Source organism: Myotis myotis, unplaced genomic scaffold (genome assembly GCF_014108235.1).
Source record: "Myotis myotis isolate mMyoMyo1 unplaced genomic scaffold, mMyoMyo1.p scaffold_m19_p_6, whole genome shotgun sequence".
NCBI lineage: Eukaryota > Metazoa > Chordata > Mammalia > Chiroptera > Vespertilionidae > Myotis > Myotis myotis.
In genome coordinates this window covers 99134324-99203881 of record NW_023416368.1, presented here as the reverse complement: position 1 = coordinate 99203881, position 69558 = coordinate 99134324, and the positions used below count along the sequence as shown (strand labels likewise).

Sequence of the window (69558 nt, the reverse complement as noted above, 5' to 3'; positions counted from 1 at the left end):
CACTTAGGCTGTTTCCAGATCTTAGCTATGGTGAATTGTGCTGCTATGAACATAGGGGTGCATTCATTTGTTTCTAAGAAGGTTTTTTCCCTTTCTTTTTCTTCTTCTTTTTAGAAAATCTTCATTGTTGAGAATATTACAGATGTCTCCCTTTCCCCCCCCTTTGCCTTCCTTCATCTGGTTCCCGCCCTGCCCCACCTCAGGACTTCACCACCCTATTGAGATTTGTCAGTTTGAGGTTCGTTAGTCTGTTCCATGTTTCCATACCTCTGATTCTATTTTACTTACTAGTTTATTTTGTTCATTAGATTTTTTGTTTATTTATTTTGATTTTTAGAATCAATTGTTCATAAATATGTATTTATTGTCATTTCATTGTTCATATTTTTATCCTCCTCCTCTTCCTCCTCCCCCTCCTCCCCTCCTCCTCCTCCTCCTCCTCCTCCTCCTCCTCTTCTCCTTCTTCTTCTCCTCCTCCCCTCCTCCTCCCCCTCCTTCTTCTCCTCCTTCTTCTCCTTCTCCTCCTCCTCTCCTTCTCCTTCTCCTCCTCCTCCTCCTCCTCCTCTTCCTCCTCCTTCTCCTTCTTCTCCTCTCCTCCTCCTCCTCCCCCTTCTCCTCCCCCTCCTCCTCCTTCTCCTTCTTCTTCTCCTCCTCCTCCTCCCCTTCCTCCTCCTCCTCCTCCTCCCCTTCCTCCTCCTCCTCCTCCTCCCCTCCTCCTCCTCCTCCTCCTCCTCCTCCTTCTCCTCCTCCCCTTCCTCCTCCTCCTCCTCCTCCCCTTCCTCCTCCTCCTCTCCTCCTCCTCCTCCTCCTCCTCCTCCTCCTCCTCCTCCTTTTCCTCCTCCTCCTCCTCCTCCCTCCTCCTCCTCCTCTCCTCCTCCTCCTCCTCCTCCTCCTCCTCCTCCTCCTCCTCCTCCTTTTCCTCCTTCCTCCTCCTCCTCCTCCTCCTCCTCCTCCTCCTCCCCTCCTCCTCCTCCTCCTCCTCCTCCTCCTCCTCCTCCTCCTTCTTCTTCTTCTTCTTCTTCTTCTTCTTCTTCTTCTTCTTCTTCTTCTTCTTCTTCTTTCTTTTCTTAAAGAATACCCTTCAACATTTCATGTAATACTGGTTTGGTGGTGATGAACTTCTTTAGCTTTTTCTTGTCTGTGAAGTTCTTTATCTGAGGTTCAATTCTAACATTTTGTTGCTGGGTAGAGTATTCTTGGTTGTAGGTCCTTGCTACTTATCACTTTGAAATTTTTGCCACTCCCTTCTGGCCTGCAAAGTTTCTGTTGAGAAATCAGCTGACAGTCATATGGGCACTCCACAGTAGGTAATTAACAGCTCTTCTCTTGTTACTTTTAGGATTCTTTCTTTGTTTTTAACCCTTGGCATTTTAATTATGATGTGTCTTGATGTGGACCACTTTGGGTTCCTCTTGTTTGGGACTCTTTGTGCTTCCTGAACTTGTAAGTCTATTTCTTTCACCAGGTAGGGGAAGTTTTCTGTCATTATTTCTTCAAATAGGTTTTCAATATCTTGCTCTCTTTCTTCTCCTCTGGCACCCCCATAATTCAAATGTTGGCGCACTTGAAGTTGTCCCAGAGGCTCCTTATACCATCTTCATATTTTTGGAATCTTTTTTCTTTTTGCTCTTCTGATTGTGTGTTTTTTGCTTCCTCATATTCCAAATCGTAGATTTGATTCTCAGAATCCTCTATTCTACTGTTGAATCCCTGTAAATTATTCTTGAGAGCTTGTTTGGAGGTTCTAGCAGGGGAGCGCAGCTACTCGTATACCCTTGACCAAAGACCGGTCCTCTCCTCGGGGGGGTGGGGGGGTGGGAAGGTCGTCCTCTTCGAATGAGCGCGCAGCTTCGGGAGGGACGCACATGGATCAGTGATGGAGGAGGGGGACACCTGCCTAGCCAGCCAGATCAGCCGAATCAACCCTGGCAATTAATGGGGTGACAGATGTCGCAGCAAGATCGCCTTCACATCCTGTAAATTATTCTTTATTTCAGTTAGTATATGCTTAATTTCTGACTGGTCCTTTCTCATGTCTTTGACATTTTCACTAAGGTCCTTGAAAGTCTCACTAAGTCCCTTGAAGCCTTCATGAAGATCCTTGAGTAACCTTATAACCATAGTATAGAGCTCTGTATCTAGTAGTTTGCTTGCTTCCATTTCTTTCATTTGTGACATTTCTTTGTCTCTGCATTTTGGCTGTTTCCCTGTGTTTGTTTCTATGTATTAGGTAGAGCTACTGTGTCTCCTGGAATTGGTAGAGTGGCCTTGTATAGTAGGTGAAAGGTAGAGCTCAGTGGCTCAGCCTCCCCAGTCACCTGAGCTGGGCACTCTAGGAGCATTCCTGTGTGGGCTGTGTGAACAGTCTTGTTGTAGTTGAGCCTTGATTGCTGTTGGTGTCACTGGGAGGAATTGACCTCCAGGCCAATTGGCTGTGAGGACCAGCAGTGGACTACAGTGGAAGAGCTGCTGTGCAGGAGACACCCCTATGGAGCAGGACTTGCTTCAGTGGGGCTTTGGTGCTCACTGAGTCTGACCCTTGAGTGTGTCCCTTGTGGATGTGTAGAGTTGTAATCTGGTATGGTTTGAACCTTTCCACTGGGTGCCCTGGTTCTGGGGCTCCCAGGAAGATGCAAAGTCAGCCACAGTTTGGGGCCACCTGGCAGGAGCTATAGAGATATCTGCAGATGGCTGCTACTTCTATTGGGCTTATGAAGTGCCCAGGCAAAGCCCAGCTGTGAAGCAAGGCAGGCTGGTGCTAGTGCCGGGTCTTGGGCCTTTTTATTAATAGGTTTGGGGTACAGTGATGCCAGCTGCTGCTTGTTTGAGAGACTTTAGCAAAGTCTGAAGCCTGAACAAGTACAGGACATTCATATGGAAAAGCTGCTACAAACAGCTTGAGTGGGGCTGCAAATTGGATGGGGCAGGGTCTCAGGGAACCACTAGGGTGGTGTGAACAGTGTGAGCCAGGCTAATGGAAACTCAGATATGGTTACTAATTAACTATGCAATGGGGGAGGTCCCAGCACAGGAACAGTGACCCCTGCAAGGATGCCCGCCCAGCATTCTTGCTGCAATGCCAGACAATCCAGTTCCTTCCCATATGTCCCTGGATCCCCCTTAGCTACTTCCTGGTGCTGGAGCTCAGAGGAAGTGGGACCACATAGTTTGTGCTCTAGCTCTTTAAGGGGAACTGCTGGGTCTCCAGTAGCCTCCATGTCACTCAGCCACAATCCCCATTGGATTTTTTTTTTTAATATATTTTATTGATTTTTTACAGAGAAGAAGGGAGAGAGATAGAGAGTTAGAAACATCGATGAGAGAGAAATATCGATCAGCTGCCTCCTGCACATCTCCCACTGGGGATGTGCCCGCAACCCAGGTACATGCCCTTGACCGGAATCGAACCTGGGACCCTTCAGTCCGCAGGCCGACGCTCTATCCACTGAGCCAAACCGGTTTCGGCCCCATTGGATTTTACAGCCTGAAGTTACAAGGACTTCTCTTCCCAGCTCTGGAATCCTGGATTGGGGACCTGGTGTGGAGCTGGGACCCCTCTGCAGCAGAGATATCCCTCCTGATTAAAAAAAGGCACACATTGGTGTTGGACCAGCCTGTTCCACACCTCTGCCCCTCCTACCAGTCTCCGTGTGCACTTCTTTACTTCTCTAGTTGTAGGACTTCCATTCAGCCAGCTTTCAGGTGGTTCTCAATGATGGGTGTTTTGTATTTTCGTTTTAATTGTGATGTGGCTGTGGGAGGCAGTGAGCACCAGTGTTTACCTATACTGTCATCTTGGTTCTCCTTTTTTCTTTCCTAATATAGCCCTATACAGCTATACATTTCCCTGTAAGCACTGTCTTAGCTGCCACCAATAAGTTTTGGCATGTTGTACTTTCATTTTCATTCATCTCAAAATATTTTCTAATTTCCTTTTTTATTTCTTTTTTGACCCCTTAAGTATTTAGGAACATGCTGTTTAATTTCTACATGTTTGTGAATTTCCCAAGTTTCTTTCTGTAATTGATTTTAATTTCTTTTTATTGTTGTCAGAGAAAATACTTTATATAATTTCAATCCTTTTAAGTTTATAGAGGTTTTATGTTCTAGCATATGATTTCTTCTAGAGAATCTTACATGTGCACTTGAGAAATATGCATGTTTTTTGCTATTGTTGGGTGGAGTATTCTATAGGTTCTATGGGTCTGGTTGGTTTATAGTGTTGTTCAGGTTTTCTATTTCCTTGTTAATCATGTGCCTTATTATTTCATCTGTTGTGGAAAGTAGAGTATAAAAGTCTCCAACTTTGTAGTTAATGGTCTATTTCTCCCTTTATTGCTGTATGTTTTTGACTTATGTATTTTAATGCTTTGTTATTAGGTACACATATGTCTATAATTGTTATAGCTTCCTAATGGGTTGGTCCTTTTATCATTATAAAATGTTCCACTTTATCTCTGGTAACATCATTTTTATGTATTATATTATAACTAAAGGCCCGTTGCATGAAGAGTTTCGTGCAAATAGGCCTTCCTTCCCCTTGGCTGCCGGCACTGGTTTTCCTCCGGCACTGGGACCCAGGCCTTTGGTCCGGCCGCAGCGGAGAAGCCAAGCCTCGAGGCTAGGCTTTTCTTTTTTTAATTAAATCTTTATTGTTCAGATTATTACAGTTGTTCCTCTTTTTTCCTCCCATAGCTCTCCTCCACCCAGTTCCCATCCCACCTTCTGCCCTTACCCCTCCCACTGTCCTCATCCATAGGTGTACGATTTTTATCCAGTCTCTTCCTGCACCCCCACACCCCTTTCCCCCCAAGAATTATCAGTCCACTCCCTTTCTATGCCCCTGATTCTATTATAATCACCAGTCTACTCTGTTCATCAGATTTTTTATTCACTTGATTTTTAGATTCACTTGTTGATAGATATGTATTTGCTGTTCATAATGTTTATCTTTACCTTTTTCTTCTTCCTCTTCTTAAAGGATACCTTTCAGCATTTCATATAATACTGGTATGGCAGTGATGAACTCCTTGAGCTTTTTCTTATCTGTGAAGCTCTTTATCTGACCTTCAATTCTGAATGATAGCTTTGCTGGATAAAGTAATCTTGGTTGTAGGTTCTTGGCATTCATCACTTTGAATATTTCTCGCCACTCCCTTCTGGCCTGCAAAGTTTCTGTTGAGAAATCAGCTGACAGTCGTATGGGTACTCCCTTGTAGGTAACTGACTGTCTTTCTCTTGCTGCTTTTAAGATTCTCTCTTTGTCTTTTGTCCTTGGCATTTTAATTATGATGTGTCTTGGTGTGATCCTCTTTAGATTCCTTTTGTTTGGGATTCTCTGTGCATCCTGGACTTGTAAGTCTATTTCTTTCACCAGGTAGGGGAAATTTTCTGTCATTATTTCTTCAAATAGGTTTTCAATATCTTGCTCTCTCTCTTCTTCTGGCACCCCTATAATTCTGATGTTGGTGCACGTGAAGTTGTCCCAGAGGCTTCTTACCCTATCTTCATATTTTTGGATTATTTTTTCTTTTTGTTTTTCTGGTTGGGTATTTTTTGCTTCTTCATATTTCAAATCTTTGACTTGATTCTTGGGATCCTCTTGTCTGCTGTTGGATCTCTGTATATTATTCTTTATTTCAGTCAGTGTGTGCTTAATTTCTAGTTGGTCTTTTTTCATATTCTCCAGGGTCTCACTAAATTTATCCATGGTTTCTAGAAAATTCTTGAAAAACCTTAAAAGTGTGGTTTTGAACTCTATATCCAGTAGTTTGCTTTCCTCCATTTCTGCCATTTGTTGCCTGTTTCTTTGTCTCCACATTTTTTATGCTTCCCTGTGTTGATAGAGTGGCTTTCTGTGTTAGGTGTCCTATAGGGCCCAGTGGCTCAGCCTTCCCAATTACCTGAGGTGGACACTCTTGGTGCACCCCTTTGTGGGCTTTGTGCACAGTCTTGTTATAGTTAAGCCTTGATTGTTGTAGGTATCACTGGGAGGAATTGACCTGCAGGCCAATTGGCTGTGAAAATCAGCTGTGTCTACGGTGGGAGAACTTCTGTGCTGAAGACACCCTTCTGGGGTAAGACTTGCTTCAGTGGGGCTTTGGTGCTCACTGAGTCTGCCCCCTGAGTGTGTCCCTTATGGATATGAGGAGTTGTAATCTGGATGGTCCCACTCTGACCACTGGGTACACTGGCTCTTGGATCTAAGGAGGTGCTAATTTAGCCTCTTCCTGAGGCTACCCAGCAGGAGCTACGAAGAGATCTGTAGATTCCCCTTCCTTGTTTGGGGTTTGGAGGTGCCCAAATGAGGCCCAGCTGTGAAGCAATGCAAGCTGCTGTGGGGCCTCAGGCCTTGGGCCTTCTTTTGGAAGTTCTGGGTCTGTCTGGCCCAGCTGCAGTTTGTTCGGTAATTTTCAGATTGCAAAGGGCCAGGGCATTCATATACAAAAGCCTCTGCTGCAGCTTGGGTGGGGCGGGGTCTCAGGGAATCAACAGGGCAGAGCAAGCAGCTATGGCTGATCCTCAGCCCTACCCTAAGGGGCCCTGCGTCTCAGTGTCCGGGTAATCACTGCAAGCACCTCTGAGAAAAAGCCGCCCTCGAGTTTTGAGTTCTACCCGCTGCCAGACAGTCCAGTTTCTCCCCGTATGAGTCTGGGTCCCCAGAGACTTCCTGGAACTGGAGTTCAGAGCAGTCGGGGGCTTGTGACTCCCTCCTGATTAAAAAAGACAGCCGTGTCCTCAGTTGCCAGCCCTTGCTGCGTGTGCCTTCGTACCTCTGCACTTTACTTCTGCACCTCCTCTGAGTCTCAGTGTGCTTTTCTCTTTCCTTCTAGTTGTAGAATTTCCACTCAGCCAGCCTTCCTGTGGTTCTGGATGATGTCCGTTTTGTCTTGTAGTTGTATTTTTGAAGTTGTAGTGGGAGGCAGCAATTTCTGGTGTTTACCTATGCCGCCATCTTGGTTTCTCCCGAGGCTAGGCTTTTCCCCTCCAGCCGTAGTGGAGAAGCCAAGCCTCTTCAATCTCCAGTCTTCGCTCCGTGCCTGCATATGCAAATTAACCGTCATCTTTGTTGGGTTAATTTGCATAGTTGCTCTGATTGGCTTGTGGATGTAGCGGTGTGACACCAATTTGCATGTTTCTCTTTTATTAGTGTAGATATATTATAAGAATATATTTAAAATATATTTTTTATTTATTTTAGAGAGGAAGGGAATTAAACTGTGACCTCTTGGTTCATAGGTCAACACTCAACCATTGAGCCACCATGGTTTATTTTAAAGGCACCACATCATTTATTTTAAAGTCTATTTTTTTTATAATATTAGTGTAGCCACACCTGTGATTGCTATTTGCATGTTATATTTTTTCCATCTTTTTACTTTCAATCTATTTGTATCTTTGAATCAAAAATGTGTCTTCTGTGGACAACATATAACTAGATCCTGTTTTTATAAAATTTGACAATGTCTACCTTTTGATTGGATTATTTAATCCATTCAAAATTGGTGATATTATTGATATAGATGGATTTATGGCAGCTGTCTTATATTTTCTTTTTCTATATGTCTCATATCTTTTTGTTCTTTTGTTACTCCTTTATTTTCTTTTGTAATCGGTGGATATTTTCTTTTGTAACAATTTAATTTCTTTAATTATTTTTGAACTTTTTTTTTTATTTCCTTAATGACTGCTCTTGGGCTTACATATACATCTTAACCAATCAAAATTGACTCATATATATACTAACTTAATTTCAATAAATATAGAAACTTTACTACTGTGTAACTCTATTCCATTTTCCTCTTTTTATGGTATTATTTTATACATATACATGTTTATACATATTTTATACATGTTATAACTTACATAATTGTATGTCTTTTCAATAAACCTAAAGAAGAAAGAACAAGTATATAATTATAACTTTTGTCATAATAGCCTTCTTATTTACCATTTCTGCTTCACTTCATTGGTTCCTGTGGCTTCAAGTTACCATCTGGACTCATTTCCTTAGCCCACTCTCTTCTTTTGTGCTATTATTATATTGCATTTCTATGATAAAGGCCCAACTACACAATTATATATATACATATTGTTTTATACCATTGTATTTTATATTTATTAAAAGTAGAGAGGAAAAGCAATATGCATTTTTACTGTCTTTTATAGTTACCTTTTCTGGTGTTCTTTGTGTGTGTGTGTGTTTTTTTTATGTATAATTGAATTACTCTCTAGGATCACTTCCTTCCAGCTTGAAGAACTTCCTTTGGTATGTTTTGTAATGTGGATTTCTAACAACAAATTATCTCAGTTTTGTGGAAGTCTGTTATGCCTTCATTTTTATTTTTATTTTTATTTTTTTAATTTTTTAAAATATATTTTATTGATTTTTTACAGAGGGGAAGGGAGAGGGATAGAGAGTTAGAAATATCAATGAGAGAGAAACATCCATCAGCTGCCTCCTGCACACCCCCTACTAGGGATGTGCCTGCAACCAAGATACATGCCCTTGACCTGAATCGAACCTGGGACCTTTCAGTCCGCAGGCCAATGCTCTATACACTCAGCCAAACCGGCTATGGCTATGCCTTCATTTTTAAAAGAAAGTTTTATTAGATACTAGAGGCCCAAGACACGAATTTGTGCATGGGTGGGGTCCCTTGACCTGGCCGGCGATCCGGGCTGATCAGGGCTGTGGGAGGTTGGCCAGGGGGGAGGAGCTTCAGGAGGTTGGCTGCTGGGGGGAAGGCAACCATGGGAGGTTGGCCAGCCAGCCCTATCGGGGCTGATCGGGCTGGCCGGGGGGAGGGACTGTGGGAGGTTGGCTGGCTGTGGGAGGTTGGCTGTGGGAGCACACTAACCACCAGGGGCAGCTCCTGCATTAAGCATCTTCCCCTGGAGGTAAGTGTGCGTCATAGTGACTGGTTGTTCAGTTGTTTGGTTGCTTAGGCTTTTATATATATAGACTAGAGGCCTGGGTGGGGTCCCTCGGCCTGGCCCGTGATTGGGGCTGATTGAGGCGTCTCACACAGTCCCAGTCAGGGCCAGTTGGGGCTGGCTGACTGGGGGGAGGGACTGCGGCCAGCTGCGGGGAGGGACTGCAGGAGGTTGGCCAGCTGCAGGAGGCTGGCTGTTGAACGCACTGACCACCCAGCCGCCTGGGGGAGGGACTGCAGGAGGTTGGCCAGCTGCAGGAGGTTGGCTGTGGGAGCGCACTGACCACCAGGGGGCAGCTCCTGCGTTAAGCGTCTGCCCCCTGGTGGTCAGTGTGCGTCATAGCTACCGGCCGATTGTCCGGTCGTTAACAGTCGCTTAGGCTTTTATATATGTAGATAGAATTCTTGGTTAACAATATTTTTCTTTGAACACATTGACTATGTCATTCATGTGCCTTCTGGCATCCATTGTTTCTGCTGAGATCAGCTATTGATTTACTGGGATTACCTTGTAGGTGATGGTTCATTTTTCTCTAGTTGCTTTAAAGATTTTTTTCTTTGTCTTTGTCTTTCAGCATTTTTACTAGGATGTGTCTGCTGTGGATCGCTTTGTGTTTTTCCTACTTGTAGTTTATCCAGTTTTTCAAATGTGTAGATTAAAGTTTTTTTGTTTTGTTTTTCAAATTTGGGGAAATTTTAGCCATTGTTTCTTCAAATGTTTTGTGTTGTGCTTTCACTGTCTCCTATCCTTCTGGCACTCTTATTACACATATGTTGGTGCACTTAATGGTATCCCACAATTCTATTAGCTCTGTTCATTTTCCTTCATTCTTTTTTTCCTTCAGATTATATCATCTTTATTGGTCTATCTTCAAGTTCACTAATTCTTTCTTGGGCTAGTTCAAATATACTGGTAAGCTTACTATAGTGAATTTTTAATTTTAGTTATGCTTTCTGCTCTAGCACTTCCATTTTATTCTTTTTAATCATTTATACCTCTTAATGATCTTCTCTATTTCATTAGACATTGTCATCATACCTTCTTCACTTTGAACATGATTTAGTTTAGTTCTTTGAAGATATTTATGACTCCTTTGAAGTCTTTGTTATATCAAGACACCTGGCCTTGTCACAGGAAGTTTCTGTTGCCTGATTTTTTTCTCCATGTACGGGTCAGGCTTTCCTGTTTTTTTGTTTTGTTTTGTTTTTCTTCTTCTTCATGTTGTGATTTTTGTTGTTGTTGGAAACTAGGCCTTTTAGGTAACATATGGTAGCAACTCCAGGTTCAGGTCTCCACCGATCCTCTTCCCCAGGACTTCGTTGTTTGTTGTTTATCTGCTTAATGAGTCACTGGGGGCATCGGTTTCTCCCAGCAGAGCGAAGCCTGTGTTGCCCCGGGAGGCACAGCCTGAGCCTGCGCAGTCACCGGGGATAACCGCGATCTCTTTGGTTGTCTCTTTTCCTGCCCACACCAGATGTGCGGCTTCATTCATTGCTGGCTGACTGCTCTGCCGCTCCTAACGCCGCCCTGGGGCTCGCAGGCCGCGTCGATTGACTAGTTACACTTGGGCTCCGTTGCAGGGACAGCGTTGAAGTCAGTGTTTAAGATCTGTTCCGGCTGCAGGAGGCCTCTTAACTGCTTCATTTCCTGGTTCTCTCTGGTAAGCTGTGGCTTAGCTTACATTTCTAATAAATCTAGCCCCTTGTATTGTTTTCATCACACCATCCGTTGTTTTTCAGCACGCCTTCAGGCCTGAGCATTCTTAACTCTCTGTTGAAAACAAACTCAGTTCTTTTTGGAAGAGCTTCAAAGCAGCCTCTCTCTCCCTCGGGGTAAAATCTCTGAGCTGAGAGAAGGAGCAGTGGCACGCTTCTCTCTGGGAGGCGCCTGCTTTAGGGTCTTGGTGCTCCATAAGAAAAGAAGGGAAGCTGCAGTCTCTGTTCTTCTTGGCTTGCCTCTCTCTCTGCCTTACAAGCTAGCTGGGGCGAGCATCACCAGGGCCCCTGGATGCTCAGTGCACCACACCCAAGGGAGAGCCTCGGCCTCATGAGTGGGGGCTGACAGAAGACAGGAGCCCCATCTTGTGGCCACACTCACCAGAACTTAGCCTCTGCAATGGGTAGCAGGGGTCAGAATGAGAAATGCCGATGCCTGCCTCTCTGGGGAAGATGCCATAGGCCTCCAGTTGAGGGTGGCGGTGAGGGTGTCTGTGTTCTTGGCTGCTCTGTCTGGAGTGGAGATTCTATCACTGAGCTCGAGTCGGTGAGGGAGGCAACAGGTTGCGGTTCAGTTGCCACAGACTCTCGCTGTTCTTACTGGGTTTAAGTAGGTTTTTCTGAATGTTTCTTCATTTTCATATATATATATATATATATATATATATATATATATATATATATATATATATTTTATTGATTTTTTACAGAGAGGAAGGGAGAGAGATAGAGAGTTAGAAACATCGATGAGAGAGAAACATCGATCAGCTGCCTCCTGCACATCTCCCACTGGGGATGTGCTCGCAACCCAGGTACATGCCCTTGACTGGAATTGAACCTGGGACCTTTCAGTCCGCAGGCCGACGCTCTATCCACTGAGCCAAACCGGTTTCGGCATGTTTCTTCATTTTCCGTCTGCCCTTAGGACCATTTCCAGAGACGTTAAATGGTCGTTCTAAAATAATTTTTCACCACTTTCCACATAGCTCCTATGTCATCGTGCCAGAGGTGGAATCTATGCTAGCATTTTTGCTAAGTTCCTGTCATGTGTGTTTTTAACGTGCTGCTGATGGAGTTGCTGAGTGTGGTACCCCTGGCCTCATTTCTTCCTTATGCCCTGTGGTTTTAGTGTGAGGTTTTCAGAGTACGGTAATTTTTAGAAACGCATATGTTAAATTAGAGGAGAATTGACTCTGGATTGGAAGTAAAAGGAGATAAAAGATGGATCACACATATAATCGCCAACAGAAAGCTGCTGTGGCTATAATAATGCCAGACCAAGTAGACTTTCTGTTATGATGTATTACAAGAAATAAAAGTTACAAATAACACATATAACTAAAAGGGTCAACCCAACAGGATGATATGTTAATCTTTTTTTTGAAAAATTGTTTTATTGCTTAAAGTATTACAAAGAGTATTATATATGTCTCCTTTTTTTTTTCTCCCCTTGGCCTTCCCCTAGCCTCCCATAACCCCCAGTGTCTTGTGTCCATTGGTTATGCTCGTATGCATGCATACAAGTCCTTCAGTTGATCTCTTACCCAACCCTCCCCGGCCTTCCCACTGTAGTTTGACAGTCTGTTTGATGTTGCTCTGCCTCTGTATCTATTTTTGCTCATCAGTTTATAATGGTCTTAATTATCCATAAATGAGTGAGATCATGTGGTATTTTTCTTTCATTGACTGGCTAATTTCACTTAGCATAGTGCTCTCCAGTTCCATCCATGCCGTTGCAAATGGTAAGAATTCCTTCCTTTTTACAGCAGCATAGTATTCCATCGTGTAGATGTACCACAGTTTTCTAATCCATTCATCTGCTGATAGGCACTTAGGCTGTTTCCAGATCTTAGCCATGGTGAATTGTGCTGCTATGAACATAGGGGTGCATATATCCTTTCTGGTTGGTGTTTCTGTTTTCTTGGGATATATTCCTAGAAGTGGGATCACTGGGTCAAACGAGAGTTCCATTTTTTAACTTTTTGAGGAAACTCCATACTGTCTTCCATAGTGGCTGCACCAGTCTGCATTCCCACCAGCAGTGCACGAGTGTTCCTTTTTCTCCACATCCTCTCCAGCACTTGTCATTTGTTGATGATAGTCATTCTGACAGGTGTGAGGTGATACCTCATTGTTATTTTGCTTTGCATCTCTCGGATGATTAGTGACTTTGAGCATGTTTTCATATGTCTCTTGGCTTTCTGAATGTCCTCTTTTGAAAAGTGTCTATTTAGGTCCTTTGCCCATTTTTTGATTGGATTGTTTATCTTCCTTTTGTTAAGTTGTATGAGTTCCCTATAGATGTTGGAGATTAAGATATGTTAATCTTGCCAAAACTGGTTTGGCTCAGTGGATAGAGCGTCGGCTTGCGGACTGAAGGGTCGCAGGTTTGATTCCGGTCAGGGCATGTACCTTGGTTGCGAGCACATCCCCGGTGGGAGATGTGCAGGAGGCAGCTGATGATGTTTCTCTCTCATTGATGTTTCTAGCTCTCTATCTCTCTCCCTTCCTCTCTGTTAAAAAATCAATAAAATATATTTTAAAAAAAAAGATATGTTAATCTTAAATATGTACGCTCCTCATAATGTTTTTTAAAAAATATATTTTATTGATTTTTTACAGAGAGGAAGGGAAGAGAGTTAGAAACATCGATGAGAGAGAAACATCGATCAGCTGCCTCCTACACACCTCCTACTGGGGATGTGCCCGCAACCAAGGTATATGCCCTTGACCTGAATCGAACCTGGGACCTTTCAGTCTGCAGGCCGACGCTCTATCCACTGAGCCAAACTGATCAGGGCTCCTTATAATGTTTTATCACAATACATACAATTCATGAGAGGAACTGCCAAGCCGCATTGTGAAGGCCATGGATACAGACATGAGTAAGGGATGGTAGAGATCTTTGTGATCTACCACATTACTAAAAGAAAAAATGAATAACAATGAAAAGTACTTGATTAACATGTTGGAAAGCAAAATACAAATCACTTCGTTAACCTATGGAACACAAATACATAAAAACAATAATATATATTCAAATTACATGAAGCAAAAATGAACCAAACTGAAAGGCAACTTGACAAACCCAAATTATAGTTAGAATTTTAATATACCCCTTTCAGTAGTTGACAAAATAAGAAAACAAACAAACAAAAAGTTAAAGATATAGGAGATTTGGACAACACGACTGACCAACTTGGGTTAGAGGCCATGCATAGTGCCACGCTACACTAAGCAGCCTTTCCAAGTATATTTTTTCAAGCATACATCAGACGTTTACCAAGATAGACCATATGCGGAGCCTAAAAGCAAATTTCATTGACTTTCCTAGAACTGAACTCAGAATACATTCTCTGATTACAGGCAAATTAAACTAGAAATAAATGGTAACTAAAAAATGCCCAAATATTTGTAAATTAAATAACATATTTCTAAATAACTCATAGTTCAAAAAAGACATTCTATTCAAAATTAGAAAATGCTATGATCTGAATTATAATAAAGTATAGCAAATTAAGACTACAAAACATTATATATAGAAATGAAAGATAAGTGGCTGGACATAGCATGTTCATGATTGAAAATGGTTAAGATGGTAATTCCTCCAAATACATTCAACATAATTCCAATCAAAGTTCTAGCAGATTTCTCATTTCTGAAAATGACCAAGCTTATTCTAAAATCAGTATGAAAATGCAAGGGGCCAATCAAAAGTTAGATACTCTGGAAAAAGATGCATGAATTTCAAGAATTAGCATTCCCAAATAGTAAATGTTATTATAAACCATGGTGGTTACAACTGTGTGGTATAGAGACAAGAGCAGGCAAGTAGACAAATGAAACATAACCTTCCAGAAGCAGACTCTTCCATGGAAGGTGACAAATGTACCTCGGCAATGCTGGGGGAAAGAAGGGTTACTTCAGTAAATTATGCTGCCAATTAAATAACACTATGAAAAAGCGAATATCGAGACCTATCTTACATCATACACAGAAATCAATTCTAGGTAAATTGTCAGTCTCACTGTGCACAGGGAAAGCTATCCCACTGAGAAAAAAGGGTAGGAAAATATCATTATGACTTTGGAGTAAGCAGAAACATTTTAGAACAGAACACAGAAAGGTTATGCACAAACGGAAAAGATTATAAAATGGACTATACTAAAAATAATAACTTCCATTTATAAAAGACAGCATTAAAATAATGCACAGAGCCCGGCCGGCGTGGCTCTGTGGCTGAGCATCAACCTATGAACCAGGAGGTCACGGTTCGATTCCTGGTCGGGGCACATGCCAGGCTGCGGGCTCAATCCCCAATACGGGGCCTGCAGGAGGCAGCCGATTAGTGATTCTCTCTCATCATTGATGTTTCTCTCTCCCTTTCTCTCTGAAATCAGTAATAAAAATATATTTAAAAAATAATAATGCAAAGACAAGTCAGTGAGTAGATGATTTTTGCAATGCATGCACCCATCAAAGGATTTGTCTACAGAATATGTAAGAAGTTCTACAGATTAACAGAGACAATCAAATAGAAAATAGGCCAAAGAATTGAACAGATACTCTAAAACTGGGAATATCCAAATAACCCATATACAAATGCAAATTCAATCAAAATGACAAATTTCCATTATGACAAATTTTCCTTCCTACCAAAACAGCTATACAATTGGACATCATATTGAAACAATGCTCCTCTGATATTGAACAACAAACCAGGTGATCCCTACGTATATTTCAGCTTTCTGGCTGGGTATGTCCTACACATTTTTTCAACTTTCTAGATCATGGCACAAGGACAGTAAACCCAAATAAAGCATGATGGACCTGCTGAGTTGAAATCACAGACCTGAGAATTAGGAAGGCCAAAGTGGCTGGAACTTCTGGCACAGGGTATGGGGCCAGTTTGAGTTACGCAGAAAGAGCCCTCCAGAATCTGAAAATGAGTCACATTTTCCCCCCCGAGTGCTGAACTATATTTTCCTTTGCACAAGGCAAAATTCAAGAGGCTGGGCAAAGGTCTACAGGCAGATCAATCCCAAGAATATAAAAAGGGCTTGAAGCAACAGTCAAAATGCAGAGAATTTGTTGCACATCTGAGATATTCAGTAGAAACCCCAAAAGAATACAGCCTTAGAAGGAAGATACTACATCTCCACAAAAGAGCTTAAAAGTAAGTGTTAAAAGAAACAAGCTGATCTGTAAGTAAGCTAACTCTCTGCCAAAACAAATATTAGTACCCTTTGAAGGAATATAACAAACCCAGATATTCATCAGTGTAATATAAAAAATGTCCAACATCCAATAAAAATTACTAGACATGAAAAGAAGCAGGCAAATGTGACACAAAACCAAGAGAAAAACCAGCCACAGAAACAAAACCATAAACAAGAGAGATGATGAATTTAGCAGACAATGACTTTAAAGTAATTATAAGAAAATCGATTTAAAAAATGACCATAGAAATGAAATACATATAAAAAGATCAAATGGAATCCTGGGGCTAAAAATTATAATATCAGAAATAAAAATTTCATTGGATTGGAAAAATTGACAGATGTATGGGGAAAAAAAAAGAAACCAGACCGGCAACTTACCCCATACACATGAATAAACTCAAAATGGATAAAATACTTAAATGTAACTCAAGAAACCATAAAAATCCTAGAAGAAAACATAGGCAGTAAAATCTCAGACATCTCTTGCAGCAATATTTTTGCCGATGTATCTCCTAGGCCAGTGGTTGGCAAACTCATTAGTCAACAGAGCCAAATATCAACAGTACAAAGACTGAAATTTCTTTTGAGAGCCAAATTTTTTAAACTTAAACTATATAGGTAGGTACATTGTTATTAACTTAATTAGGGGACTCCTAAGCTGGCCTTTGCTAAAAACGTACTCAATCTGATTGAGGTATGTTCGCTGAGGTCGACCCCTTCCAACTCTCCCATCCACACTCGTCTTGTATACTGTACTTGTTTCGTCTATCTCAGTAGTTGGCAAACTTCAGCTCTTTGGCCCCTTGAGTGTGGCTCTTCCACAAAATACCGACTTCTGCGCATGGGCCACGAAGTTTCAATCGCATTGTATGTGCGCGCCCGCACATGGTATTTTGTGGAAGAGCCACACTCAAGGGGCCAAAGAGCCACATGTGGCTTGCGAGCCGCAGTTTGCCGACCACTGTCTAGGGCAAGGAAAATAAAGGAAAAAATAAACAAATGGAACTGTATCAAACTTAAATATTTTTGCATAGCAAAAGAAACCATCAACAAAATTAAAAGAGAACCCACTGAATAGGAAAAACATATTTATCAATGATACATCTGATAAGGGGTTAATTTCCAAAATATGTAAAGAATTTATATAACTCAACACCAGGAAAATAAACAACAATTTTAAAAAATGGGCAAAGGATCTGAATAGACATTCCTTTAAAGAGGACATATAGATGGCCAACAGACATATGAAAAATGCTCAATGTTACTAAAAATCAGAGAGAATCAAATTAAAACCACAATGATATCACCTCACACCTGTCAGAATGGCTATCATCAATAAATCTGCAAACAATTGCTGGCGAGGACGTGGGGAAAAGGGAACCCTAGTACACTGCTGGTGGGAATGCAGACTGGTGCAGCCACTGTGGAAAACAGTATAGAGTTTCCTCAAAAAGTTAAAAATGGACCTGCCTTTTGACCCAGTGATCCCACTTCTGGGAGTATATCCTAAGAATCTTGAAACACTAATTCGAAAGAATATATGCACCCCTGTGTTCATTGCAGTGTTATTTATAATAGCTAAGATCTGGAAACAGGCCAGTGCCCATCAGTAGATGAGTGGATAAAAATCCCTGGTACATTTACATAGTGGAATACCATGTGGCTGTAAAAAAGAAGGAACTCTTACCTTTTGCAACAGCATGGATGGACCTGGAGAGCATTCTTACGCTAAGTAAGAGAAGCCAGTTAGAGAAAGACAGATACCATATGATCGCACTTATGTGTGGAATCCAGTGAACAAAATAAACTGACACAGCCCTGGCCGGTTTGGCTCGGTGGATAGAGCATCAGCCTGTGGACTGAAGGGTCCCAGGTTCGATTCCAGTCAAGGGCACTTGCCCGGGTTGTGGGCTCGACCCCCGGTGGGGGGCATGAAGGAGGCAGCCAATCAATGATTCTCTCTCATCGTTGATGTTTCTATCTCTCCTCTCTTTTCCTTCCTCTCTGAAATCAATAAAAATATATTTTAAAAAATAAACTGACACAGAGGCATGGATACATGGAACAGACTGACAGCTATCAGAAGGGCAGGGGAGAAGGGATTGGATGAAAGAAGGTGAAGGGCTTAACCAAAAACCATATACACAGAACACACAGACACAGACAATAGTGTGGTGACAGCCAGAGGGAAAGGGAACTTGGGCGAGGTGCAGGTGAGCAAAGGGGGAGGCTTGGGGACGGAAAGAGACTTTGCTCAGGGTGATGGGTGCACGGTGCGGTGTGCAGATGCTTTGCTGAGTTGTACACTTGAGACCTGTATGGTTTTGCAAACCAGTGTAACCACAATGAATTCAATAAAAAATTTTTTTTAATTTTTAAAAAAAAAGAAAATTTCATTGGAAGAGCTTAAGAACAGATTAGCAAAAAAATAATAATAATACAAAAACAAGAAACTTGAAAAATAACAATGAAAACTACCCAATGGAAACACATGAAGGAAAAAGGGTAAAAGAAAAATACCAACCCAATTCAACAAATGAGCAAAGGCCTTGAATAGACATCTCTCCAAAGATGCACAAAGGCCAATAAGCCCATGAAAATATGCTCAACATCACTAACCAATGCGGGAATGCAAATCAAAACCACGAGCAGATACCCCTCGCACTCTAGGATGGCTCCTATCAGAAGAAAGAACAAAGCTAGTGTTGGTGAGGATGTGGAGCAACTGGAACCACCGTGCACTGTTGGTGGGAGTGTAAAATGGTGCAGCTGTTGTGGAAACTGGATGGAAGTTTCTTTAGAAATTAAAAATAGAATCACCATATGATCTAGCAATTCCTTTAGCTATATACCCAAAGGAATTTAAATCAGGAACTTGAAGAAATATTTGTACATCCATGTTCATAGCAGCATTATTCACAATAACCAAAAGGGAGAAGCAACTCACGTGCCCATCAACATCTGGATAAACAAAATGTGGTGTATACACACACAATGAAATGTTATGCAACCTTTACAAGGAAGGAAGCTCTGCAACACCCTACATGGATGAACACTGAGGAAGCTGTGCTGAGTGAAATAAGTCAACTATGAAACTGCTAATACTGCATGATTCCACTTGTATGATGTACCTGGAGTGGTCAGATTCATACAGGTGGGAAGTACAATGTTGGTTGCCAGTGACTGGGAGGAGGGAGAACGGCGGGTTATTGTTTAATGGGAATGGTGTCAGGATTGCGTGATGGCAAGAATTCTGGAGCTGGATGGCGGTGATGGTAGCACAACAATGTGAGTGTGCTCCATCCCACTGAACTGTGCTCTTAAAAATAGTTTAGATGGTAAAATTTCTGTTGCGTGCATATTATTACAGTTTTTTAAAAAAAAGATACGGCCCTAGCTGGTTTGGCTCAATGGATAGAGCGTTGGCCTGTGGGCTGAAGGGTCCCAGGTTCGATTCTGGCCCAGGGCACATGCCTGGGTTTCAGACTTGATCCCCAGGAGGGGGCACGCAGGAGGCAGCTAATCAATGATTCTCTCTCATCATTGATGTTTCTATCTCTCTCTCCCTCTCCCTTCCTCTCTAAAGTCAATAAAATATATTTAAAAAAATAAAAAAGATACAAAGGTTAAAAATAATGAAGAGAGTCTCAGGAAACTCTGGGACAATATGGAGTGGTCTAATATTCTTGTAAACGGAGTCCCAGAAGGAGAGAGAAATAAAGACTTTGAGACACACAAAAGCTAAAAGAATTCATCACTAGCAGACGCACACTAAAAGAAATGTTAAAATAAATCATCCTCCAGCCCTGGCTGGTTTGGCTCAGTGGATAGAGCTTCGACCTGTGGACTGAAGGGTCCTAGATTCAATTCCAGTCAAGGGCACATGCCAGAGTTTCAGGCTTGATCCCTAGTAGGGGGCCTGCCGATCAATGATTCTCTCTCATCTTTGATGTTTCTTGCTCTATCTCCCTCTACCTTCCTCTCTGAAATCAACAAAAATATATTTTTTAAAAAGAAGTCCTCCAAGCTGCAGAAAAATGATATCTGATGAAAATATGAGATCATCTGCCCTAGCTGGTTTGGCTCAGTGGATAGAATGTCGGGCTGTGGACCGAGAGGGCCCAGGTTCGATTCCGGTCAAGAACATGTACCTTGGTTGCGGGCACATCCCCAGTAGGAGGTGTGCAGGAGGCAGCTGATCGATGTTTCTCTCTCATCGATGTTTCAAACTCTCTATCCCTGTGGTTGGCAAACTGCGGCTCATGAGCCACATGCGGCTCTTTGGCCCCTTGAGTGTGGCTCTTCCTAAGTCTTAGGAGTACCCTAATTAAGTTAATAACAGTGTACCTTTCTATATAGTTTAAGTTTAAAAAATTTGGCTCTCAAAAGAAATTTCAGCCGAAACCGGTTTGGCTCAGTGGATAGAGCGTCGGCCTGCGGACTGAAAGGTCCCAGGTTCGATTCCGGTCAAGGGCATGTACCTGGGTTGCGGGCATATCCCCAGTAGGAGATGTGCAGGAGGCGGCTGATCGATGTTTCTCTCTCATCGATGTTTCTAACTCTCTATCTCTCTCCCTTCCTCTCTATAAAAAATCAATAAAATATAGAAAAATAAAAAAAAAAAAAGAAATTTCAGTCGTTGTACTGTTGATATTTGGTTCTGTTGACTAATGAGTTTGCCGACCACTGCTCTATCCCTCTCCCTCTCCCTTCCTCTCTGTAAAAAATCAATAAAATATATTTTTTTAAAAAAGAAAATATGAGATCATCTATATAATAAAAGGGTGATATGCAAATTGACCCTAACAGCAGAACGACTGGGAATGACTGGTCACTATGACACACACTGACCAACAGGGGGCAGATGCTCAATGCAGGAGCTGCCTCCTGGTGGTCAGTGCGCTCCCACAGGGGGAGCTCTGCTCAGCCACAAGCCAGGCTGATGGCTGCCAGCACAGCGATGGTGGTGGTAGCCTCTCCTGCCTCCTCAGCAGCACTAAGGATGTCCAACTGCAGCTTAGGACTGCTCCCCGCTGGCAAGTGGACATCCCCTGAGGGCTGCCGGGCTGCCAGAGGGATGTCTGACTGCCAGCTTGGGCCGATCCCCTGGGGAGCGGGCCTAAGCCAGTAGGTGGACATCCTCTGAGGGGTCCCAGACTGCAAGAGGGCATAGGCCGGGCTGAGGGACCCCACCCCCACCCCCGAGTACACAAATTTTTGTGCACCGGGCCTCTAGTCTATATAATAAAAGCCTAAGCGACCATTATGGCAGAATTACCAGAATGGCCAGTCACTATGATGCGCACTGACCACCCAGTGGCAGATGCTCAATGCAGGAGCTGCCCCCTGGTGGTCAATGCACTCCCACAGGGGAGTGCTGCTCAGCCAGAAGCTGGGTTCATGGCTGGCGAGTGCAGCAATAGTGACAGGAGCCTCTCCTGCCTCCGCGGCAGCACTGAGGAGCAGTGAGCTGAGCGGTAAGGAGCCTGCCGCTGTGGAGCAGTGAGCTGAGAGGTAAGGAGGGAGCAGGCAGGAGGTGAGGAGCAAGGGATCCTGGACTGTGAGAGGGATGTCCGACTGATGGCTTAGGCCCGATCCCCACGGATTGGGCCTAAGCCATCAGTCAGACATCCGCTGAGGGGTCCCAGACTGCGAGGACTGCGAGGAGAAATAAAATTAATACCTGGGTGCATTAGAGGGAAACTACAGAAAAAAACAAAAGCAGAGAATATCTTAAAAGTAGTCAGAAGAAAAGTGGCAGTCAAACATTCCCTGAGGGGTCCCAGACTGCAAGAGGGCACAGGCCGGGCCGAGGGACCCCCCCCCCCCCAGTGCACGAATTTCATGCACTGGGCCTCTAGCAAATGATAAATATACAATATTTTATTATTAAAAATGTAAATGACTGCTGAGACAAAAATAATGGCAATGTATTGTGTGGCTTATGATATGTACACGTGAAATGAATGGCAACAATAATTTACAAGCTGAGAGAGGAGAATGGAGGTAAACTATTGTAAGAGTTTCATATTATGCATGAAGTGGTATATTATTACTTAAGGGTGGCTATTATGAGTTAAAGATGTATACCCTAAACGGTAAAGCAACCTCTAAAGTTAGAAAACGAAGAGTTTTAGCTAACAAGCCAACAAAGGAGATAAAATGAAGCCAATAAGAATACTAAAAAGAAAGAAGAAGAAGAAAAAAGAAAAGAGGGAGAGGAAAAAGGGAACAAAGAACAGGTGGGATGCCTGGCCCGTGTGGCTCAGTGGTTGAGCACCCACCTAGGAACCAGGAGGTCACGTTTGGATTCCTGGTCAGGGCAAATGCCCAGGCTGTGGGCTCCATCCCCAGCAGGGGGCGTGCAAGAGACAGTTCTCTCTCATCATTGATGTTTCTCTCTCTCCCTCTCTGAAATCAATAAAAATATATTTTGAAAAAAGAACAGGTGGGATGTATATCCTAATTTAATGAACAAACTGAACTAACAAGCAAAACAGAGACAGCCTCATTGAGCAAAAAGGGAAAAAGAGAGAACCCATGGGCGTGGACAACAGTGTGGTGATTGCGGGGGGGAGGGGTGGGTGGAGGTGGAAGAGGGCATAGGGAGGGTAAATGGCGATGAAAATAAATAAATAGATAGATTTAAAAAGATGGCAAATTTAAAACTGACCATGTCAATAATCACTTTGAGTGTAAGTGAATTAATCACCCAATTAAAAGGTAGAAATGGTCATGTTGAGTAAAACAGCAAGACCCAACCAAATGCACACTTAAACACACTTAAAATATAAAAACACAAATAGGTTAAAAGTAAAAAGCTGTAAAAACTTTTTACGTCATGCTAACACTAATCTGTATTAATTCTGGACAAAGTACAATCCACAACTGAAAAGTTCATAAATTAGACTTCATTAAAATTAAGAATTTGCTGTTCAAAAGACAGCAAATGTGAAGAGAATGAAAAGACAACTCACAGCCTGGGAGAAAATATTGGCAAATATTTCTGATAAAATACGTGTATCTAACCCTAGCTGGTTTGGTTCAGTGGATAGAGCATCAGCCCAGGGACTGAAGGGTCCCGGGTTCGATTCCGGTCAGAGGAACATACCGTGGTTGCAGGCTCGATCCCCGGCTCTCGTTGGGCATGTGCAGGAGGGAACCAATCTATGTGTCTCTCTCTGTGTCTCTCCTTGTCCCTTCCACTCTTTCTAAAAGTCAATGGAAAAATAGTGAGGATTAACAACAAAAAATAATTTGTAAAAAAAGGAATGTTTCCAGCCCGGCCAGAGTAGTTCAGTGGTTGAGCATTGACCTATGAACCAGGAGGTCATGGTTCAATTCCTGGTCAGGGCACATGCCCGGATTGCGGCTTGATCCCCAGTGTGGGGCATGCAGGAGGCAGCTGATCAATGATTCTCTCTCATCATTGATGTTTCTATCTCTCTCCCTCCCTCTACCTTCCTCGCTGAAATCAATAAAAATATATTTTAAAAATAAAGGAACATTTTAAAAAAAAGACTGTATCTAGAATATATAAAGAATCCTAAAAACTCAGAATTAAGAAAACAAACTACCTCATTTTAAAAAATCAGTTGTATTTTTATATACAAAGAGCAATCAATTAGAAAAACAAGGTATCTACACACAATTAATTTTACAATAGCATAAGAATATTAAATACCTAGGAATTAATCTAACAAAAAAGGTCCAAGAACTCTACACAAAACACAATAAAACATTATAGATGGAGATTATAAGAATACCTAAAAATTGAGAGATATACCATGTCTATGGAAGGAAAGTCAGTTTTCCTCAAATTGGTCTTATATTAATTATAACCCCAATCAAATCTCAGCATATCATGTGTGTATGGAAACTCATGAAGTGAGTTTAAAATTTAAATGGAAATGTCAGTTGTCAAGAATTGTAGTCACTTCTGCAGAATAAGTTGGAGAGACTTGAGCTTTAAGATAAGAAGATTTTTATAAAGCTAAAATTAAGACCTACATCAGTACAAAAATACACAATTAGCCCCATGGACAACTAAACAGAGCCCAGAAAATGACCCAAGCAATGTAGATTTATGGCCATAATTTATGACCAATGTGGTCATAAAGACCTTTTTATGAAAGGTCTTTTCATAAAAAGTCATGGGACAATCAGATATCCTTATAGGAAAACACACACACACACACACACACACACACACACACACACACACACACACACACTACTACTCCGCTTCTTCACAGGACACAGAGAGCAATTACAGATGCCCGAGGATCTAAATGGGAGAGACGAAACAACTAAATTTGTAAATGATAAAAAATATCTTCATGACATCAAGATAAAGATGTCTTTGAAAGGATACAAACACCACCACCCACAAGGAAAATAACTCAGAAGGCTTCTGTATTGAAACTAAGATCTTCTGTCCCCCCCTTCCCCCCCCCAAAAGGTTACTTTTAAGAGAATGAAAAGGAAGATTCTAAATGGGAGAGGCGATTTGTAGCACACGTGGTCAAGTGTGTCCTCCAAAGACGGCCTCAACAATACCTCCCATTTCACACGCTTTTCTGCGTGTGACCTTCCCCCTCCCACTCCAACAATTGGAGAGGATGCCCCCCAGGCAGGCTGTGACTACTATGAAATCATGTTCTACATGAGGCTTCCTTGGGGAAGCCAGCTCAACTCCCTGAGATTGGCATCCTGGAAAGGCCATGGGTGGGCTTGCCCATTGACAGCCCCAGCCAGGCTCCATATAAGTTCAGCATCAACTGCTGGCCATGCCACCCAGCCCAGCCCTCCAAGGGCTGACAACTGTATGAGAGGCCCCAAGAGAGAATTACCCAGCCAAACTCGTCTCCAATTCCTGACTCTCACAAGTATAAGCAAAACCAAAAGCATTGCTGTTTTACACCACCACATTTTGGAGTAATTTGTTACACAGCAGTAATAATCAGAACTGGCAAGGACTCATATCTATACTAGTAATAGAGGAATATGCAAATTGGCCGGGACACCATCACGTAATGACCAATCAGGACGGTGGCGGGACTGCTGTGGAGAGCTCTCAGCATGTCTGTCCCGGGGTTTGAAGGGCGCAGAGAGGAAGGGAGAGCAGATAGGCAGTTAAGGTGATCAGGCCAGGAGGGGAGAGCAGATAGGCAGTTAGGGGGATCAGACCAGGAGGGGAGAGCAACTAGGCAGTTAGGGGGATCAGGCTGGCAGGGGAGAGCAGTAAGGCCATAAGGCTGGCAGGGGAGCAGTTAGGGGCATCAGGCAATCAGGCAGATGAGTGGTTAGGAGCCAGTGGTTCTGGATTGTGAGAGGGATCCCGGATTGGAGAGGGTGCAGGCCGGGCTGAAGGACCTCCCCTCCCCCATCCCCCTGCACAGAATTTCGTGCACCAGGTCTCTAGTCCAAAATATAAAACGAACTCCTACAAACCAATAAAAAAAAGACAATGGATGGTAGTAAGAAGCAAAAGACTTGAAAACCAAATGGTCAATTATAAAAATGTGCTCAATCTCAGCAGTTATTAAGGAAAAACTAATGGAAACCACTAGAATGGCTAAATTTTAAAAATAAAAACGGACAGTGCTGTGTTAGTGACGATGGAGAGCACAGGGAACTAGTGGCTGCTATGGAGTGCAAAGTGGTACAATGAATGAAAAGCAGTTGTCACCGCCTACGAAGTGGAAGGTCACATTCTGTGACCTAGCAGTGTCGCTCCTAGACACATACCCTGGAGCACAGGGCACAAGTGCACGAAGAAACCTATACAGGAGTGCTCGTGCCTGCCCGGGGCCGTCCGTGGTTAGAGCGTCCGCGTGTGCACCAAAGGGATCGCTTCCCGGTCAAGGGCACACACCTGGGCTGTGCAGGAGGCAACCAGTTGTGTCTCTCTCACATTGATGTTTCTCTCTCTCTCCCCTCCCCCCTCCCACTCTGAACAGCAATGGAAAAAATATCTTCAGGTGAGGTTAATGAAAAAAAAAAAGGAGAAGAAGAAGAAGAGTGTTCATAACAGTAAAAGTTGAAAACTGGTACAGCCCAAACTTCCATTACAGTTCAGTACATAGACAAATAGTTTTCACGAGGTGGAAAACTGCACCAACGAAAATGAGCAAAATAATGGCCAGCAGAAGTAGAGGTGAATTTCAGAAAAGAGGCTGTGCAAAAGAATATACATGAAAGGAACCCACTTAAAAACAAACAAACGTGTACTTGGGTCATAAAATGACAAAGGAAAGCTGGGGGGTGGTAAAGCCAGGGTTTGAGGACTGGGGAGGGGTTTGTGGCCACAAAGGGGGGCTTCTGATATTCTGGTGCCATTCTGTACCCCTTGATCTGGGGTGGGTGCATGGGTGTGTGCTTTAAATTGTATATTTGTGATACGTTAGTATGTACTTTCCATGTGTGTTACCTCTCACAAGAATATTTCTTAACTTGAAAACTAAAGAATATTGGAAGAAAATCAATATATGGGTGAAAAAAATCTAACTTCATTTACTATTTGATTGCCTAGTTTCCTCCACGTTGTTTATTAAATCAGCAAAACTAACCCCATTGATTTGCGATTCCAACTTCATAAAATATTCACTTCTTTTTTAAAATATATTTTTATTGATTTCAGAGAGGAAGGGAGAGGGAAAGAGAGATAGAAACATCAATGATCGTCCGCTGCTTCCTGCACGCCCCACACTGGGATTGAGCCTGCAACTGGGACAATGAGTGCAGTGAGCTCTCCACCCTCCGGTGGGTGCAGCTGACCAGGATTCCAACCGTGACCTCCTGGTTCATGGGTCCATCCATGCTCAACCACTGAACCTATGCTGCAGGCAGGGCATGTATTCAATTCTTAGTTACACTTGTTATCAACAGCCTGGTCTTGGTCTTTGGCTAGGATGAACAGATTGGGGGAGGGGTGGGGAAAGTGTGAATGAAGTAGAACTAAAGCACACGGAGATAGTCATCATCATGGGACATTTATTTATTTATTTATGAGAGGCCCCGTGCACGAAATTTGTGCACAGTTCTGGCCAGTGATTAGGGCTGATCTCTGGGGCAACCGGTGGGGTGATGGGGAGGTCCCTGCTGGCACCCACCTTGGCTGGCCTGGAGCCTGCAGGCTGGGGGCAGCTCCTGCATTGACACCCTGTGGTCAGTGTGCGTCATAGCCACCAGTTGTTCTGCCAGTTCTGTCGATTTGCATATTAGCCTTTTATTATATAGGATTTATTTATTGGTTAATCTTCACTGGAAGATATTTTTCCATTGATTTCCAGAGAGAGTGGAAGAGAAGTGGGGGGTGGGGGAAGAGAGAGAGAGAGAGAGAGAGAGAGGTGAGAGACACATAGGTTGGTTGCCTCCTGCTCATGCCAGCACCCAGGCGGGAATTGAGCCTGCAATGCGGGTACTACCCCTGACCAGGAATGGAACCCTAGACCCTTCCGTGCATGGGCCAACGCTCTAACTAGTGAGCACCACCGGCCAGGGTGGGGCTTATTTTAAATAGGAAAATTCTAGAGACAACTGAAAAGAGAAAGGAAGTCATTGGGAGGGTTGCCAAGTCAGGGGGTTAAGTGTCACCTGATAAAAGGATGAGCTCAGAGCAAAACTATTTAGGGGAGACCTAGGAGCGGGCGGTGCCTGCAGGGTGGGGTGCACTACCCGGGACCAGCCGCGGTGCACACAGCTGCCTTCCGCACCATGTAGGCGGCAAGATAAAGTGTGAGGAATTTGACATATAGCTATCTTTAAGTTATATTATTGCTTTTTTTCTTTCCTTAAATGTAGCATTTACTGATGGGAGAAAATTAAAGAAAAACGCCGCTGCCACACTTTGTCCTGCCCTGACTGCTGGGCTCCATTCGGGCGGGAGCGCACAGCTCAGGCCGGGTGGTACCTGCTCTCCGCCCGGGGCTTGGCCGCAAGGGCACCCGGCACCCACCCGCCTCCACTCGCGGCGCGAAGCGGGCACCCGCGGCCAAGGCGGGACCCCACCGGCCCGGGCGGCGCGGAGGTGCGGGGGGCGGTCCCGGGCGCCTGGCCCGCCCCGAGCCCCGCCCCGCCCCGCCCCGCCCGGCCAGGCCGCCTCACTCGCTGCTCGCCCCGCAGAGGCCGGCGGTCGGACCGCGCCGCAGCCGGAGATGCCGCGGGGCGCCGCGCTGTGCCTGCGCCTGTGGCTCTGCCTCGGACTCCTCGACGGCGAGCGCGGTGAGCTCTCCGCCGCCGCCCGCGTGCGCGCCCGGCCGCGCGGGGAGGCCCGCGAGGGGGACACTCCTGGGGCGACTGGTGGGACCGCGCCGATGAGGGCGGGCGGGGAGCTGGGCACCCGCAGGCCCGGGCAGCAGGGGAGATGGGGCCGGGAGCCAGGGACACGGACACGGCCGGGGCGCTGCGGGGCGCGGGAGAGGAGAGGAAAGGGCGGGCCAGGGACCGGCTCCCGCGGCCCCGCAGCGCAGGGATGGTGCCGGGCTCCCGACCTCGCCCCGCCGTCCGCGGTCCGCTCCCCGGGGCCGGGCCCGCTCGCGCTGCGCTCTCACCTGCAGCCTTCGCTTCCCTCCCCGCTACCCGAGGCGCCCCGGGCCGCCTACCCGCGCGCCCAGCCCGTCCCAGGGCGACGAGGCGGCGGTGCCCGCCGGGCCGCCGACCGGGGTGCGCGCTTCCCGACCCCTCGGGTCCGCGCTCGAGGTCGGGCCCGCAGGGGGCGCCCGGGGCAGGCGCGCGCCTTCGCCAAAGGCAGGGGTTCGGCGTCGCCGCAGCCCGGCGCCGTCGGGAAGACCCGGCGAGGTGCGCGCTGGAATTTGAGGCGAACCTGGAGGCTGCAACTTGTATGCAACGAGCGGGACGGAAGCGGCAGGAGGCTGGCCGCCCCGTCTATGGAGGCGCAGGGCTTGACTGCCGAGCCAGGAGCGGGTCCCCAGCAAGGGGCCCCGGCAGGAGTCGGGCTTGTGATGGGAACCGGGCGGGAGGCTGCGCGTGGGGTCGGAGGGAAAGGGGAGCGGCGGCGAGGAGGGCAGCGGGTGGGCTTGGATGGAGTGTCAGGGATCAGAGGAGCTGGGATTCCACATGAGACCTGGTGACCCTGGAAACCACAAGGCAGCCCTGGGTCCCAGTGGCTGGGGAGGAGTGCGGGAGGCCTGAAGGGAGAGACGGCGAGCTCACCTTTTTGGAAAACTGGGCAATAGATACCGGCTTGTATGCTTCGTCTCTTAAGCCTCACCAGGGAGTGTTAGGCGCATTTCTTAGACGGGGGCGCTTAGACAAGGACATGTAACCTCTCTCCAGTCCCCAGGAAGCCATAGTAAAGGAGGGAGTCAGCCGGGCCTTTGGGAGCAGAGCCTGACGGGCTGAGGGCGGTGTGGGGAGCCCCAGAGAAGCCGGAGGAGGGCGTCTGTCTGGGCCTCACGCTGCCCCAGTCTGAGCTGGTCCCGCCCCGCCTGGGCTCTCCTCACGCCTGCACCCAGCCCAGGGCCAGGCCCTCACAGGGCTCAGGTGTTTGCGGAGTGGCTGAGTGAGTGCAGGAGGAGAAGTGCACGCCCCCGGTCGGACCGAGTGGGTGGGGGCCGCCTTGAGGAGACATCTGGCAGGCAGCTGGATGTGGTGAATGAGGCTGGGCTGGGAGCTAACGGGGAGCAGAGCAGAGGGCCCAGGATGGGCGCCCCCTCACAGGGGGCCCGAGAGGGAGAGGCATCCTGGGAGATGGGACGCTGCAGGGCGTGAGCACCAGGAGAGGCTGGTGTCCCGGCGCTGGCTCCAGAGGGAGGAGGGAGAGCGGTGAGGCCTGTCCTGCGGGGAGGACAGCCGGGCAGTTGGGCAGTGACAGGGAGGAGAGTGATGGTAGCTGCTGGAGGGGGTGCCCAGGCTGGGTCGGGGCTCGGCTGGTGGGAAGACGCCCACGGAGAGTAGAGGAGACCACTGCTGGCTCCTGAGCCCAGCTCCTGCCCCAGCCGCTGCTGTGGGGAGGACCGGGCCTGATGGGGGGTGGGGGGTGGGGACGCTGGAGCAGAAGCACAGACACTTGAGTTAGTGTCCGCCCAGCCGGAGTGGGCGGCCAGGCGCCTCGGGACCCTGAAGCTGACCCTCCAAGGTGTGCTCTGGTCCTAGTGCCAAGCCCTGCCCTGCTCTCCCCCAAGCCAGTCGCTTATGGCCTGGGCGCCTCTCTCCCTCTCCCTGGGCCAGTGCGGCAGTGCAACAGGCTGGCGAGGCCCGAGGGCAGTGCGACGGGCTGGCGAGGCCCGAGGGCAGTGCGACGGGCTGGCGAGGCCCGAGGGCAGTGCGACGGGCTGGCGAGGCCCGTGGGCAGTGCGACGGGCTGGCGAGGCCCGTGGGCAGTGCGACGGGCTGGCGAGGCCCGTGGGCAGTGCGACGGGCTGGCGAGGCCCGAGGGCAGTGCGACGGGCTGGCGAGGCCCGTGGGCAGTGCGACGGGCTGGCGAGGCCCGTGGGCAGTGCGACGGGCTGGCGAGGCCCGTGGGCAGTGCGACGGGCTGGACTTCACAGCCTGGCGTCTCGGTCCAGTTTCCAAAACGTTGCTCTGGCAGGGTCCCTGTTGGGGGGCAGGGGGCAGAGGTCGGCCCAAGAGGCTTCTCTGGGGGGCTCAGTCTAGAGAGGCTGTCTGCCCCTCTGGACAGTGGGCAGTCAGCTCGGGGACATGCAGAGGAAGCAGGTGACCACCGGGCAGCTGTGGTGGCCCCTGCTGTAGCTGAGTGGCACTGGGCATCCCAGCTCTCCTCCGTCCCAGCTCCTCAGCCTGAGCCCGACCCATGTACTCGGGACAGAGGGTGGGATGGGGCAGGGGTGCACGCTGGTGCAGGCAGGGTGTGGCCTGGCCCACTGGCCCCGCTCAGTGCTCCGGGACATGGATGTAGGATGTACGTGCTCCCGCTCAGGGACATGGATGTAGGGTGTAGGTGCGGCTCACCAGCCTGGGGTCAGTGTGGCTGAAGGGTCCTGGCACCCAGAGCACAGCGGTCGTGAGGTGTCACAGGAGAGGCTCCTGGCTGTGCCGCCCACACCCCAGCCCCAGGCTGTGCCTTCCCAACCAGAGAAGGCAGCTGTGGTTCTGTGTCACCAGCTGTGGCGCTCACGGGGACCCAGGGGGCCTTGGACCTGGACCCCGTCCTGCAGGGATTTCCTGGGAGCCAGACCGGCAGGAACACAGAGGTGGCATCAGACGTCTGGCACGGGGACCGAGGTGCTCAGTGGACCCACGGAGGCCCTGCTGGCAGCTGTGGCTACACAGGAAGGCAGCAGCACGTGCAGCCCAGAGCTTCCGGGAGGGTCTGCAAACTCAGGACGGCATTCCAGGCAGCGCAATGGAACCCCCTCAACCCAGAGCCGGGAAAGCCCAGCCGGTGTATGGGGTTGCATGGGTGGTTCGAGGTGGCTGGGGTCTGGGGTTGGAGGGGAACAGGCCAGGTGGGGGTGACAGGAGCCAGCAGCAGCTGTGGAGGGGGTGGTTCGGAGCCGGGAGCCACCTGGCCGGGGCCCATGGAGGCATCGCCAGAGGCACGGACCAGATGGAGCCCTAGCGAGGGGCTGCGTGAGAACCCAGGGGGCGCCCCGGGAGCAGCCGCAGTGGCTGGGAGGGTGGGACGTGGGGCGAGGGCCAGTCTCTGGCTTCAGCAGCAGATGGGGGCCCCGGGAGGAGGATCGATGTGGGGAGAGGTGAGGTGCCCCCCTGGAGGCAGGTCCTCTGGGTGGAGGTGGCCAGCAGGACTTCCCGGGTCTGGGCAGGTGAGGAGAGAGGAAAGTTGGGAGCGCTTGAGGAGATGGGGCTGAGGGCTCCCACCCCTCCTGCGTGTCTGGGTGTTTCCTCCACGTGGCGGATTCCTGTGCCCGCAGCCCTCTGAGATGCCCCTTGCAGAGGGGTGAGCAGGGCGAGGGTCTGGAAAGCCGCTCACACTCCCTGCACCGACCTCTGAGCAGGACCCTGCAACATGTCGGGGCTGGAGCCAGGGATTCCTGAGTTTCGATCCTTTTCAGACACTGGCTTCCTCTGGGATCTGGGTTTTCCGGTCAGGCCCGAGGCGGGCGTCTGGGAGAGGAAGGTGCGGGTCTGCATCGCGTTGTGGCTGAGGCTGGGCGGCCGGACCACAGGCGCTCCCCGCCCGGGCCAGGCCGGGTGTGGGGCCCCTCCGGCAGGCGCAGGTCGGGGTGGTGAGTGGGGGACCCGCCACGTGGCCAGCGAGGTCAGCAGGGGTTCATGGGAAAGGACTTGTCGGCCGCAGGAGAGGACATCCTGCCTGCATTTCCCTCTTCCTGCGGCAGAGCCCACGGCCCGATTTAGCAGGGGCCACCTCGGAGGCAGCTGGGCAGCCTGATAACACCGCCTGCCCTGACCCCAGGCAGGGCCACTGCCCAGCACAGCTGGCTGCACCCACAGCTGTGCTGAGCTGGGAGCCAGCATGTGCCAGGCCCCTCCTCCCTACACCCCTCTCCTGGGGTTCTCAGGCCGCCCCCACTCCCACTCGGCCTCACCGCCACTCCCTGCTTCCCGAACTTGCCTCCCGCTGCCCCAAAGCTGCCACTCCATTGATCGGAGCATCCTCCCCGCACACCAGGGCTGTGAGTGGGATCCTCAGGCCACATACAAGAATCAACCAATGAATGCACAAGCAAGTGGAACAGCAAAACCTCTCTCTCTCTCTCTCTCTCTCTCTCTCTCTCTCTCTCTCTCTCTCTCTCTCATCAGTAAATTTAAAAATTAATTTAAAGCAGAGCCCTGAGCCTTCAGTGGCCCTCAGTCCAGCTTCCTGGGTGGGGGGAGGAAGAGGTCCCCATGCTGGGTCCCCAGGGCGAACCTAGCCCCAGGCCCACCTAGCATGCCCCCAGCCCCAGCGCTGCTCTTCACCCCGCCTTCCAGAGGCTTCGGAGGGAGAACTCCAGGCCTGCCCTGCCCGGGTGCTGCTTCGAGTGGGAGGGGCCTATGGAGGGGGGCACTTCATCCCCACTGCTGGGCCCTGAGAGCCCAGAGCCCAGGCGTTCAGGCGGGCCTGGGGAAGCTCTTATCCTCACTCAACCTAAAGCTCTATCCTCAGAGCCACCGGCACTTAACCCGATGGAGATAGTTCGCATTAAGCAGGAGCGCAAGGGCGCCGGCGGGCGCACCTTCACACTTGGACTCAGGTTAATCAGTTTGCTCTACACCAGTGATTCCACCTTCTGGCCCTTTAAACACAGCTCCTCATGTTGTGACCCAACCATAAAATTATTTTCATTGCTGCTTCATAACTGTCATGTCGCTACTGTTATGAATCGTCATGTAAATATCTGATCTGCAGGATGGTCTTAGGCGACCCCTGTGAAAGGGTCATTCGACCGCCAAAGGGGTCGCGACCCACAGGTTGAGAACCGCTGCTCTACACGGTGGTGTGCGAAGGTTGTAACCTGTGACCTAGGCTTCTGTGCCCATTTTGGAGGTTGGAAATGAAGGCGGGAGGGTGACGTGGCCACTAGATGCTCGGGCAGCTTCAGGGAGGTGACAGGTGTCTGGCCCCAGGTGGCACGGGGGCCAAGGGGCTAGAAGGGGCGGGCGGGCAGGCGGGTGCCCCGTTCCCCGGGGAAGGCTCCAGAGAGAAGCGTGTGTGGATCCTAAATGTCTGACCACCTTGGGGACATTTTCACCTCCTACCCCAGAGACCTCTCAAAAGGCCCCTCCGCACAGACACGTCTTCTCCCAGGTCCACGCCTGGCTGATGGGCCCACCTCAGAGCAGGACACCTCACCCCCACCCCTCACCTCTACACCTGCCACACTGTGCTGTCCCTTTGTCCCCGAGAGCCTCCAGCCGGTCAGGGCCATCACTGCCGGGCTGACACCATGGAAAGGCCCTCCTGGGAAGTTAGTGCAGTGAGCCGGTCCGGGGCTGGGGCTGGGGTCTGTGGAGCTGTGCAGGGGGCCCCTGGGAGGCATCTCAGCTTGTGATTCTGGGGCTGGAGTGGGCACCAGGCACCAGGCAGGTATCAGCGCTGACTGGAGGGTCACGGGAGGAGCTCAGGTTCTGCCCCCAACATTGGGGAAGCAGGGAAAGGTCTTAGGCAGGAGAGGGACTTGTGTTCTAGAAAGATGCTCTGACCACTTAGGTCTCAAGCAGTGGGGAGACACTGGTGTGTTGAGTCAGGGGAGGGGCAGGGAGGCTGGCCAGAGGCGGGGGGCCGGGGGGGGGGGTAGCCTGGAATGTCTAGAGCGGCTGGAAGGCGTCCCTCGCAAGGCGTCTGAGCGCTGAGTGCAAAGCACTTTGCCAGGGTGGCAGGGAGGAGAGGGGAAGCCTGGTGTTCCCAGCCTCCGCCTTTGATGCTGGACCTGAGAATGGACGTGACTTGGCAACCAATAGCTGTGGGGGCGAATAGCGGCCGAGTGCCTGGCGGGTCACAGGAGGGAGCGCAGCGTTTCCCGGTGAGGATGAAGGATGAGGACGAAGGATGAGGACGAAGGATGAGCCCGTCGGGTGTCGGGTGAAGGCCTTTACATTTTGTAAACTGCAGAAATGCAGACAGTGCAGCCCCGGGTGGAGGAAATAGTAGCTTCCGTTATCCTGTCCCCAAAGGTAATCTCTGACTAGCAACTTAACTAAGTTGGTGCCTTAGTTCTCTCATCTGCAACATGACGAGAACAGAATGCACGGGGTCGGGACGGGGGAGTGGCGGGAGTAGAGATTAGAGGGCCGGGTGCTTGGCAGGCCAGCCCGCGGAAAGTGCTAACACGCGTTTGCTGTTATTGTCGCAACAGGATGTATTGGGGGTAAGCAGAATTAGGGGTCAAAGTGTGGAGCATTTTAAAATTACTGTGAGGCCTGTTGGCTCACATCCTTGCCAGTGCTGGGAGTTCTCCGTCCTTTTAACACTTGCTCATGGTGGGCGGGGGGACGACGACGCGGGGAGCGAGGGGTGCACAGCGTGTGCCCCGTGGCTGTCCCCAGTGGTGGGTGTGATCTGGTCAGCGTCTGAGGGCTGAGGGGCAACCAGCAGAAGACCTATGAGGAGCAGGGGCCCCCAGGACTGGAGCTCAGCAGAGCTGCGGGGAGTAGTGGGGAGCTCAGAGGTGGCCTCGAAGCCCCGGGGGTGGGCTACCTCTAGAAGGAGGGAGCACAGGGGGGAGCACATGAGTGAGAAGAGCAGAGCCCCGGGCGAAAGGATTGGCCCAGAGCCTGAGGCTGGCCCTGTGACCTGGGCCGCATCTCTCCACGGTATGGCCCAGGCTCCTGCCCTCTGGCCTTTGCACTGGTCCCTCTGTCCTGTGTGTCCTTTTCCTGCGCCAGCAAACTCCTACTCAGTCTACAAAGCCCATTTAAGCCCTTGGAACACGCCTCCCACCAGCAAGGTGTTCTATGGCGCCCCCTCCCCAGATGTTGTGACCATGGCACAGGGTCCCAGTGCGATGCAAAGCTGTGACGGGCAAAGCGTTCAGCAGGCAGCAACGAAGAAGGGCTCCATGTGCATGCGCCAGTGACTGTCCTTACGATGGCTCTTACTGTGTATCATGTTATTTGTGGTCTGTGGTTCCCAATAATTCCATGAACCATTCGCATTTCACAAGTGAGAAGACTGGGGCTTGGAGGAAGTGACCTGTCCACGTCCACAGAGCCAGAGAGTGGCTTTGTGGTGCACACAGCCAGGTTCACAGGGTCCCTCCTAACCCAGCCATCAGCCCTGCAGGGTCAGGGGTAGAGGGACTAGTGGCCTCTTGACCCTCACCCTTCATCTCCGAAGGCACAGAGGCTTCCAGCCAGGTGCGGGGGACTCCAGACAGAACACCCCGCACCTTCCCCAGGTCCATATGCAGGCTCTGGAGCAGGTCTCCCCCACCTGCCCAGCCCTAGGACCAAAGCACGGAGACCCCAAGCCCAGCCCCACATGGCCAGCTGTCCCCCGGTGCTTCTCCCTCAGCTCAGCTCCAGGCTGCAGTCGCTGGCCTGACCCTGCTGCCTCTGTCCTCCTGAGCACAGGTGCTGTGACTGGTGATGGCCACACAGCCCGTCACCCCCAGGGGACCAGGACAAGGCCTGCAATAACTGCTCCCTCTACACTCTGCCAGGGATGGAGAGGTACCTCTGAGGTCACAGGCCATCCTGACCTCCAGGAGCAGCCCAGTGACACAGGTGCCCCCTGTGGCCAGGCCAGGGCCCAGTGGGGGTGGTCTCGTAGCCTCGTCTCAGGCACCCCCACCCCCATGGCCCTGAGCAGCAGTAGCAGTTCTGCAGGCATGGGGAGCAGGGAAGGACAGACACACAGCCGCAGCCCGCTGGGCAGTGGGCCGGGGCCTGGTGCGCTCTGCAGGTGGACAGTGGGTATGGCTGGTGGGTTGGGAGGTGAAACTGGCCAGGAGGGAGGGGCCTTTTGGGATCGGCCTCACCCTGGAGGCCAGGCCAAGGTCAAGGACAGCTCCAGAGGACCAGGAAGGGCCAGCGAAGGTGGTTAAGAGTCGCTCCTCTGGGCTGAGGAACAGATTGGAGGCTGGGAAGGAGGCTGCTGGCGCTCCGGTGGTGGTAGGAGAGAAGCAAGTGGAGAAGTGTGAGGGGGGCCCTGGGCAGGGAGAGGCCTGGATCAGCAGCTCAGGCTCCACCACAGCGGCTGGCCGTCACTACTGGGGGCTTGGAGCGTCTGTTTCTTTGCTGTTGACTGGACCAGAGACCCCACCCTCCCTCCCAGGCTCAAATGTGTGAGAATCAAATGAGGCAGTGAATGCTGGGCCACGGTCAGCGCTAACTCACAGGACTTCCTGCCCCTCCTGCCCACCCCCCACCAGGACCCCAGTGTGCTGCTCCCAGTCAGCCTCCCTGCCCAAGGCTGCTGACAGCACAGAGAAGAGGTGTGCACTCTGGCCTCCCTGACCTCGGCGCAGTGCCGCCCCGATGCTCTGCGCCTGGGGGGCCAGGGCCACTGGCCAGGGGAAGGAAGGAGCCAGTTCCTGGGCCAGGAAGAGGAAGGCAGGGGGAGTGCGGCAGAGGCCAGGATGACAGTGCTTCCTGCTGCGGGAAGGGAAGGACAGCGGGACAGACAACAGCCCGGCAGGAAGGATGCTCCCTCTTCAGGGCTGCAGGTGGGGGCTGGGCAGCAGGGCGCCTCTGGGCCTGGCCGCCCTCAGGCCTGATCTGTCCAGCTGCTGAGCAACCTGGAGAACACGCGGTCCCCAGGGATCCTGGTCATTAAAACTGGAACATCTTTTCCAGAGGAACCACAGGATCTGACACAGTTCCAACCCAAAGGAAGACTCAGAAGTTTATTTAGCCAGCCAGCCATCCCTCTATCCTTCCATCCACCATCCACCCATTCATCCTGTGCATCTGTTGGTCCATGCATCCTTCTATCCATCTATCTGTCCTTCTATCTATCCATCCTTCCTTCCACCCATCCATCCATCCACCCACCCATCCATCCACCCATCCACTCATCCATCAATCCACTCATCCATCCATCCATCCATCCACCCATCCATCCATCCACCCATCCATCCACCCATCCATCCACTCATCCATCCATCCATTCATCCATCCATCCACCCACCCATCCATCCATCCACTCATCCATCCATCACCCACCCATCCACTCATCCATCCATCCATCCATCCATCCCATCCATCCATCCACTCATCCATCCATCCATCATCCATCCACCATCCATCCATCCATCCATCATCCATCCATCCATCATCCATCATCCATCCATCCACCCACCCATCCATCCATCCACTCATCCATCCACTCATCCACTCATCCGTCCATCCATCCACTCATCCATCCATCCACTCTTCCATCCATCCATCCATCCATCCATCCATTCATCCATCCATCCATCCATCCACTCATCCACCTACCTAGCCATCCATCCATCCACCCATCCATCCATCCACTCATCCACCTACCTAGCCATCCATCCATCCACCCATCCATCCATCCACCCATTCATCCATCCATCCATCCATCCATCCATCCATCCATCCATCCATCCATCCACCCATCCATCCATCCACCCATCCATCCATCCACTCATCCATCCATCCGCCCATCCATCCATCCACTCATCCATCCATCCACCCATCCATCCATCCACCCATCCATCCATCCACTCATCCATCCATCCACTCATCCACTCATCCATCCATCCACTCATCCATCCACCCATCCATCCATCCACTCATCCAGCCATCCACCCATCCATCCATCCACTCATCCAGCCATCCACTCATCCATCCATCCACTCATCCATCCATCCATCCATCCATCCATCCATCCATCCATCCACCCATCCACCCATCCAGCCATCCACTCATCCATCCATCCGCCCATCCATCCATCCGCCCATCCATCCATCCACCCATCCATCCATCCACTCATCCATCCATCCACCCATCCATCCATCCACCCATCCATCCATCCACTCATCCATCCATTCACTCATCCACTCAGCCATCCACTCATCCATCCATCCATCCATCCATCCATCCATCCATCCATCCATCCATTAATTAAACAAGTATTTATGGAACCTTGACTCTGTGCCAGGTGCTGTGCTAGGCACAGGGTGGTGTAGAAAAGAGGCCCCTCTTTGTTCTTACCCCATTGAAACCTAACTGTCTAGTAGAGGAATTGGGAAAACACAACTTAGACAAATTGTGATAAGAAGGATGAAGTAAACAACCAGGAGGCTGAGATGAGGAGGTCATGTCTAAGCGGAAGGCGAGAAGCCGGCGGTGCAGGTCACGTGAGGAGGCAAACAGGAGAAGAGGTGTGTGCAATGGCGGGGGTTTGCAAGAAGTACAACATATTGTGGAAGAGCCTCAGGCCGTGGTGGCTGGAGGGCGTGAGCAGGAGAGGAAGTGGGCCAGAAGGCATGGGAGGTGGGGGGGAGGAGGGTGCCAGCCCAAGGTCAGGAGTTTGGATTTTCCTGAGTGCTTAGTGGGAAGGCACTGGCAGGAAAGCACAAATATGCCTTTAAACTATCACTGACAACTATGTGAGGAGTGGAGGACAGGAACGGCCAAGGAGCCATGAGGGCCGAGCGCAGCGGGCAGGCCCCAGGCCCCAGGAGAGCGGACCTGGCTCAGACGTGCTTGGTGGTGGACAGAAGGGCGGGCAGGAGAGATGGCCATCCACTCTGTCTGGGGCGACGGACGCTATCAAAGAGGAGCGTTTGGCCCTGGCTGGTTTGGCTCAGTGGATAGAGCATCAGCCTGTGGACTGAAGGGTCCCGGGTTCGATTCCGGTCAAGGGCACATGCCTGGGTTGTGGGCTCGATCCCCAGTGTGGAGTGTGCAGGAGGCAGCCGGTCACTGATTCTCTCTCATCATTGATGTTTCTCTCTCCCTCTCCTTTCCTCTCTGAAATCAATAAAAATATATTTAAAGACTAACTAATCCATTAATTATTATTATTATTATTTTTTTGTTGTTTTTTTTTAAAGAGGAGCCTTTGGCAGGGTGGAGAGGTGTGAGTCTGGAGTTCAGCCTCAGACATGTGGAACTCGGGGGTCTGTGGGGCGGCCAAGCACAGTGGTAGCTGGATCCTTCAAGCTGGAGTTGAGAGAAGGGGTCTGGGCAGGAGATGGAGAACTGGAGGTATCTGGACATTTAGGAGAGAGGACGGTGGAGAACAGAGAGTGAGGCGACAGCCTTTGGAGCTAGGCAGAGGGGAAGGGGAGGATGAGGGGAGAGTGGGATCACAGAAGGCAGCAGAGAAGGGACAGCTCTGCTCCCTGCCCACGAGGGCCCACTCTCCTGCAGCCTGGGGGTCCTGAGAGCCGTGAAGCAGGGGATGGGGCTGCACCCAGTGGGAGGATGAGCACTGTGAGAGGAGGGGAACAGGGAGAGAGCTTTGTATGGAGGGGAATGGAGGAGGACCAGTGGCTGGAAGGGCATGTAGGACCAAGGAATTGGGGTTTTATTTTTTCTTATAAGACAGGAGATGATTCCACAGAGAAATATTGGTGATCAGAAGAGAAAGAAGTAATCTGCAGGAGTCAGGTCCAGGGAGTTGGAGTGTCAGAGGGTTTCAGGGCCCCAGGCTGGGGGTGTGGCGTTTGAATGTGGAAACATGGGGTGTCTCCATCTAATGGCTTCACTTCATTAAGGCTGAGAGGGCAGGGAGCGGGAGGAAAACCCTGGCCTGCAGCCCCAGGCCCGGTTAAGGTCGGCCACTGGGAAAGAAAGCGGAGGCCACAGTGTGGGCTCCGTCCTTGCCGAAGCTCAGAGCCACTGAGGGGCACGTGCTGCCCAGGGTTGGCGTGGAGGGTGGGAGGCAGTGATGGAACATGAGCCATGCTGTTCCAGGACAAGGGTGAGGCCAGAGGGTGGTGACAGTGGCGAGGGGTCCCTGGCCTGGAAGTACGCATATGGCTGAAGGACTTAGCAGCAGTGCGACAAGGGCACCTAGCAGGAGGCAGAGGAGAGAAACTCAGGAAGAAAGGTGCTTGGTGATGGCGCACTTTCTGGGGAGGACCAGGAACAGGGTGTACCCGGGAAGTGAGGGGCCTCGGGGTTGGGGGAGGGCGTAGAGATGATGACTGAAAAGGCGCTGGTGAGTCATCCGTGTGGATGTTGAAGTCATGGGGAATGGCCTGAGTTGAGGTGGAGGGGGCTGGAGAGCCGGGAGCAGAGAATGAGGGGAAGTGACCAAGACAACAGCTGATGACAGCTTTAGTGGGGAGTGGGTGTTGCCCTTGGAGAAGGGGAGGTGGCCACAAGGAGTTCTGCACGGAGAGCAATCACCACCACAGGGCCGGTGGTGTCCTCAGAAAGCCAGGTTTCAGTGAAGGCCGGAAGGATGGAGGACAATGATGTCTACAGCAAAGTCTGCTGATCGCACAGGCCCCCGTGGAAGTGAGTGAAGACAGAGGGGCACTGGGCAAGTCAGGGCCTATGGCAGTGGTTCTCAACCTTCTGGCCCTTTAAATACAGTTCCTCATGTTGTGACCTAACCATAAAATTATTTTCGTTGCGCCCTGACCGGTTTGGCTCAGTGGATAGAGCGTTGGCCTGAGGACTCAAGGGTCCCAGGTTCGATTCCGGTCAAGGGCATGTGCCTTGGTTTTGGGCACATCCCCAGTAGGGGGTGTGCAGGAGGCAGCTGATCGATGTTTCTAGCTTTCTATCCCTCTCCCTTCCTCTCTGTAGAAATATCAATAAAATATTAAAAAAATTATTTTCGTTGCTACTTCATAACTGTAATGTTGCTACTGTTATGAATCGTAATGTAAATATCTGATATGCAGGATGGTTTTAGGCAACCCCTGTGAAAGGGTCATTCGACCGCCAAAGGGGTCGCGACCCACAGGTTGAGAACCGCTGGCCTATGGCAACAGTGAAGAGACTCACTTGGATGGGTGAAATGGTTGACAAGCACAATGGATGCTTCTCCTTTGATACAGCATTAGTACAGGAGGGAGATGCTTCCTTTGGTGGTATGGTGGCCTCTAGGGAGGAAGCTCCTACAAGCTCTATTCCCCTTTCCATGCATTCACTCCTATTCACTTGTCTATCCAGTGACCTACACATCTATCCATCCATTCACCCACACATCCATCCACCCACCCATCCATCCACCCACCCATCCACCCATTCATTCATCCACCCATCCATTCACCATCCTTCCATCCAACCATCCATCCTTTCATCCATCCACCCACCCATCCACCCACCCATCCATTCACCGTCCATCCACCCACCCATCCACCCATCCACCCACCCACCCACCCACCCATCCTCCTGTTCATCGAGCAGGAGCACCCAGGAGGCTGACACTGTCTGAGTAGCTGTCTGCTCCATCGGAAGGGAAGCATGAGCCAGACCCGAACAAGTCAGCTTCTCGGGAAGGAGGAGCACAAATGTTCTGGGCGAAAGACCTCAGATGTGAGAAGCCTGGCACTTGGGGATGATGGTGGGAGGTCCATGACGCTCAGAGATGTGTTGGGAGATGAGGCTGGAGAGAAGGGCAGTGGGCAGAAGGGAGCGGCCTGCTTTATCTTGGAAGCAAAGGGAAGCCTTTGACATCTGTGACATCTGCCACGGCTTCATAGCTAGGGGTACCATGTGTGCCCTGGATGTGCACCCCAAAGAGGGGACCCTCAGCCTTTCTGGGGTCCCCAGGGCAACACTGCAGGCATCACTGGGGGATTCCTGTTCCCAGGCAGGGGGGTGCTGGCTGCTGAGGCTCTCCTCTGGTGACCATGTGCCAGACATCGGGAGGCCAGGGCCTTCATTCCCCTGTGGTCCAAGCCTAAGCCCATCACGCCCCCCTCTCTGCAGCTCAGAGGCTGGCTGTCTGCCTGCTGTGGCTTTGTTCACTCTCCGCTGCCTGGGAAATCCTATTTGTCCTTTGAGGCCCAGGTCAGAGCCGCCTTCCCGATTCCTTCCCGGCCCCTCACAACTGCAGGAGGGCCTCCTCGTGTGGGGTACCCTCTCCAGCAGCCCAGGGATGCAGTGGGGGACTGGTGTGCATGGAAGGCCAGGCACCACCTGGTGGCAGAGCCCACATGGAGAAGCCCCTGGGAGCGGAGCCCAGGCCACTTTTCCCCGTTGGGGCCTGAGGGCAGGAGGGAGCGTCCTGGCTTCAGGCTAAGGAGGGACTTCGCAGTGGTCACGGTGCTCTGAGGGGCCGGTGTGCTCCTGCTGGCGGGCCTCAGTTTCCTGGTCTGTACAGTGGGACTAGATGCCTGGGGAGGGTTTTCCAGCCCTGACCATCTTGTCCATTGGTGCTACACTGAGATCTTGGTGTATGGAGGTACCACCCAGGGGCTCTTCCCAGGGAGGTTAGTGGTGTGCGGGGTCAGGGTGGTATAGAACCAACCAGGGGGGGCCCTGGCCTCGGGGAGCTGGGTTGGGAGGGCAGAGGAGCTGGACCCATTGGGAGGGAAGAGGCAGGGGCAGGTAGTGGGCCCTGCCCCCCGGGAGGACAGGGACTTGTGGAGAGGGACAGGACACAGCCCTGGGCCTCCAGCCATGCAGTCCTCTCTTCCTGTTGTCTCAGGATGGTCCTGGCAGGATACATCTGCCAGAGTTCCAGACCCAGACCTCCCGGGGTCTGCCAGATCACACACGTGCACACACACACACTAACATGTCAAAGTCCATGTGTTCACATGCACTGACATGTCAAAGACATGTCACATATACACCCACCCCATAAAAACACAGATCCATGCCCACAGATAGACACATATTTACACACACACACACACACACACACACACACACACACACACACGCTCGCACGCACACGCAGGCCATCACGCTGGTAGGAGGGTGGTGGGTGAGGAGCTGAGGGTCCATGCCAGGGTCCTGGGGGGCTGGGCGTGTGCTCAGCTGGGCCAGGCGAGTTATGTGTGTTTGGGGACAAGCCCTGTGGGAAGCATGCGGGGCTGAAGCAGGCAGAGTCGGAGGAGCTAGGGCAGCCAGTGGGCCTGGAGGCTGGACAGAAGTTGGGGCTAAGGACACATGAGGTGGACTCCATGGGACCTGGCGGAGCACGAGGTCCTGGGAAGCCGAGGCTCAGTTCTGGGCATGCTCGGGGACAGTCTGCACTGCGAGGACCCCTCACAGGCAGAAGGGAGGGGCCTTCGGGCAGATATGTGGGGTGCACAAGGCCCAGGTGACCGGCAGGCCTCCCCAATGCAGGATGAGGTCTGAGTATCCCCCGTCAATCTCCTGCTGGCAGCTCAGCCCCGTGGGGCCAGGGGTCTGGGCTGGATCCCGGCCTCGGCCAGGGCTCACTTGGGTGGGTCCCGGGCAGGAGCCGTGGGCAGGGAGCTCCTAGTCCTGTTTCCCGGGGCCCCTGCCCTAGGGGGGTCTGCGCCTGGTTGACATTGTCGCATGAACTCGTGACCCGGCGCCACACTAACCCTGTCCCCTACCCCAGGCCTGGTGAGTGGCTACTCCATGAGCCCCCCGACCCTGAACATCACGGAGGAGACACACGTCATTGACTCCAACGACAGCCTGTCCATCTCCTGCAGGTACTCAGCCCCCAGCCAGCGGAGCAGGGGCTGGGGCCCTCTTGTCTGTCAGGCAGGGGAGACTAAGAACTGAGGCTGGAGATGGCGGTGGAGAGCCCAGGAGGCAGGGCCCGGGCAGAGAGGCCTTGAGGCTTAGTGGGCCTCCCTGGGGGCCCGGGAGCTGGCAGACCCTGCAGACCCAGGCACCCTGCACCCGCCCCCCCACAGCCACCCCTGGTCATTTCACACGGACCACAGACCGTCACCCTGCACCCACCCTTGGGTCACCCTGCACCCACGTCAGCAGCCGCTGTTCAGCCCAGGCCAGTTGCCAATTTCAAAGGCCCCGACATGTTAGCCCCCTGCAGCCCAGCTGTGACCGAGGCCGGACCCCTCGGAGGCCAGCCTGCCGCACAGAGGCCCGAGCCAGGCAGAGGCCGGGACTCAGTGCCCGCTGTGGGCTGGGTGCATGGTGTGTGCCCCGGCACCCGCTGGCCTGACCTCCGGGTGGGCGAGCCTTGGCCCTGGGGCTGCAGTGGAGCCCCTCTTGACCTCTGCCTCCTCTGCCAGGGGGCAGCACCCCCTCCAGTGGGCCTGGCCAGGGGCTCAGGAAGCGCCAGCCACGGGGGAAAAGGACAGTGAAGACCTGGGGTTCGTTCGCGACTGCGAAGGCACGGATGCCCGGCCCTACTGCAAGGTGCTGCTGCTTCCCGAGGCCCACGCCAACGACACGGGCAGCTATGGCTGCTACTACAAGTACATTAAGGCCCGCATCGAGGGCACCACCGCGGCCAGCACTTACGTGTTCGTAAGAGGTGAGGGGCCCAGCCCCACGCGCTCCTGCAGCCCACGAGGTGACAGGCAGGGTCCTGGAGGCGCAGCAGGCCCCCACCCCCACCCTGGCCTCCAGACCTTGAGGGGCTGCCCTGGAGCCCCCACCTGGGCAGAGACCGCCCCAAGCTCCACCTGCCCTTCCCACAAACTGCGCTCTCTCTGCAGACTCGGAGCAGCCGTTCATCAACAAGCCAGGCACACTCCTGGTCGACAGGAAGGACTCCGTGTGGGTGCCCTGCCTGGTGTCCATCCCCGGCCTCAACGTCACCCTGCGCCTGGTACAGCCCCTCACTCCCCACGACCTAGCCCTCCTGTCCTCTCCCTGGGAAAGGCAGCCATTGACCTGGCCAGGAGGAAGGGGGCAGCGGGAGCTGATGGCCACCATATCCCAGCAGCCAAGCTCAGTGCTGCAGCCCGACGGGCAGGACGTGGTGTGGGATGACCGCCGGGGCATGCGGGTGCCCACGCCGCTGCTGCGGGAGACCCTGTATCTGCAGTGCGAGACCACCTGGGGCGGCCAGGCCTTCCTGTCTAACCCTTTCATCGTGCACATCACAGGTAGGGGCTGTCCTGGGCCACGGGGTCCCGGGAGGAAGACTGCAGGGGGAGATGGAGACCCCAGATTCTCAGTGATGGGGCTGTAGGTGCCACAGCGGGTCTTGGTGGGTGCCCTGCGCCCTGCACTCCGGGTGCTGTGCTGGTGAGGGGCTTGGGGATCACTGCTCCTGTGTCGTCAGGCAACGAGCTCTACGACATCCAGCTCTTCCCCAAGAAGTCCATGGAGCTGCTCGTCGGGGAAAAGCTGGTCCTGAACTGCACCGTGTGGGCCGAGTTCAACTCGGGGGTCACCTTCGACTGGGACTACCCAGGGAAGCAGGTAAGGCCGCCGGCTCTGCCAGGGCTGTGCCCGAGCCACCTCCAGGCGTCCCATCCCTGCCCGGCCCACCCTGTGCCGCTCCTGCCTGGCCCGGCACTCTGCCTGCGTGTGGCGGAGGTGCAGACTGCGCTCTGCCCGGAAGCCTTGGTCTGATGGGGACATTTTCCTCCCCCGGGGACGACTCTGGGTGCGTCCGGCTCCGCCGTCACTGCTGGCTGGGCTGGGGGTGCGCCTTTCGTGTCAGCTCTCCGGGCTGCCTGTTCTGACCCTGCCCTTCCCCTGGGCACGGGCAGGCCGAGCGGGGCAAGTGGGTGCCCGAGCGGCGCTCCCAGCAGACCCACACAGAGCTCTCCAGCATCCTGACCATCCACAACGTCAGCCAGCGCGACCTCGGCCCGTACACGTGCGAGGCCAACAATGGCATCCAGCGGTTCCGGGAGAGCACCGAGGTCATCGTGCACCGTACGTCTGGGTGGGGCCCACGTGCCCAGAGGGCCTAGGCGGTCACCGGGCCTGTGAACAAGGCTCCTTGTGCAGCTTGGGCCAGGGTCAGAGGTCATAGTGCACCAAGCAGGATGAAGTCCAGCCCAGGGCAAGGGAGGGCTGAGGGTGGATGGCCTGTCTGGCCCCCACACCCTGCTGGGCAGTGAGCCCCAGTCTACAAGGGTCTGTCCTCGGGGCGCAGGGCCATGGCTGAGGCCCTGGGCAGTGGTGGGTGAGCGATGCCAGCCCCTGGATTTACACCGATGCCTCCCGTCTGGCAGAAAAACCCTTCATCAGCGTCGAGTGGCTCAAGGGCCCCGTCCTGGAAGCCACAGCAGGAGACAAGCTGGTGAAGCTGCCCGTGAAGCTAGCTGCGTACCCCCCACCGGAGTTCCAATGGTACAGTCCCGGCTCCTGCCCCTCATTACCTGCAGGCCTGGCTGACCTTGGGTGAGGAGGGCAGCATCCTCCCAGGCTGGGCCTGTGCGAGGGCCCCCTCTGAAGGCGCTAAGGAGCATGCGTATAACGCGATAATCCAGCCTGGGTTGCTGCTAAACTGTGGAAACTGGTAAATGCCAGCCTCCAGGTGTGTGCGGGTGTGGTGGGTGCAGCAAGGGGCTCCCACTGCCTCCTGCACGTGCTCAGCCTCTGAGGTCCTGCGCCTGGAGCGCATCACAGAGCCCTGCCTGCCTGCAGCAGCGGCTTCAGGTTTCCTAGACCTCGTCCCGACAGCGTGCCACCTCAGAGCCCTCCCATCTAGAATTCGGGGATGCCACAGGGGTTCACAGGCTGTTGGGGGGCCAGGCCTGTGCGGCGTGGCAGTGAGCGAGGGCTTCGTGGATGCCCGCAGGCTGCTGGAGCCCCTAAGTAAGGTCACGGGGTCAGGGAGGGGTCCCTCGGTGGTGGCTCTGCCCTGGCCAGCACTCCTGCAAGCTCCCCCAGAACTCGGGGATCCACAGTGCCCCCCAGCACCCTCAGGTTGCCTGAGCAGCCCACGTGGCCCAACCCTGGGGTGTCACACTCTCACCTGACCTCCATCACAGCGATGAGGAGAAGAGGCCAGGAAAGGGAAGGGCATTCCTGCCTGAGCCCAGAGCCCCCGGGAGCCCACTCTGTGCTTTCCCAGCTGCTAGAGGAGCCGTGCCCTCCAGCCTGGGCACCTCCCTGCAGGCAGAGCCTCTCTGAAAGCGCGGACCTGCGCTCGGCAGGACCCCGGCCGCGGGGAGCAGGCTTCTCTTGGAGGGCCCAGCATCCCCTGATCCTGGGCCCGGGGTGACCCTGCCTCTGAGGCCACAGACTTTGGGGTCCACTGGGGACACCTGGTGCAAGACCAGGGCCCATAAGGCAGGGCCCCGAAGAGCAGGGATGCAGCCTGGAGGCTCCCTCACAGGCGTGGCCTCCTGAGCACCTGGGCCTGACTGTCCTCCAAGGCCCTCAGGACTGACCCAGCCCTGGCTGGGCGGCTGGCTGTGCAGCACCTGGGACCTGGCCCAGGGCCGACCCTCACACAGCCGGCTGCGTAGCACCATTCCCACCACAGCTGGCCTTTCTCTTCTCACTTGGCCAGCATCTTCCTCCAACAAGTGCTCAGCTGTCAGCTGGCCCCTTGTTGGCGGAGACATTTCCCAGGACACTAGTGGTCACCGTGGCCACCACAGCCCACGGGGGCCCACTGCTGGGTATGTGATGACTGAGTGAGTGGGTGGGTGGGAACCTAGTGGACATCCAGGCTGGCCCTCAGCTTCCGAAGCGCCAGACCTCAGCTAGCCCTCACGACCTCGCCAGAAGGGGCACTTCATTTCTTTTTAAAAATACATATATTTTATTGATTTCAGAGAGGAAAGGAGAGGGAGGGAGAGAGAGAAACATCAATGAGAGAGAATCATTGATCTGCTGCCTCCTGCACACCACCTACTGGGAATCGAGCCTGCAACCCAGGCATGTGCCCTTGACCAGAATTGAACAGGGGCCCTTCAGTCCGCAGGCTGACGCTCTATCCACTGAGCCAAACTGGCCAGGGCCATTTCCCCAGTTTTCAGATGAGGACATGGGCTTGAGGCAGTGAAGGGTTTTGCTAGGATCACAGAGGTGGCAGGTGGCAGACTCAGGACAGCACCAGAGCTGCCCGCCCTGCCCTGTGGCCCCAGTCAGTCCCGTCCCTCCCGGTGGGGCTGTGGTGCCACAGTTGAGAAGGGCCCCTGCATCCCCCTCGCTGCTGGCTCTGCCCGAGGGCGGTGCCCCTCCTGGGCCTCCCGGGAAGGCACCCGCCTGGCGAGGACCATGTGTTTCCAGGCAGAGTCCAGAACGGGTGTGCAGCTCAGGACCGGGGGTGCCCCTCCCAGTTCACACGTGCAGCAGCATGCCCTGGGCACCTCCTGGTGCCTGGCACCGCTTCTGTGCAGGGGACGCAGCGGTGAGGGGACAGCCCAGCTCGGGGGGAGCATGGGAAGCAGAGTGTAGGAGAGCAGGCAGCAGAGCAGGGCGAGGGCCCGCTGGTTCCCAGGCTTGTCTGACGAACGGGTGCTTGGTTACATGGAGGAGGGAGGGGGACGGTGAATTCGAGCTCCAGAGGGAGGCAGGGCCCAACAGGGCCAGGGTCCAGGCTGCACCGGGGACTGCACCTCCCTCCTTCACTGAAACCCGTGGGGAAGAGACAGGGCCTGTGGGGAAGGTGTCAGGACACTCCCACGGGGCCTCAGAGCCTGGCGGCTGGAGGCTGGCCCTGGCCACAGACAGGCCGGAGAGGAGGCGCCTGTGGGAAGCCCTGTCTGGACCTCAGTGCTCCTGAGCCTGTGGGGCGTGCTCCTGCCTGGCGGCCACCCCCACAGCTTTAGGCCATCTGCTCTCTGTGCAGGGTCCACTGCCCTCCCCTGCACCCAGCAGCCTCCTGGCCTGCAGGGGTCCTGCTCCCAACAGTGCATTCCAGTTGCAGGGGCTGGGGTGTGGCAGGGAAGGAGGGCAGGGGGGGTGGAGGTGGGAGCCACGGAGCGCCTGAACTCCCTTCCCGGGCCAGGTACAAGGACAGAAAGGTGGTGTCGGGGCGCCACAGTTCACATGCCCTGGTGCTCAAGGAGGTGACCGAGGCCAGCGCAGGCATCTACACCCTCGCCCTGTGGAACTCCATGGCCGGCCTGAAGCGCAACATCAGCCTGGAGCTGGTGGTGAACGGTAGGGGCAGGTGGGAGGGGAGGGGATGGGAGGGCGGGCAGGTGTGGCCAGGGGGCCGGCTGACCAGCTGCCTGCCTGTGCCCCTAGTGCCCCCCAACATCCACGAGAAGGAGGCCTCCTCCCCCAGCATCTACTCCCGCCACAGTCGCCAGGCCCTCACCTGCACTGCCTATGGTGTGCCCCCTCCTCTCAGCGTCCAGTGGTACTGGCGGCCGTGGACGCCCTGCAAGACCTTCGCCCAGCGCAGCCTGTGAGTGTGGCTCCAGCCCTGTGCTCACCCTCAGCCCTGACCCCCACTCACTGCCCGCACCCCTCCCGAGAGCCCTGCTCTAAACGCAAACCCTGACACCATGCACCGCAGCCAACCCCTGGCATCATCCCATCTGAGCAAGGCTCAGACGCCCCTGCAGCCGTCGGGCCCACCCACCTGCCTGGAGAGCAAAGCCCCCAGAGCCGTATCATCAGAGACCCAAGGCTGTGCCTGTGGCGTCCAGGGGGACACTGCTGCCCGGCGGGCAGAGCTGGGCCGCTTTCAGGAGACTTGTGCCGAGCCCCACGCACGCCACCATGCCCTCGCTCCTGAGCTCCTCTGTGCAGCGCGTACAGTCACCCTAAGAGGAGGAGCGGGATCTGAGAAGGGACGTGGCTTTGCCAAGGCCACAGCTGTAAGCAGCGAGCCTGCCCCTCTGCTGGCCATGCCCGCTTCCTTGGGCGCCAACAGGGCAGACAGCTGGGGAGAACTCTCGGTGCAGAGACAACTTGGCCAAGCAGGGGACCGGAGGGGAGGGTGCAGAGGTGGCAGAGGTCTGGAAGGCACTAGAGCCAGGGAAGGGTGCTGAGCAGGGGTGTCAGGTCAGATTGGCCATTTAGCAAGAGATCCTTGTGAGGTGGGAGGGTCCAGGCTGGGGAGGGACAGGCACTGGGGGCCAAGGAGGAGACAGGGCAGCAGCCCCTGTAGGGGCTGTGAGCTCAGCGGGTCAGTGTGGGAGGCTCAAGGGGTGGCCTTTGGGCCTGAGCCACCCACAGCGTCCAAGGCTCATAGATTCTTCTAGAACACAGGCCGAGGGTCACTGCTGGCACCTCCAGATTTGCTTCCCTCTGATGCTTCACCATTTTGTTCTGTACCGACTGACAGGGCCCCAGGGCCACTCTGCTCTGCCAGGGCAGACAAGAGCCTCCCTTGGGGCCCAGGTCCTAGTGGGAGACCCAGTCCCACCTGGCCCCAGGAGGGGCTGCAGCTCTGAAAGAGGGGGTGAGGGGGGGGCCTGGAGCAGGAGTGCTGACTGCTGCCCTTGGGGATCTGGGTGGGCTTTGCAGGAGGGGTGCGTGTGAGTGGGGGGTGGTGGGCACAGCATGCTGGAGGGCGAGCACAGAGCTGCCAAAGGCTGTGTGGCAGTCCCTGCAGGGCCCTGAACATAGAGAGTGGGAGACAGCCCTGGCTGGTGTGCTCAGTGGATAGAGCGTCGGCCTGCAGACTGAAGGGTCCCAAGTTCGATTCCGGTCAAGGGCACAAGCCTGGTTGTGAGCTCCATCCCCAGTGGGGGGCGTGCAGGACAGGCAATCAGTGATTCTCATCATTGATGTTTCTATCTCTCCTCCCTTCCTCTGTGAAATCAATAAGAATCAAAAAGAGTGGGAGACAGTGTTCCAGCAGCAAACGCTCTTGCCCTCTTGCTCACCCCAGCCAAGGCCAGCCTCACCCACGCGGTGTAGAAGGCGACCCTGAATATGACAGAGGCTCAGCCTTACCCCCTTGGGGACCCTCCCCGCCCAGACCTCTGACTGGCCCTTGTCAACCCTCGTCCCCAGCAGCCGGCGGCAGCAGCGGGACCGCATGCCACAGTGCCGGGACTGGAGGGAGGTGACCACGCAGGACGCTGTGAATCCCATCGAGAGCCTGGACACCTGGACGGAGTGTGTGGAGGGGAGGAATAAGGTAGGGGCCAGCCGCGCCACGGACTGGCCGAGAGGAGGAGGGAGGGGAGGCCCTCTCTGGCCTCTGGGTGCCCACCAGGCCTGCAGGGCTCTGGGGGCAGCGGCTGAGGGGTGACCTCTCTGCAGTGTCTGCGCCTCAGCTCCCTTGCCTGCATGTGGGGGGCGGGGAAAGGACCTCTGGCCACTTCCCGAACGAGAAAGATAAGATTCAGGCTGCCCGGCCAGGCCATGGGTCCAGCTGCTCACTGGCTCCAGGCTGGGGGCTGGCCTGGTCCCACCAAAGGCGGCTGAGCCGCTGGCCAGCCTGGGGGCAATGCTGAGAAACGGCCAGGCAGGGGAGGGGACTGAACAAAGGCACCCACTTCCTACGGTCACTTCCTGTTTTCCTACACACCTCCAGAGCCTCTTCCTGTTCCAGGCCTGGCCAGGAAGTGCCCAGCTTAAAGTAGGGGGGGTCTTTGGATGGTAGGCAGGGCTTGTGGCCTACCCTGCCTCCCAGCTTCCTACTTCCCAAGGCCAGCACCCTTCTGGGTGTCTAGGACCAGCCCCTCCCCTTGCCACTACCCCAGGGCGCTGGGAGAGGTGTGTGGGCAGCCCTGGGCAACGGTGCACTTGTCACGAGGATCTCACACCGTGACCTGCTGCTCATCTTAGGCCACAGCCTGACCCTTGACGTGACCCCAGTCTGAATCCTGGCCCTGGCCTGGCCTGGCCTGGCAGCACTAGGCCCCCGTCCCCTCCTGAAATGGCACATCCACCGCCAGAAGCCTTTCTGGCCCTGCCTATGCCGCCCTCTGACCCCAGCCACTGCTGATGCCAGCTTCCACAGCCCGGTCCCCTGACTTTCCCAAGGAGCCCCTCCCCCACCCCCCCGCCCCCCGCTGCTGCCTGAAGGCCTTACTTTCACTCCGGTGCCTCCCATCCCTGGTCTTGTCTCTGAACTCTGTCACCTCAGCCCAGAGCCTCAGTTCCCCCCATTACTCTGGTGGGCACAGCGGCCTCCTTGCAGAAAGGGAAGGTCGGGTGGGGAACTCAGGCAGGAAACAGATCCTCTGCCTGTGCTTTGCCCAGACGGTGAGCAAGCTGGTGATCCAGGATGCCAACGTGTCTGCCATGTACAAATGCATGGTCTTCAACAAGGTGGGCCAGGACGAGCGGCTCATCTACTTCTATGTGACCAGTGAGTGACTTGGGTGGGCCTGGTGGTCAGGGACCAGGTGGGCAGGAGAGGAGAACAAGCCTGGAGAGGACAAGGGGACCAGGTTGGGGTCCCCTGAGGTCCTGGTGGAGCACCCCGGGGAGCTATCCAGGGCCCCAGGGCCCTGAGCCTGGGCAACAGGGCTAGATTTGGAGGACCATGCTGGTCCGCTGGACGGAGTAGCACCCTCTGCCCTCTGCCCCGGAGGCACCCTGACCAGGGGGCTCTCCTGCTCCCCGAAGCCCCACCTAACTGCCTCCCTCCAACCCCCTTCCCAAGCCCTGGATCTGAAGAGGTGGCTCAGGGGTGTGTTTCTCTCTGGGGAGAAGCTCCATAGCTCCCTCAGCTTCTCAAACGTGTCAGTGACCTCAGGAAAGCTGAGGACCCGTGAAAGGAAGTCCCTGGGCTCAGGGGTGTGTGTATGTGGGGGGACCTGGGAGAGAGATGGAGCCAGAGATAACACTTTGGGTGGCGGAGCCCTCAGGAGCCTGACAACGAGTGGCCAGAAGCAGTCAGAGCAAGAAAGCTACTGCTGACAGAGGTGGGGTGTGGCCAACAGCGAGGCAGGATGGGACTCCGGTCCCCACTGAGTCTGGGGACAAAGAACTCACTGATGATGGGGCTACGGGAGAGGGGGGACAGCAGCCAGGTTGGGGCACGACCAGGAGAGAGCTGGAAGGAGGCAGGAGGAGAGCCCGTGGGGCTGACTTCTGTGGATTGGCCCCAGTGGTCAGTGGTCAGTGGTCAGTGAGGGGGAGTGAAGTGGTGAAGAAGACTCTGGTGGTGTCCCTGGCCCAGACCTACCTGATACATAACGTTGGCTGAGAGCTGAGTGAGTCCAGCGGCCAGTGGGCAAGGAAGAGCAAGCACCTGGCAGGTGAGTCAGTGTCACTGTGCAATGTCACAGCGGCTCTTGCTTCCGCTGCAGCCATCCCCGACGGCTTCAGCATTGAGTCCGAGCCCTCGGAGGAGCCCCTGGAGGGCCAGGCCGTGCGCCTGAGCTGCCAGGCTGACAACTACACTTATGAGCATCTGCGCTGGTACCGCCTCAACCTGTCCACGCTGCACGATGCCCACGGGAACCCGCTGCTGCTCGACTGCAAGAACGTGCACCTGTTCGCCACGCCGCTGGCCGCCACCTTGGAAGAGGCAGCGCCGGGGGCTCGCCACGCCACGCTCAGCCTGACCATCCCCCATGTGACACCTGAGCACGAGGGCGACTACGTGTGCGAGGTGCAGGACCGGCACAGCCAGGACAAGCACTGCCACAAGAAGTACCTGTCAGTGCAAGGTGAGCGACAGGGCCTGAGTCTGCGGGCGTGCCCCCTCCCCACCCGCCCCTCCTTCCAGCTTCCCGCCACCCTCTCCTCTCTGGAGAGCCCCTTCCCCGTGCCCTGGGCTCCTGCCCTCACTGTGCCCCTTCCTGACTCCTGCCCGCAGCCCTGGAAGCCCCCCGGCTTACGCAGAACTTGACCGACCTCCTGGTGAACGTGAGCGACTCCCTGGAGATGCGGTGCCCGGTGGCCGGGACGCACGTGCCCAGCATCATGTGGTACAAGGACGAGCGGCCGCTGGAGGAAAAGTCTGGTAGGGAAGGGCCCGGGCGGGCGCAGAGCGGGTGTGGAGGCCCGGGACGCCCAGGCCCCAGGCCCGTCTAGACCCAACCTGCACCCGCCTCCTGCAGGGATCGATCTGGCCGACTCGAACCAGAAGCTGAGCATCCAGCGCGTGCGCGAGGAGGACGCTGGCCGCTACCTGTGCAGCGTGTGCAACGCCAAGGGCTGCGTCAACTCCTCGGCCAGCGTGGCCGTGGAAGGTCCGCCTCATCTCACACCCTCCCACCCCCGCCCCCCACCCCCGCCCCAGCACCTGGCGGCTTCTCGCGGCCACCAGAAGGGGCGCTCTCGGGGCGCACCCTCTGCGCGCACGCACACAGCTGTTTCTGCCACGCAGGCTCCGAGGACCGGGGCAGCATGGAGATCGTGATCCTTGTTGGCACCGGGGTCATCGCGGTCTTCTTCTGGGTCCTCCTCATCATCATTTTCTGTAACATGAGGAGGGTGAGCGCTCCTCGCCCAGCTCCCGTGGGGTTCTCTCCACCTGGCCAGCCCCAAACATAAGGAATAGGGTCCCTGTCCAGCTGCGTGGGAGCCTCGCCTCCCTGGAAATCTCCCCGACCACTCCCGGCGGGCTCTGAGCGACCAGAGACTGCCCCACGCCCTCTCCTTAGCGGAGCCTCGAGGGAGATCCCAAATGTCTGGGCAGTTTTCACGAGTCACATGCGCCCTGACCAACGCTGTCCACCCCCCCCCCCCCCCAGCCAGCCCACGCAGACATCAAGACCGGCTACCTGTCCATCATCATGGACCCCGGGGAGGTGCCCCTGGAGGAGCAGTGCGAATACCTGTCCTACGATGCCAGCCAGTGGGAGTTCCCCCGGGACCGGCTGCACCTCGGTGAGGCCAGCCCCCGGCCTGCCCCCTCCCGGTCGGACCTGGCAGAGGCGGCTTGGCGGCTGCAGAGCAGCAGGCTGGAGCCCCGAACCCATCCACTCTCAGAACCCATGCCAGGAAGTCCCGCCTGGCCCCCACCTGGCTGACCCGTGCATCTGGGGGCACCCCAGGAGCCCGCCAGGCCTCCCCGTTCCCAGGCCCCGGGGTCACGGGCCGCCGCTCTGAGCAGGGTGGGCCCAGCACACCTGCTGGGAGAGGATGCAGGCCTTCCTGTCTGCCGCTCCTCTCCCTCTGCCCCTGCGCTCCGCTCTTCCTGTTTGGCAGGGGGGCTCCCGACCTTCCTCCCGCTCCTGGGCCTGCCTTCCTGCCCTCCGCACGGGCTGCCCGGCGGCCGTCCCCTCCCCCTCACCTTCGCCAGCTCACCTGGAAGCCTGCTGCCCCACAGGGAGAGTCCTGGGCCACGGCGCCTTCGGGAAGGTGGTGGAAGCCTCGGCGTTCGGGATCCACAAGGGCAGCAGCTGTGACACGGTGGCCGTGAAGATGCTGAAAGGTGTGGGGTCGGCGGTGACGAGCAGCGGCTCTGGGCGGGCGGGTGGAGGTGGCGCAGGAGGAAGACACCAGAGCCAGGGACTCACAAGGTTCCACAGGAGCCCACGGGCGGCAGAGCCGGGCCTGGGCTCGGGGCCGAGGAACCCTCCTGCCGCAGAGGGCGGCTGGGCGGTGCCGGGGACCCTGCGCCCCGCGGGCCGGAGGCTGGAGGTGACTTCGCTAAGCGCAGGGGCTGGGGCCCTGGCGGGCGGACCCGGCACCAGGCCAAGACTCTGTGTCGCCTCCAGAGGGCGCCACAGCCAGCGAGCACCGCGCCCTGATGTCGGAGCTCAAGATCCTGATCCACATCGGTAACCACCTCAACGTGGTCAACCTCCTGGGGGCGTGCACCAAGCCTAACGGTACGCGCCCGGGCGCCCGGGGAGGGGGGGGGGGGCGCCGGGGGCTGGGGTGCGAGGGGCCAGCAGGTCGGGGGGGCGGGAACCCTGCTGCAATGCTGACTCTTCCGCGCGCCCTCGGCCCCCAACACCCCGCCTCTGCCCTGCCCGCCCCGCCCCAGGCCCCCTCATGGTGATCGTGGAGTTCTGCAAATACGGCAACCTCTCCAACTTCCTGCGCGCCAAGCGGGAGGCCTTCAGCCCCTACGCAGTAAGTGGGCGCCCTGCCTGGGCCAGAGCTCGCGGTGAGCCCGCGGGGTGCCGAGGTGGGCTGGGCGTGATGCCTCTGCCTCGGGGACGGGGGCTTCGGACCTGCTTTGTGCATCCGCAGGAGAAGTCCCCGGAGCAGCGAAGGCGCTTCCAGGCCATGGTGGAGGGTGCCAGGGCCGACAGGAGGCGGAGGCCGGGGAGCAGTGACAGGGCCCTCCTGACAAGGCTCCTGATGGGCAAGGGCGAGGCGGCCCGGGCCACTCGGACCCAGGAAGGTACGAGCCTGGCTTCCTCGTGCCCAAAATGTGGCGGCACCAAAATACCTCATGACCCGGGGGCTGTGGGACAAGCCGGCCGGGGCCTCTTCCAGGAACTGGTGGAAGAGGGCACATACATGGGAGAGCATGTGATGGGTTGTGCCTTAGGAAGGGGGGGGGGCCAGAGGGCTTCTTAGCTAGTGCCAGGGGCCTCAGCACTAGAGATGAGCCCGTGGGGTGCCGATGCAGCAAGGATTAGGCGAACAAACACTCCCCTTGGGGTGGCATGGAAGACGGGGATCATGGAGGGGGACCCCCTCTCGAGCCCGCCTTGCTCCTCTATGCAGCTGAGGACCTGTGGCTGAGCCCGCTGACCATGGAAGACCTTGTCTGCTACAGCTTCCAGGTGGCCCGGGGGATGGAGTTCCTGGCCTCCCGCAAGGTGACTGCCTGCAGGCCCTTCAGAGGGGAGGGGCCGGGCCCCACCAGCACGCCCTGATGTGAGCAGCCCAGCTCACCCACAGCGACCTGAGGTCCAGGCCTCTCACACTTGGCAGAGGACAAAACTGAGCCCCAAGTGTGGGACTAGCTTCCCAAGGTTCCCGCTGGTCAGTGGCAGAACTGGATGTGGCGTCAGACTCTGTCCCACATCTTCACGAGCCCTCACCATGGCCAGTCCGGGGTGCACAGGATCTGTGGCCGTGGCCATGGCCAGTCCCGGGTGCACAGGATCTGTGGCCGTGGCCACGGCCAGTCCCAGGTGCACAGGATCTGTGGCCGTGGCCATGGCCAGTCCCGGGTGCACAGGATCTGCGGCCGTGGCCATGGCCAGTTCGGGGTGCACAGGATCTGCGGCCGTGGCCATGGCCAGTCCCGGGTGCACAGGATCTGTGGCCGTGGCCATGGCCAATCCCGGGTGCACAGGATCTGTGGCCGTGGCCATGGCCAGTCCCGGGTGCACAGGATCTGTGGCCGTGGCCATGGCCAGTTCGGGGTGCACAGGATCTGTGGCCGTGGCCATGGCCAGTCCCAGGTGCACAGGATCTGTGGCCGTGGCCATGGCCAGTCCCAGGTGCACAGGATCTGCGGCCGTGGCCATGGCCAGTTTGGGGTGCACAGGATCTGTGGCCGTGGCCATGGCCAGTCCCGGGTGCACAGGATCTGTGGCCGTGGCCATGGCCAATCCCGGGTGCACAGGATCTGTGGCCGTGGCTGTGGCCATGGCCAGTCCAGGTGCACAGGATCTGTGGCCGGGCGGGCGCCTTTGCTGACCTTCCTCGTGCCCCCAGTGCATCCACAGAGACCTGGCTGCGCGGAACATCCTGCTGTCGGAGAGCGACGTGGTGAAGATCTGCGACTTCGGCCTGGCCCGGGACGTCTACAAGGACCCCGACTACGTGCGCAAGGGCAGCGTGAGTGCGGCCCTGGCTCCTGCCAGGCGGGGGGGCGGAAGGTCTGAGGGCTGCAGAGACCCCAGCGACCGCCTAGGCGTACTGGCAGGGAGTGGGGGCAGGGAGTGCGGACAGGAGCTGAGGCCAGGGGGCAGGGAGTGCGGACGGGAGCTGAGGCCAGGGGGCAGGGAGTGCGGACGGGAGCTGAGGTCAGGGACCACGCTGCTCCAGTCGGGCTGGGGCCACGGGTTGGACGCTGACCCCTCTGCCCGCCGGGGGCTGCCCATGCAGAGGCGCACCCAGCCCGGTCCGTCCTGGAGCTGGACAGCCAGCGCAGGGCAGCCATAGGCCCGTGGGTGACAGGTGCGTCCTGGTTGGTGGCACGCAGGTGGGCAGGCAGGCACCTGAAGGAGGGCCCACGGCTGATTAAAGGTTTGCTCCAGAGGAAGGAAGAGGGCTGGAGGGAGGCAGGGCCAGCAGGGGTCCCATCTGTGACAGGCCACTGTGCAGAGGCTTTGTCTCGCACTCTGACTCACAGGCAGAATGTAGGGCATGTGGCCGTGAGGGCAGGTGTGTGTGGAGGTGAGGGCAGGTGTGTGGGTGAGGTGAGGGCAGGTGTGTGGGTGAGGTGAGGGCAGGTGTGTGGGTGGTGGTGAGGCAGGTGTGTGGGTGGAGGTGAGGGCAGGTGTGTGGGTGAGGTGAGGGCAGGTGTGTGGCTGGCGGTGAGGCAGGTGTGTGTGTGTAGGTGAGGGGCAGGTGTGTGTAGGTGAGGGGCAGGTGGGTGGAGGTGAGGGGCAGGTGTGAGGGTGAGGTGAGGGGCAGGTGTGTGGGTGAGGTGAGGGGCAGGTGTGTGGGTGAGGTGAGGGGCAGGTGTGTGGGTGGAGGTGAGGGGCAGGTGTGTGGGTGGAGGTGAGGGCAGGTGTGTGGGTGGAGGTGAGGGGCAGGTGTGTGGGTGAGGTGAGGGCAGGTGTGTGGGTGAGGTGAGGGCAGGTGTGTGGGTGAGGTGAGGGGCAGGTGTGTGGGTGAGGTGAGGGCAGGTGTGTGGGTGAGGTGAGGGCAGGTGTGTGGGTGAGGTGAGGGCAGGTGTGTGGGTGGCGGTGAGGCAGGTGTGTGTGTGTAGGTGAGGGGCAGGTGTGTGGAGGTGAGGGGCAGGTGTGTGGAGGTGAGGGGCAGGTGTGTGTGTGGAGGTGAGGGGCAGGTGTGTGGGTGAGGTGAGGGCAGGTGTGTGGGTGAGGTGAGGGGAGGTGTGTGGGTGGAGGTGAGGGGCAGGTGTGTGGGTGGAGGTGAGGGCAGGTGTGTGGGTGGAGGTGAGGGGCAGGTGTGTGGGTGGAGGTGAGGGCAGGTGTGTGGGTGAGGTGAAGGGCAGGTGTGTGAGGCCATGGCCTCAGGGATCCCAGCTAGAGGTCATCAATGGGAGAGACAGGGTGGGGAAGCGTCAGTGGCTCCAGGCTTCGGGACGGGACCAGGTGAGTGATGAGGTGGGAGAAGAGGCCTGTGGGTCCCTAGTTCCTCCAGGGGCTGGACTGAGGGCTGGCGTGGAGGAGGGTGAAGAGCTCCTGGGTGAGTGCGGGGCCACAGGGACCCGGACAGCGCAGAGGTGCCTTCGGGAGGTGCCAGCACCTCGGGGCGTGCAGGGGAGCAGGGCGAGTTGCAGGAGCCGTCTGAGCAAACACAGGGCTGGCCCCAGAGTGCGGGAGAAGCCAGGGACCGGAGGTGGCTGCCTGGGGTGTGGCCCCTCCTCTCGTCCTCCCTGTGGGCTCACGCCCTCTGCCTCCCGCAGGCCCGGCTGCCCCTGAAGTGGATGGCGCCCGAGAGCATCTTCGACAAGGTGTACACCACGCAGAGCGACGTGTGGTCCTTCGGGGTGCTGCTCTGGGAGATCTTCTCCCTGGGTGAGTGCAGGGCGGGGTGCGGGGAGGGGCAGGTGGGACCACAGGCTCCAGGCCCACCAGCCTGGTGCAGGCAGCGCCGCCCTGGAGCCTGGAGCGGGCAGCCAGGTCTTCTGAGGCAGGAGTTTTGAGAACCCCCTCCTCCCCCGCATGGGCTGGGACAGAGCCTGTCCCGGAGAGGGAGGGGCATAGGGGGTCCCCCCAGTCTCCTCCCTGCCCCAGCCCTTCCCCACCTGCTGTGGGGGTGCTGCTCTTGCTTCAAGGGCTGGGAAAGGATGGCACTCACTCTGGGACACTCCTACTTATGAAGCCCCACAGGGGAGCCTCGGCCCCGCTGGGACCCAGACCGCCCTGGCTGGGGTGGGGCAGGGCATGGCAGTGGGGAAGGGAGAGCACTGGACGGCCACTGTGAGTGCTGTGGCTAAGTAAGAGCACGGCAGGCCCTGGAAGCTTGCGTGGTGTGAGCTGGAGGGCCCGGGAGGGGCTGGCCTGGGGAAGGGGCGGGTGAGGCGGGTGGGCCTGGGAGGACAGCAGCCAGGGCCAGGGTCCTGAATGTGGGAGGGGGTCAATGGGTGCAGCAGGAGAAGGAGAGGTGACCCTTGCAGCTCCTTTGGGCCGTCCGGGCTGGGCGAGGGCCTGGAGGGTCAGTCTGATGGGAGTGCGGGGCTTGAGCGAGGGGAGGAGGCTGACTCCCGGCTCTGTGGCTTGCCCTGGGGGCAGAGGGCGGCCCAGAGGCCCCTAGGACCCTGATGATGTTGGAACTCTCTCTAAAGCAGTGGTTCTCAACCTTCCTAACGCCGCGACCCTTTAATACAGTTCCTCATGCTGTGGTGACCCCCAATTCATTGTTACAAATGGAACGTAATTAAAGCATAGTGATTCCTCACATGAACAATATGCAATTATACATGTGTCCTCTGATGGTCTTAGGCGACCCCTGTGAAAGGGTCGTTCCCACAGGTTGAGAACCGCTGCTCTAAAGCTCGATGCTTGCTGCAGCCCTAGCGGGCAGTGCACCCCATATATATACACACTAATTAATTAAGTTCAGAGAGGAAGGGAGAGGGAAGAGATAGAAACATCAGTGATGAGAGAGGATCATGGATCGGCTGCCTCCTACACACCCCACACTGGGGATCGAGTCAGCAACCCGGGCATGTGCCTGACCGAGAATCGAACCATGACCTCAAGGTTCATAGGTCAATGCTCAACCACTGAGCCACGCCGCCGGGTGCCACCCCCTATTTTAACCAGATGAAGAACTGGCCCTGGGGGAGGGGAGCGCCTTGCCCAGGCCCCTGCCAGGAGCTACAGGACAAGCACCCCAACATGGGGGTCAGGGCGGAGGCGACTTGGGAGGCTGGGCTGAGCAGCAGTGGCCTGCGCCCCACCCGCCCCTCCCCATTCCGCTGCCAGGGGCCTCCCCGTACCCTGGGGTGCAGATCAATGAGGAATTCTGCCAGCGGCTGAAAGAGGGCACCCGGATGAGGGCGCCGGAGCTGGCCACTCCTGCCATGTGAGTCTGCTGGCCAAGCACGCTTTGGGGGTCAGGAGAGGTGGGCAGGGAGGGGGCATGCAGGTGCGGCAGGAGGAGGGGGGGTGCAGGCAGGGTGGGGGGGAGACCTGCAGACACAGTATCTCACTCCACCCCTCTCCGTCCTGAAGGCAGAGGGGGAGGGGATGCCTGAGCCCTGGGGGAGGGGCCGGGCCGGTGGGTGTGAGGGCCGAGGCGGGGCTGGGGGCGGGCACAGGGTGCGGGCCCTCACACCCCGGGCCAGCAGCACTTTCCTGCAGACGCCGCATCATGCTGAGCTGCTGGTCTGGAGACCCCAGAGAGAGGCCGGCGTTCTCAGAGCTGGTGGAGATGCTGGGGGACCTGCTCCAGGGCGGGGGCCGGCAGGTGAGCCTTCAGTGAGGGCAGAGCCTGCACTGGCCTGGAGGAGCCCCTGCTCCAGGAGGAGAGTGACGTGCCTCCTCCCCCTCCCCGTCCCCCCTCCTCCCTCCCCTTTCCTCACACCCCTGGCCTGCTGCCACCCTGGCCTGCCCTGGCCTGTGTGTCGCTCCCCTGGGGTGCTCTGGGGCCTGGGGGCCTGGAGCCCTGAGCAGGGAGGCCTGCTGCCCAGGCCCCAGGCTCTTGGCATCCAGTTCTGCCTCCGGAAAAGGGTGGGAAAGGCGGGTGCCGATCCTGAGGCGCAGAGCAGGGGCGCCCTGGGGTGCTGCTGCTGCGCCTGCGCCTCTGGCTCCTTTAACCCTCAGCCCAGAGCGAAGCCCTTCTCTGGGGAACCCGCAGGCCTGAGTGCAGGGGCTGAGGGCACAGTGGCCTGACCCCTGCCACCTCTCCCATCCCTGCCACCTCCCCATCCCTGCCACCTCCCCCATCCCTGCCACCTCCCCATCCCTGCCACCTCCCCATCCCTGCCACCTCCCCCACCCCTGCCACCTCCCCCATCCCTGCCACCTCCCCATCCCTGCACCTCCCTCTGCCACTCCCCCATCCCTGCCACCTCCCCCATCCCCTGCCACCTCCCCATCCCTGCCACCTCCCCATCCCTGCCACCTCCCCATCCTGCCACCTCCCCATCCCTCCCCCCCATCCCTGCCACCTCCCCCATCCCTGCCACCTCCCCCACCCCTGCCACTTCCCCATCCCTGCCACTTCCCCCCTCCCTGCCACCAGGAGGAGGAGGAGGACTGCCTGGCGTCCTGTGGCTTGAGCTTGGAGGAGGGCAGCTCGCAGGCGTCCACCACAGCCCTGCACATCGCCGAGGCCACCGAGGAGGACAGCCGGCCAAGCCTGCGCCCACACAGCCTGGCCGCCAGGTCAGCGCCCCCCCCCCCCCCGCCCCGGTCCAGGGGCCCCCCAGCAGGAAGGCAGTTAGACGTGTGTGTTTTATCCTCATCAGTCAGCAAGGACACACCAAGCGACAAGGGCTGGGAGACCACTATGCCCACTGAACCGCAGGGATCGTAGGTGGCAGAGCTGGTGCTGGTGGTGACGCCTCCTGGTCAGCGGGGAGGAGGGTGCAGGGCATGTGGCCTTGCGGCTTTGCTCCTCGCTGTGCCTCCTCGTCCCCCTCTGCCCTCGTCTCCCCTGCAGTCCTAGCCCCCGGGAGGCTCAGTTAGAGGGAGTGCCCATCGGGGAGCGGTAGCCAGGCCAGCTGCGCCTCGCAGGACGAGGGGGTGGGGGAGTGAGGCCAGGGGCCACTGAAGGGGCCCTGGGAGCCAGGTAGGCCACCCACTAACCAGAATCCCGGAGTGAGAACGGAGCCTGGGTCCCAGAATTCCCGTCGGAGGGCTGTTTATGCCCCACATTCCCACTGGCCTGGCCGGGAGGAGGCGCTGACTCCTGCCCACCTGCCCCAGTGCAGATCACAGCCTCACAGCCAGGCGGGGGCAGGAGCAGCCAGCTGGTTCTGGCCAGCTCCTTCCACCCACCCCTGCACACCAGGACCGCCTCCTGCACAGGGCGGCCCCTCCAGGGCCAAGGCCTCCCCAGCCTCCCCACAGCCCCCCCCCCCAGCCTCCCCACACCCCCCCCAGCCTCCCCACACACCCCCCCAGCCTCCCCACACACCCCCCCAGCCTCCCCCCACCCCCCCAGCCTCCCCCACACACACACACCCCAGCCTCCCCACACCCGTTGGGTGCGCTCCACGCCCCTTCCCGCCTCCCAGCAGTGTCCTCAGGAGGTTAAGCCTCTCGCAGGGGGCGTGTGAGTGCCCAGGGGGAGCCCGGGCAGCACTCCAGGCCCAGGGTCCTTCCGGCAGGAGCGGAGTCCGGGGCGGGCCAGAGCTCCGGGAGGACTGTGGGGTGCTTCCTCAGCACCGGCTGTGTTCTCCCCACAGATACTACAACTGTGTGTCCTTCCCGGGGAGCCTGTCCAGAGGGACCCAGGGAACCTCCAGGATGAAAACCTTCGAAGAATTTCCCATGACCCCAACAACCTACAAGGCCTCGGCGGTAAGCGGGGAGGGGCTGTGCACCCCCGCCCAGGGCCTCCTGGCTCTGCAGGAGGCAGGCGGCAGCCAGCTCAGGAGAGAGCCCCCTGCCCCCTGCCCCCTGCAATGCCCAGGCTGCTCAGCGCCTTGGGGGCCGGGGGGTGGGGGGGGCCGCTGCAGTGCCGTCTCAGCTGTTCCCTCCGCACTCACAGCCCTGCCCTCTCTCCCAGCAGCTGCTGGTCCCATTCTCAGCCCTCAGCTTTGGGGCCCTAGCGACAGGGGACTGAGCAGGCCTCGCACGGCTTGGCTTGCCGCCCTGCCCCGGGCGGGCTGAGCGGAGAGGACAGGCCCAGGACGCCTGCTGATCGTGCGGCTCACATGCTGCAGTTCAGCCCAATCTGCTAAAAAGCGCTGTGGCCTCCCGCACCTTCTCCTCCAGCTCACACCCAGTGTCTGCTCCTCCCCGGCCGCCTGCAGACGCGTGGCCGGGCCCAGTGACTTACTCCTCGGCCCCGAGCCCCACTCCCTCCGCACCACGGGCTCGGAAGCCCACCCTGTTGGCTCGGTTCCTCAAGGTGCACCCGTGGCCGTGGCTGAGCCTTCCTGCTGCACGCTGCTCAGCCAGCAGGCGGCTCAACTACACTTTACATCGCAGCAGGCTTTTCTCCCTCTTCCGGGCCCAGTCCAATCAGATCATCTTAGGGGGCTTTTTGGTGTTCGCTTGTTGGTTTGTTGTTTTCAGAATTCCTAGGGTATTTGGCCCGTGTTATCGCATCTCTGGTAAAAGTTCTGCGATCGCACCGGCTAATAGGACATCTTTACATGAGAGGCTGTGAAGAGAAGGGGCACGTGGCCTTTTTCATTAGCCGCAGGCTGGCCCCCGCGTCCCCACAGCCAAACCTCTGCTGCTGGTCCTGCTTGTCTTCTGTCTCAGCGCCCCTCCGCCGAAACCTCGGGCTCCCTGTGTGTCCCGGTGGGGGTGGCGCGGCCCGTCTGCCTGTGGCTGCCCGGGGAGCCGCTGGGCGCCTTCCCACTTCCCACTGAGTCCCCTGGCGCGGTGCCCCCGAAAGTGCACTCCTTGGGCGGGGGGTGGGGGGCTGCCAGGGTGAGGCTGATGTGCATAGTAAATGCTGGAACCCGAGGAGGCAGAGGCGGCACCTGGAAAGCAGAGCCTCCCAAGTCCGCGTGGACTCCCGGCGGGAGCAAGGCTGCCTTGGACACACAGGCTGCTTCCCACCATCGAGCCAATCGCCATATTTCTTCATTCATATACACGCTTAATTTCGTGTGTGTGTGTGTGTGTGTGTGAATCCTCCCCCAGGGATCCTTTCTCCATTGACTTTAAGAGAGAGTGGAAGGGAAGGGAATGGGTGAGACAGAGAGAGAGAGAGAGAGAGAGAGAGACATGGATATGAGAGACACATCAATTGGCTGCTTCCCGCACATGCGCCACCTGGGGGCCGGGGATCGAGCCTGCAACCCTTCAGTCCATGGACCGACGCTCTAACCACTGAGCTCCCGGCCAGGGCTGTGCTTAATTTCTTTAAGTCAAACCATCAGGGCTCTTTTTATTCAGTTCTGAACCATGCACTCCGAGAGGCTGCATCGGGGATCGAATTTGAGTTTCCTGTCGCGACACATTTACTGTAAGACAGACCAGGCACAAACACAAAACCCACCATCTGCAGGGCACCCGGCCGACAAGCAGGCCAGGAGGCCTGGGCTCCCACAGGCATTCCTCGGCCCTCAGCGTTAGGGCCAGGTCAGCCCGGAACCTGTGCCAGACGCAGCTCCTGCCTGGCCAGCCGAAGTCCAGCTCGCACCGGACGGCACCTACCTTCCCAACAACCCGAGACCCAGACAGGAATGGAAACGCTAATGGAAGTGGCCAGGCTCACCCACCCACCTCCCTGCTGAAGCGCTGAAGGAGCCAGGGTCAGGCGGCCACCCCTTCGCTGTCCGGGGGCCAGGCAGCCATTCTGGCGGTAGCACCAAGCGGGGGTCTCCTGGAGGGCAGGTCCCCGTCCACTGGGGACGCTGCCCCTGCTTCCCCAGGTCCTCGGGGCGAAAGGGGGGCTGTTAAGAGAGCTCCATGGGCGTTGCCGTGTTTGTTACCGAACTGCGGGGTTCGCTGCTTGGGTTGCTCTGGTCAAGAGACTGTGGTTGTCACAGGTGGCTTCATCTACTTGCCGCCAGGAGACGGGGGTCCGTAGCCAAGCGGTGCCCCATGTGCCCCGAGGGAAGCCTGGCGATTGCCTAGGCACACGCCTTGGTCATTGCATGTTGACGTCTTCTTTGCCGTTGGCGACAGTTATCTGTTGAGTTCCTGTCAAGGTCATCCTGTTTACAGCTGGTCTGTAAAATACTGTGCTGCGTTGTGAAATTTAGCAAGAATAGCGTTTAAGCCCTGGCTGGTTTGGCTCAGTGGATAGAGCGTCAGCCTGCGGACTGAGGTCATGGGTTCGATTCCGGTCAAGGGCAGAGGCCTGGGTTGTGGGCTCGATCCCCAGTCGGAGGCGTGCAGGAGGCAGCCGATGGATGATTCTCATCATTGATGTTTCTCTCTCTCCCTTCCTCTCTCTGAAATCAATGAAACATATTTTTTTTAAAAATAGCTTTTAATAAGAACTGTCCAGACCCGAGACCTTCGTCCTATCTAACAGCCTGGAAACATGCCTGGCTGCCTTCTAGGTCCCCAGCATAGGGCGCTGTAGCTTCGCTGCCTCCTGAGCCCAGGCCAGGCGCGGCCCCCAGGCCTCAGTTTCCGCCTTTATGGCGGGCGGGCTTACGGCCCTCACCTGTGCGCTTCAGGAGGCGTCGGATGCCTGTTTCCTGCTCAGGAGGCGGGTGTCAGGTTGGCAGCGGTGCAGGTCCATGCGGGGGGCCGCGGGGGGGCACAGCCTCGCTGTTCTCTGCACAGGATAACCAGACGGACAGCGGGATGGTGCTGGCCTCCGAGGAGTTTGAGCAGCTGGAGAGCAGGCACCGACCGGAGGGCGGGCTCAGGTAGGCCTTCCTGAGCCTCCCGGCTAGGGGTCCGGGGAGGTGGGCTGGGCCTGCATGTGTGTCGCCCTCTTCCCTGAACCTTCGGGCTCCCGTTGCCTTTCCGTGTGCTCAGGGCCATCCGCTCTGGGACTCCAGGCCTTTGTCACCAGCTTTCCCAAAGGAGCGCCTTCCCCTCACCGTCCTGACCCAGCACACCCGGTTCTGGTCCCCACGGGTCCTCCCTTCCTTTTGACACCCCCTCTTTGTAAAGCCGAGTATGATCACCGTGCCCAGTGCTCAGACAGCGCAGCAGCCAGGCCCCGCTGGGACTCAGCCCGCGCAATGATGGCTGCCTGCTCCAGAGTACGGGCCGGATGGACGTGGAGACGGGCAGGGGTGTATTTCCAATTAGAACAGACGGGTGGTTGGATGAGGGCGAGAGGAGGGGAGGAAGCAGGATGACGGCCGGCTGTGTGAGCGCGGGGGTCAGGGCTGGTGCCATTTGCGGCGATGGCAGGGCTGGGCGAGAAGCAGGTTTGCGGGACTGAAGCTGGCATTCTCCCGTGTCCCACACCCAGGCTTGGGGCGGGGAAAACCCTGGTGTTGGCCCGGTTTGCTATTTAAGTGGAGCCGGTGTGTACTTCCATCGGCCTGGCACGCACTTAAGTTGACTCAGGTGTGTCTTTGCTGATTCCGGTCAGACCTGGCCCAGGTCCAGTCCCTCCTACTGACGCCCTTCCCTGTGCAGCAGCTGTAAAGGACCCGGCTGGAGCGTGGAGGTGGCCGGGGCGCACCCGGACCCCCAGGGGCGGCGGCGGCGGCCTGACCGGGGCCAGGTGTTCTACAACAGCGAGTACGGGGAGCTGGCCCGGCCCCGCGGCGGGGGCGACTGCACCCCCCTGGCCCGCACGCCCTTCTTCGCAGACAGCAGCTACTGAGGAGGCTGGGCAAGGCCCCGCCCGGGGCGCCCGCAGCTGGCGGCCGTGCCTGGCAGGGCGGGCAGAGGGTCGGAGCTCCAGGCTGGGAACTCATCTCCTTTGGTTCGGCCAGGAGGCCTTCCCTCCACCCTGTCAGCCGCCCCCCCCCCCCCCCCCCCCAGCCATGAAGAGCAAAACCCAGGCTCCAGGGCTCCCCGACCTCCATCACCACCCCTGCCCAGGACTTCCCCCGGGCCCCCTGAGGCCCTTCTCCCTTCAGATCAGATTCCATGTAGCTAACATCCCCAGGGCCCAGCCTGGACCCCACACTCCCAGGGGAATGCCCCTTTGCTGGCCTCCCCCCACGACAGTGGGTGGTAGCGTGACTCCCATTTTCTGAGGAGGAACTCGAGGGTCTGACAGTCTCAGGGGCTGCAGGTGAAGCCAGGCCTGAGCTGCAGCCTCCCGGCCCCGCCTCACTCGCTGCTCCTCCACGCAGCCCCTCCCCGGGGAAGGCCTTCCTTCCCTTGTCGCCCCCGGGCTGAGGGGAGGGTGCCAGACCCCATCCCGAAGCACAAAGAGGAACTGGGGGGGAGCTCCTCCCTGAGCCCCGCCAGCCACCCCCTCGGGCAGCAGGGCCATCACAACGCACCCTCCCCCGATTCTGCGGATCTTTTTCATTAGAACTTCAGAAACAGAGCTGCTATGAAGAATTTACTTTTCAAAACGTCAGTCTGAAGGGCGCACGTTCTCTCAATCTAGAGGATCCTTGCCCCATGGCCCCCCGTGGGCGCCGTCACAGCAGACGCAGCCACAGCCTCTCCTGGAGAAGGTGCGCCCGCTGCCTGGCCCAGGCGGCCTCGAGCAGCCCCACCTGAGAAGACGCCGGGTCCTCCCCTCTGGGACCCGATCTGCTGCCCGCGGGGCCCCTGCCCAGCCGGAAGGTCCTTCCGAGCGGAGGGGCCCAGCCGGAAGGTCCTTCCGAGCGGAGACTCCACAGGCAGGCGCCCAGGCTGGCCCGGGGGACCGCCCAGCGCGCTCCAGGCCCCCAGGCATCGGGATGTTCTGTGGCCTCGGGGGCCGTCTCCTACCGCCTGGTCTCTGCCTGACGTGGGCGCCCTGGCAGTTCAAGCCTCTGTCGTCACCGGGGAGCAGCCAGGACCTCTGGAGGCTGCAGCCAGTCTGCTCAGACCCCCACCCCAGCTCACACTGCCCAGCCACCCACCCTCAGAGGAGATACACCTCCTCCCAGTTAGCACCAGAGGCACCCCCCCCCCCCCCACACACACACACACGAGACGCTTGCAGGACAGGCGCCGTGCAGCGAGCGGGGCCTTGCCCACAGACACCCCCCCCCCCCCCCCCCACTGTGTATCGTTTCTGTAGGGCACCGACACGGGTGACATCTCCGCTGTCCCCGCGGGCCTGCTTCTTGGACGTCACCTGACTGTGAGACCTGGGTCTCAGGGGAACCTGGTAGCAGGGCCCAGAGGCTGTTAGCGGAGCCACGTGTGCTGCAGGTGCACAGCCTGGCCCCGGGCCGCCCTCCTCCTGTCACCGCCGCGCACACAGACATGTACCGGGAAGAACACCTGCCATGCCCTGTACACCGCGTGCTCCGAAAAGATCTGAAATATTTAACAAAAGATAATAATAAATGTGATGCCAGTCTTTGAGTTACGATGAATGGGTGCTCCGTGAAGTGGCAGCTCTCTCTGACGGTTTGGTTCAAGCCTCGAGGCCGCTGGACAGGCCACCAAAGGGAAGGGTGGCAGAGGCAGCTGAGCCTGGACACCCTCTCCCCAAAGCTCCCAGCAGAGGGCGCCAGGGAGGCAGCAGGGCCCCGGGGATCACCCCGCCTGGGTTGGGCGGGCCATAAAGGCGCTCCCCTTTCTACTTTATATCTAAAGTGACAGGGAACTTGGTGGCCAGTGGGTGTGGGGGCGTGGCCCAGAGTGGGCACTCGCCTCCCCGTCTGAGTGCCCACCAGCCTCCGAGGTCGGCGTCTGAGCTGGGACCCTGGTCTCAGCCCCGACCCGGGAGGAGAGCGCCAGCCAGCACAGGGCGGCAGGGCTGCCAGTGGCCCTGCAGGGGGTGTCCATGCAAAATCCCTTCACAAGTGAGCGGCTGCATCGTGGTGGCTGCAGACCGGGGCGTGACCCTCGCCCTCTGGACTCGGCCTTAGCAGGCTTCCTGGGAAGGGCTGACCCAGCAGCGCCCCGGGG

The 69558-nt window shown here is 55.7% G+C and overlaps 1 protein-coding gene across 7 annotated transcripts; it reads left to right on the top strand.

The window, feature by feature from the left end:
- Positions 1-27976: 27976 nt before the first annotated feature.
- On the top strand, positions 27977-69004 carry FLT4 (fms related receptor tyrosine kinase 4). 7 transcript variants are annotated; one of them, XR_004968397.1, is made up of 31 exons: positions 27977-28099; positions 43737-43833; positions 44383-44627; positions 44812-44924; positions 45039-45204; positions 45384-45523; positions 45817-45985; positions 46288-46405; positions 49020-49174; positions 49262-49424; positions 50984-51110; positions 52181-52289; positions 53236-53598; positions 53748-53894; positions 53992-54123; positions 54261-54367; positions 54628-54763; positions 55206-55310; positions 55597-55710; positions 55869-55957; positions 56078-56231; positions 56561-56655; positions 57503-57625; positions 59385-59496; positions 60910-61009; positions 61288-61393; positions 62171-62313; positions 63339-63453; positions 66352-66437; positions 67165-68277; positions 68309-69004. XR_004968397.1 is itself a non-coding variant. In XM_036314670.1 (30 exons), the coding sequence occupies exons 1-30, from the start codon at positions 28033-28035 to the stop codon at positions 67352-67354; spliced, it is 4080 nt and encodes a 1359-aa protein (XP_036170563.1). In that variant the 5' UTR covers positions 27977-28032; the 3' UTR covers positions 67355-69004. The 7 variants fall into 7 exon arrangements, 5 of the variants coding, with proteins under 5 accessions (XP_036170563.1, XP_036170561.1, XP_036170560.1 ...); XR_004968399.1 differs by lacking the exon at positions 68309-69004 and adding an exon at positions 66688-66779 and having other exon boundaries at positions 67165-67287; XM_036314670.1 differs by having other exon boundaries at positions 45042-45204; positions 67168-69004.
- Positions 69005-69558: the final 554 nt, after the last annotated feature.

Bases quoted from the DNA above. Each gene is read 5' to 3' on its own strand.
- FLT4 (XM_036314666.1), top strand. From the start codon at position 28,033: ATGCCGCGGGGCGCCGCGCTGTGCCTGCGCCTGTGGCTCTGCCTCGGA. The intron at 43,834-44,382 runs GTACTCAGCCCC...CTCCTCTGCCAG, and splicing joins AGCCTGTCCATCTCCTGCAG to GGGGCAGCACCCCCTCCAGT. The intron at 56,232-56,560 runs GTACGAGCCTGG...TCCTCTATGCAG, and splicing joins GGCCACTCGGACCCAGGAAG to CTGAGGACCTGTGGCTGAGC.